Here is a 72,089-nt window from a genome sequence, read left to right on the forward strand (position 1 = left end):
AAGTTAGGAAAGCAACGATGAGGACTGTTTCTGTTTGGTTTGCTACTAAGGCTGTTCTGCAAGTTTACCAAGGGAAACATGGATCCAGTGTCAAGTTTGCAGGCAATGGGCACATATAAAATGTGGGCCAGATACTGGTCTTACTTTCATTTGCTCAAATTGCAACAGTGACAACGACTATTAAGTTCCCAAGATCTTATTAATACTTTCTTTTTTAATATAACCTATATTGATAATTATATAAATATTCAAGTCTGATTTTAAATAAAAAGACTGAGTCTAATCCAAAAGTTAGTCTCAAGATACGTTGATGTTTTGTTGATTCTGTGTTTTGTTTATTGTTAAAAGAAAATTAATTTTAGTTTTATTGTTACGTCATTAAAAGACTATAAATAAAAAGTTGACTGTCGAACAGAAATTTAATTTCATGTCTAACTAACATTGAACCTATGGTTTGGCTAGATTTCTATATGCTCATTTTGCCCTGTACCCTTGCTCATCTTACCTCACCTATGGGGTACATTTAGCGTACTTGACTATTTGCATTTAAACAGCTCTAACTCCCAAATGCGACTTGTTAGAAATAAATTACTACCGACACTTTTCAAAGGGCTAACTTACTTACCCATCAGTATGCACAACAACCTATTAATACTTATCGTTAAGGAGCTATAACCAATCAAAGGAAAAATTGCTGAACTAGCCCCGCCCTACCCTTATGCTACTCGATCTTCTGAAATATTCGATTTCCACAATTGGCAATTTGCCATTGATTTCTCCACTACCCTCCCATTAGTCGCATCCGTAAGTTGTTATAAGCTCTACAATACTTATTCTTTACTTTGCAACTTACCTCAGAAGACCATAAAAGAGGGTTTGGCTTCAGGTTACTATTTCCCCATAAACTAATCGCTATTGCATTTACACATTACTTGTTCCGTCTTCTGAAAGTATGCTAACAAAATATCTCAGTTTTTTATATGTCCTAATGTGCTGGCCACTTACTATTCCAAACACTTCCTGCACTGACAAGATATTCACTCTCGGCGTACCATATTCTTCTACTGATGTTCTTAGCATAAAACAGGTATCATCCTCTTTACTAGCTACTACAACTGCATCATCATCGAAGAACGAGGTGTACATACTGTCATACTTCATTATCTGAATACTCGTTTTTGCACATTTCCTACTCCTCAAATCTATTTTAAACAGTGTAGGAGACTAGCAGTATCCCTGTTTTAATCCTCTTGAAATTTTGAATGCTCTGATGATATTTCTTTGCTCACATTGATTGCATACTCTGCAAACTAGTTTATATTGCATATACTTCTAACTTATGTCTTTTCAAGCCCGAACCTCCTGAGTCATACGTCTCCCCGAGATTTATGAACACCAAATGGCTAAAGTAAAAACACTGTCAGTGCAAGATCTTCGCTCCCAGAATCCCGTTTTATCTTTAATATCCAAAAACATTCCCTTTATATCGTCTTTCAGGAATTATAGATCTTCAACACTTATATCTGAGCAGTCTCCTGCATTATAAGAGGTTGTGTCACAGGTCATCGTTCAGGAGATTCACGTTAGCTTTAGAGGAGCGTGTAGAGGATTGTTCATCTGTGCCGGAGGCAGCAGCCAAGTCACGTTTGCGGATTGGTGGCGCCTTCCGTCCAGCACTTGTGTCCCAGTATTCCGCAGCCGCAGGGCGATTGCCGGGAGGGGTGGCTGGAATTTCAATTCCAGCTACGGTGGAAGCGACAATTATTCCTCACTCAGGTGGAAGACGATTTGCGGCGTTGCATGCACCCACGCAGGGGGCTGGTGCAGCAAGTATGGCATTCTGAGGGTACGTGCCTCCTCGTTTCAAACCTAATATGCCAGAACAGTAATACCCATAATTATATAAATAAAGGTTAGGAACTACATCACACAAGATTCCTGTGTCTTTATCTTTACATAAAACTTTTTTGCAGTTGCGAATATGAACAACAATCAACAGTATAAGGAAACGACGACAATAAAAATCTGGGCCGGTCACCTTAATCGCATTGGCTAACCATGCATGACCCACGGGCAGACACAGACTTCCATATTTCGTCGTTCCTGCACCAAGATCTGCACCCGTACACACGTTATGTAGTTGCTGTGCAGGGGAGGACATTTTAATTCAGTATAGTATTTATCGGCCGATACCAGGAACACATTTTCAATTACAGTATCCTCCACTTACGCTAAATACATAATGCGTGTGCGAGTACAGGTTGTAACGCAATAACGACGACATATGGAAGTCTGGGTCTGCCATCAGGTGCGAATAGATAGACAAAGCGGTTAAGGCGACGGCTCGCCTAAAACGGGAAATCCTCGTTCGAGTCCAGACCCGGCACGGATTTTCACTGTCGTCTCTTCTATACAACATATGGCTGCTCGTATTTAATGCACCTCACAACAGATGTAATCGCCATGGTACCGGTTCCATCGGGTATGCATACATGTCGAAAGGAACATTGCACTATTCTTCTTAACGACACAGGCATTGAAGTATTGTACTCATCTTCATTTTTAAAAATCTACTTTATTTGCGATCTGATTGTCCACGGACTGTCTATAATAAAGAAGAATAACAATATGACAAATGCTTACAATAATTTTAAATTATGCATCACAAAATACTTTTGTCATTCACTGAGTGCCAGTTACACACAGAAAGAATGTACTTTCAAAAGAATTACTTAACTGTGCATTTCATAATTTAAATAGTTAATGAAAATTTTGAAACGTACGTGTGATATAACTAATTACGAACTTCGGTCTTCCAATGTAAACTATGAACTCGCTTTGAAACAACCCTGCTACAGCTGCCCTAGGACCTAATGTTACAGCTCTATAAATTTCAGACATTTTAAGCGTCGGTATTCGGTGAACCAACTCCAGAGATGGTATTGGAACTAAGCTTCGTGGCAGATATTCGACATAAAGGAATGAAGTAGGCCATTTAGGAAATAATGAGCACTTATGCCTAGTTTAATATCAAACGGCTACATTTAACGGAAACACTGAAATGTATCTAAAGACTCTTCTATTGTTTGGGAGGCACCGCAAACTAGGAGTATCACAAACGCTCTGAGTGAGCTTGTGATCATGACAGTCGTCTGGTTACCAAAATAACAATTACAAACACTCAGAAACCCGATTCTGATGCACAAAACATCTTCCTGTTCCAAAATATTGCACTGAATACTTCTTAATATTGTATAATGAAAGAACATCTACGTTTTCTGTTATTTAGGTGTCATGCAAAATATTGTGTTAAATATACATAACTGAACAATCTAACTAAGGTGTGTGTTTGGGAGTGCTAAAACATCATTTAATCTTTGCAGAAAGGTGAAAATGAAAGTGCACTCTCTGTGTAGGACTATTTGTGAACAGCTTCGTGATTCTGAATCATGTACCACAGCGATATCACAGACTGCTACACATTGTGGTCCAGTTAGCATGTGTGGCTATCAGACAAATGGTTTTACGTACAGGTGTGCAAGATATTGTGTACCTACTCTGATATGCTTCGCTGGCAAGATATAACCCACTAAAATATCATGCAATACGAAATCATTTGTAATGTTGTGGATAACGTCACTTCTTCAAATTATTTTGCGATATTATTACCTATTAAATTAGAAAATGAGACACTGGATGTAGTAAATGAGTTTCACTAACTGAGAATCAAAGTAACTGACGATGGTAGAAGTTTAGACGATATAAAATGCAGGCTGGTAATTACAAAAAAGCGTTTCTGGGAGAAGAGATTTAGTAACATCGACCATAAAATTGTCAGAAAGTGTTTTCGAAAGCCTTTCATCTGAGTTTTAGCCTTGTATGGAAGGCAAAAATTGAAGTTAACAGCTTAGGCAAGAACAGAAGAGTAGAGACGCTTTTGGAACTTGGCGTTGCAGAAAATATTGAAGATAATGTTGTTGGATCGGATAACTGCTGGTGAGTGCTGCATCGAACTGAGTAAAAGATGTATTTCAGGCACAACTTGACTAAACTTAAAAGAATGAATTTATTGATAGAAAACATCATGAGACTACAAGGAACTATTAATTAAGTAATTAAGTAATGGAGGGAAGCAATGGTGCACTGCAGGCGACGTATAAAGTCTAGAAGGAGTTCGAAACTAGCCTACAGCAAATGATTTCAGATAGCTGCAAGCTATTGTAGTTTTATACAGAGGAATAGGCTGTGACATTACGAGCGCTATGCAGTTGTGTTCACAAAACAGGGTGTTTGGTTAAGTGACGTGTGGCTGGCAAGAAACCGTGTAGTGAATGGGCCAAGTATATTATCTGGTGCTGAGCAGCATTGGAAGTTATTGGCGAGCTGTGAAAGGATGTAGGATAGCTTTCTGGCTGGCTGCAGTACACTCGATACTTGGAAATCACGTGATGGTTATGGCAGTCTCTACCGTCCCATGCTTATGGACACAAACCAAAATGGCCTGATTCTGACTGGGATAAGCTGAAGCTTCGAATATTCACCTAAATACCAAATCAGTTTCCAGATATACTTCAGAAATATAAAGACAACTTTGAAATTACAATAAAGAAAGTAACTCACTCTGTAAATTAATTATTAACTAAATCATTAGTAAGTAAACCTGAAATACGTAGGCATACGAGTAAATGGTGCTAAACTGGGCACCAGTGATGTCACTGGCGGTGGTGCGACTATATAAGCCCAGCAGCGACATTCACTCGAAAGTCAAACAATTGACAGTGGTCGAGGAGATCTGTACCGAAAGCTGGTGGGCGTTAACCACTTGATGCGGCTTCAAACCTGGGAATATTTTAATAGAGAAAATTGTTTATCAAGTTGATGACACGTTGTATAGAAACACAACCAATCTATATGGCTCACAGCTGGATAGGGCTTGATGTCAATAATGAATTATCATAGCTTTAATAATGTTGAACAAATAGACAAATTGTTGTAAAATGTTATTGATCAATTAAAATGGTTCAAATGGCTCTTAGGACTATGGGACTTAACATCTGAGGTCATCAGTCCCCTATAAATTAGAACTACTTAAACCTACCTAATTTAAGGACATCACACACATCCATGCCCGAGGCAGGATTCGAACCTGCGACTGTAGCGGTCGCGTGGTTCCAGACTGAAGCGTCTAGAACCGCTCGGCCACACCAGCCGGCCTCTTGATCAATTCGTGGTATAATACGCTAGGCAATATTTCTCCACATGTGCACTCAAGATGAATCTCAGCATGAGTGTATTGATGCATTATTATAATTGGTTTATGTTTGTGTAATGAGAATTCAGTAAATTAATATTTGTAAGATTACCATTTGAGTAATGTACAACGAGAGCGGCAAGCTGATAAATATATAAACTTGACTAGTTTTCACTGTTCTATTTATTTCATACATAGTATAAATGAAGTTTGATTGTTCAGCGATGTTTAGCAATTAACTTAAAGAATGTGTAATGTACGTCTGAAATATTTAAAAATTCTAAAACATATAACTGCAACTTCCTCCATTCAATCTAGTGGAGCATTACATGACCAACTTCTTAAACAGAATGGCAGAGCAGGAGTTGGAGTCTTTTGAATTTCGTGTCTTGGTTAGAAAGGTTCTTTGGTTACATCAGCGTGATCAGCAAGCAGCAAGGTCTCAAGTGTTGGTTGGGACATAGAAGTATTTCGATGTACACCTATTCAGGACTTACTTGTTATTAATATTTCAGCGTGAAACGGTGCAGGACGTGGAAATACTTTGAATTCCGAGTCCTAGTGCAGCTATCAATTGCTGAACTTCTCCAGGGTGAGTTAGTTAGGGTTTTATTATTTAATCGTTTTCATTGGACAGTGAATTTCTTGCTGTTTTGGCAGATTGGTTTCTCATTCTTTCCAAAGAATGAGTTTCTTCTGATTGTCCTCGTTACTCCTATTACCTTGCATGCGTTCATTTGAAGTTTTGCAAATGCTTATACAAGTTATTATTAATCAGTAATGGAATTCAGCTCAATAGTAATTCGATAAGACAAATCAATAAAATGATGGTTATACAAGTATTATTATAATGTATTGTTTCATAATGAGTGTTTTGCTCTTGTACCTGCCCAATCTTTCTTCTTCCTTTCACTTATTTTCTTTGTTTCTTCGTCTGAGAAAGATACAATGGAGAAAGCCTATGTATAGCTGCAAAATTAAAACATTATAGAACAGTTACATAATCTTTGTTCGTAGTCTGGTTTTTGTGCTCTACATTATTTTCGTTTCTCTGTTTTGGAGTTCTCTTATATCTTCCACTATTTCAGTGATCCATTTAATGCTATTCTTACTTCTCCATCATTTTTCGATAATTCTCTAAACAATTCTGTTATCTGGCCTTCTCATCAGCTTTTCAAAGAATGAGTTTCTTCTGATTCTCCTCGTTACTCCTATTATCTTGCATGCTTTCATTTGAAGTTATTCTCCAATGCCCTTATACTTCATATTATTTATTTATGCATGTCTGAGTTCTTCTTCTTCTAGATTTAGTATTTCGTAAAATTTTTTGCATTAATTGCTTTGAAGATAGTTCCAGCTGCACATGTTATTTCTGGTTATGTACCTGTTTTATAATGTTTTAATTTTGCATCTGTAGAACAGGCTTTCTTCGTTGTATATGTTTCTTGTAATTTGTTCATTTTCTGTTTTGGCAGATTGGTTTCTCATTTGCATTGAATGTTATAAATGCATATAAATATTTAAATTACTCAACAACTTTCATGTTCTAGCAGTCCACTGTAATTTTTTTGCAAGTGGTGGAGAAGTTAGCATCAGCTCCACTTTTTCAGATGATGTCCTAAGGCCAATTTTCCATGCTGTGTCATGTAGGGATTTGATTTGTTGTATGGTTTCTTGAACGTTGGTTGTTAGAAGAGCAAGATCATCAGTGAATCTCAAGTAGTTTAAGCTTATAAATTTTTCGCACTTCCAGTTCTTGTATCCTTTCTGTTATATTTGTATCATTATCTCATATAAGCATTGCTGTTCAACCGTGCAATGCAGTTGAGCAGTAATGCTGATAGGCAGTCACCTTGTCTTTAATAGTGAAGGTATATGGCGACAATATACGCCTTTTCAAAGTCTACAAATATTATTGTCAGCGATTCGTTTCTTTTCCTGCAGTATGCTATAACCAATTTTAATCAGTGATATTCTCTCTACACCTTTGCCGTAGTCTGAATCATCGCTAGTACTTCCTAGAGTCTTCTGTATACGATCTTGGATAATATCTTGCACGTGGACTCTAGTAGAGGTACTACTGTGTCGTTTCCTGGATTGCTTATATCGTCCTTCTTGCCTTCTTGCCTTCTTGTGTAGTGGTGGATGACAGCTGTCGTCTAATATTGAGAGAATTGTTCTGTTATGTAAATATTTGTTACATACATGTGTAAGGAGGTCTTGACTTTGTCACTTGAGTGTTTCCACATCTCCACAAAAACTTGATCTTCTCCAGATGCCTTACCAGTTTTTTGTCCTTTAAGTGCCTTTTCTACTTCTTAGAAATTTGGGAGGTCTAATACGTTAGTTTTCGTTTTCATTGGGGTATTTACATTGAACTGTCAGCGTACTTGAGCTATTTGCAGTTGAAAAGTTTACCAAATTTTTTTGGCATGATTTCAGAATTTTCTCTGTTTTTGCTTATCATTCTTCCATCTACATCTTTCAGTATCAGCGGTTTTTTTTTTTGGGGGGGGGGTTGGGGGGAGGGTGGCTCATACTTTTATAGCTACTTCCCAGAGATTACGTAGTAGCTCCTGGAATTGGTATTGTAGTATTATATTTTGTAGGGAGTATTATGGTGTTTTGGAATCCTATCTTAATTCCCCAATGTTTTGTGTGAAATTTTTGACGTTGATAGCATTTTTTCTGTTTTCTTTGTTTGGAACTTTAACCACACTTCGCGTCATTCTGCAAGGAATTTGTTACAACCTGATGTTATTACCTAACGTCTTGAGTGAGGAATTTTATTGATTTTATGTGGTTTGGTGCATAGCTTGGCGCCTTTGTTTTATATTTCGTTACACGCTGCGAACACTGCTTGCTCTAGTAAGTCAATCATTTGATTTCTTGTGTCTTTATTCTATTTAAATAACAACTTGTTGGAGGCGACCTTGCAGAGTAACATTGTGTCAACATGTATAATTGATACATAACATTAATTTTGCTGTTCAAGGCGTTGAGAGCATACTTTTACTATCTCCTATAGTTTATTTCCCCATTCATTAATTTGTAGTGCTAAAAATATTGCTAATTTTCCTTACTAAATTAATGTGCCTTGTGATATATTCATGCTTCTTTAAGAGCTTAAAGCAACAGTGTGTGACCGAACCCCTTTTTACAGATGAGTCATACACAAATGTAAAGTCAAGTACTTGCCTTCTGGTGGTTAGGTAGCATCAAATTGATCCCAGCTGGAGATTAATTTTCAATCTTGATTAATTTTGAATATTTAATGTTGTCTGGGTCCCAGAAGAGTTTCAAGCCTTGCAGAGGGTGGACTGACTTGGAGATTTGTATCAAAACAGTCTTCGGAAGGAAGATCACAAACTCACAATGATTAATACTGTGTAATTCAACAAAAAATTCCATTAATCGGCTGAAAATTGTAAATGTATGCTTTGTAGAAAGGATGTAAAAAATAAAACATTATAACGTATAAAGAGAGAGAAGAAAATGTAACAGACTACAGGAAAGACAAGAGACTTGTAAATCACTTGCACAAACTTCGAAAGATGCAGAGCATTTCGCCCTTCCATACAGGTTTCCAAGCCCAACTCACCTGCATATCTTTTATATTTCGATATTAGCAGTTATGCGATTCATTCTTGATATGGACAAGCGGGGAAGGTCAACACGCTAACTCATCAAACGCGTGAAATCTGTAATTGGGTGCAACGTACCGATGGAAGTAATATTGTGTAGGAGTGAATCGAGTAAGTGATCGAGTAAGTTTTAAGCTTTCCTGTCTTTGCGCAAGAAGCTTCCTGGCGGCTGCGTCGCGGACGTAGATTTCGCCTGTCACATGGAATAGAAGTCGGCCAAACGCCTGAGGGAATGGAGTGACCGCACTGATAAGTGTGGCTGGTGCTGTCTCCCATACTCCAGTGTGGATTAAAGTTTCTTTCTGTTATCTGTTTTAAAAGTAGGAAGGTTTATATGTAAGTAACGAAACGTCCTGAGTGTGGCGCTTGCATAACGTTATAAGCTGATGGTTTGTGCTTTGTGCTGTGGTTTTTACGGTGACAGCAAAACGCGCTGGTAAACTGTCTGCAACGGATTGGGTAATATAATTTTGATTCCTGGTTGCAGGAAAGGTGCATGTCGGCTCAAGGTACTGTACGTGATCACGAATTCTTCTTTCATCATTTTCAAAATTTTGGGCTATTGTTTTGTATGACAAGTACGTAAAGCTCAAACTAAAGTGGTTAAATTTTAAAAGAAACAAGTAGTTGTCCTGTTGCTTAATAATGCCGTTGAGATCAAATTGAAAGGTCATTCTCTTTAACGACAAAAACTCAAAGCACCAATTTAAGTATTAAGTTATAAGGGAACCGATAGTTATCTTGTTGCTGAATGTGGTTGTTGATTTCAGACTGAAATTATTCTTTCCCATGTTACTTACGTAAGAGCGTTTAAGGAAAATTGGCATGTAGATCAAAGTGGCCGGGAAAATTTCAAGGAGTGTTAGTTCCAGAGATTTAAAAATGTGTGTCGTAATTTGTCTTGGTTCAATATTGTTCACGCGACTTGTAATTTTAAAAGTGTTAGATTCCAGGTCATTTTGGGAAAGTGGCTAAATTTGAGATTTAATTTTAGGACGTAAATATCCAAAGACTAGTGCCTGTGATCATGCAGTTTTGGTGAGAAAATTTTATTTTTCATAAGAAAATTGTCTTTAAACTTCCTGTGCTTTGCTGAAGAGTCTAGTGCCTTTGTTTTGTAGTCCACAGATTTTGCTCAGTTAGATAATAAGTAGTTAATGTTTGGCATTGTGCAACCACTGTAGTGCATACTTATTATTTAGTCAAATGCACTAATGGCTGTTTGTATTGTCTTAGTTTAAAGATAATTCACTGGGTGGTCACTCCACAAATCTTAAACAGTGACCATTGGCATTAGTTCAAGATTTCATTGCATGCTATAGTTACCTTGCTTTTTAGAATATGTGTGGCTAGTGCCTCGAAGTAATTAAAGAAATGTTGCTAGTTTTGTTAAGAACCTCCTAATTGGCTTAGTGACGCCGATAAGCAATGTTAACTGCCATTTTTTATTTGAGTGAAACAAGTCATTTGTTATCACGATGTAAGTAATCCTGCTGAATGCTCTAAATACCAATGTATGTTCTTTAAATAATATAACTAAATCATCAGTAAATCTATCGTCAAGTGGCTTTTCACTCAAGGATCACGGTATCCAAACTATACCGCTCTAAAGGTATCAAAAGGGTCATTAGTCCCAAAGTAATTCGCTCTAACTTCACCAATCCAGAGCCCTCCCTTCCCGCCTTCCTATAACAGACATTTCTTTGATTTCAGTTGAAAATGTCTTGAAATATGTTGGCTTAATACATCTAGAAAGAGAATCTACTCTTATTCTTCCAACAATAGTTTCGAAACAGACCTGAGCTGCCAATAGCAATTTACGTTAACGTCTCTGCCTTGATGTAGAAAAGCTGTTCTGAATTCAGAATAATCAACAATAATCAGCAGCACAAGGATGCACCAGACAACATATACCGATACATGAAATACGATAAAGTCCTTCCAGTGTTCTATAGGACGAGTATGGCAAAAGATGCGAATTGTTGAAATAATGTATAAGAGATTACGTTGTAGGAAGTAAGGGAAACAGAATTTTTCATGTTATAGGATTAGCTGGGCGCTAGGATATTCTGCCAGTCTACGTATTAAGGCAGCATATCCTCCGTATTTCATCGGTGTTATCTTATTTTTTCTACCAAATATGTTGAGTGCCATTGTATCAATCTCTATGGAGCCTTGTGCTCTAATGGCAAAGCGCGTGCCTGCAAACTGAAATACCGTTCGGGCCACAGAATATTAGTCTGCCTTTGCCTCTCAGTGTACGAGGAGTCACTGTGGCGAAACAAGCGCTGTACCGTTTGAGAGATACAGAGACGAGCGAATGTGCTGGGACTTTCCCCAGTTCACAGCTAGTAGCGCCAGTTCACCATAACGCGTCTGTGCGTAACACGCAAGTATTTCACCATAATTAAGAATGATATTAAAAGTCAAAATTGCTTTTTCAGACTTTGTCAACATAGGCCCTAACGTAATACTGTTTACACTGTCAAGTATCAGATTGATTAGGTCGATATTTTACCTAAATACATCGTCTCAAGAAAAAAATAAGTGGCGCTAAATAATAATGCTAGGAAGCTAGAAATTGTTTATAACGTGCAGATATATGTGAAACTTAACAGGTACAAGTTACAACGTGATGAAAGCAATATTTTGGTCAGAATCCAAAATTGAAGGTGCTAAATATTAGATTTAGAAATGTGAAACTTTATATGATGCTTCAGTTCAACATAAAAATAATAGCTATGTGACCCCATTAAGCTACCTCTAATAGTTTTCGAGTAATTACTGAAAACTAAATTTGGAACAAAAATGTCCTTCTTTGTAGTAGATTAAGTATGTGTTATGTTAATGCTAGAAAGTTTGGGTTGTACCACTTGATGAAACATATTAAATAATACACCTATAACAAATTTTGGGACCTTGATGTTAATAACAACTAATACAAAGTCTCTTAAAGTTATAGTTCTGAGATAATTTTTTACTGCCAGTACTGTTCTAAAAATTCTAAATGGCAAAGTTTTAATGCAGGCGAGCTTTTTCTGTGATTTTAATCTATATCCATGCAAAAATTAAAAAGATTCTAAATTGATACATAACATTGTTATTAAATATTGTATGTCCAACAAAGCGGCCGTTTAGAGGCTGCTACCGTGGGCATAGGGTGGTTGACAGCATGTGTTCCCTTGGCCGTCTGCTGCGCCACATATATAAATACAGCCCGAGAGGCAAGACGATGCCGTGCTGTTCTAGGCGCTTCAGTCTGGAACCGCGTGACCGCTACGGTCGCAGGTTCGAATCCTGCCTTGGGCATGGATGTGTGTGATGTGCTTAGGTTAGTTAGGTTTAAGTAGTTGTAAGTTCAAATGGCTCAAATGGCTCTGAGCACTATGGGACTCAACTTCTTAGGTCATTAGTCCCCTAGAACTTAGAACTAGTTAAACCTAACTAGCCTAAGGACATCATACACATCCATGCCCGAGGCAGGATTCGAACCTGCGACCGTAGCGGTCTCGCGGTTCCAGACAGCAGCGCCTATAACCGCACGGCCACTTCGGCCGGCAGTTGTAAGTTCTAGGGGACTGATGACCACAGATGTTAAGTCCCATAGTGCTCAGAGCCATTTGAACCAAGACGATGCTTCACTTCGCACCCAGCCACCATAAGATCCGCATCAATCAAACACCTGAGTTCGCGCTGCCTCGAATGACGTCAGAGACAGGCTGTTGCAAAACGATTATTTTCAGTAATAATAGAAAGTGAACTCGCGAGGACTGTATACCATCCTGGATCGCTTAGATTTCGCAAAAGTAACTGTTAGTTTACCGCCCGTAACGTTAACAAATCCGCGTGCCAAGTGGTGGCAATTATTTTTCACTTTTGTGGCGAACATTTATTTTGATTATCAGTAGTCAGGGTGAAAGACAATTTAGTAGGAACTTACCGCAGAGGCCGCCTCTGAACTGCTCATAGTGCTGTTTAGGATAGAGAGATCTACTGTCAGTATGAATATAATGAATATTACAAGGTTGTGTGTGAAACCTTACCAAATATATGTATTAATTAGAGCTCAAAATCTTCATTTATAATCATAGTTCTGACCCCGCTGAGCAAAAAGAGAATAGGAACATTTCTTTAAGTGGGCTGGACAAGAATGTAAACTTGCAGACTGGGAACTATGGTCAATAAGGTCTCAGTCACTTTCTGGCTGGCCACAGAAATGGTTGGCAGCGTCTTGTACAAGGCGGCCAACAATATATACAACAATTCCAAATACCGTCCAATGAGAACTAACATGACAACCAACCCGTCGCTCCATACATGTTGCGTATCATCCGGGAAATTGAACACTGGCTGGTAGAAAACAACGAACTCGGTAGTCACTAACTGGATACCAAAGAGATATAGGCATAAGCCAGCGACAGAACAGTGCTAAGGTTTACTCGCGAGTGTGGTAAATGAACTGTGAATGTTAGCCACATTAACCATGATCGTGACGGAAGGAGGAAAGAAGACGATACCAGATCGCGGCGGCCACCGGCGCTGAGGTTAGAGGAAGACTGTGAGTCATTACGGAGTTTTGTGGACCTGCGAGACACGACACACCTGCAAGCTGCTGCGCGCGCCCTCAGGTGCTCAGCCCCGCCTCCTCCACCGCCCCCCCCCACCCCACCCCCCATGGAGCTACTGCAGTAGGCGACACCCACCGCCCTCCTCACCGCCTCAGCTGCTGGTGCTGGCTGCATTACGTCGCGACGCGTCGCTTCACGTGTCCTGGCCCCGGAACCATTCGTCGAGGTCAAGTAATTAAGTCAAGAATATTTAAAGTATTTGTTAGTTGCTACTAAAAATGGAGACCTATGTGAAAATTAAGATGCTACCAGTCTCTGACAATGAATCCTCAGAATCAGAAACTGAATTAAATGAGGATGGTTCCGTCGAACCAATAAATCGAAAATCGGAGTGTGATTTGCCAAAAGTAGAATCTAATTTGTATTTCAGTGATACTGCTAAGTTAGAAATATTTTATGATGGAATGGAAATGAAGTTCCATGTTTCTTGACAGAGCGTAGGGGAACGATGCGGGAGACCCGCACCGCCGTACTAGGCAAGGTCCTAATGGAGGTGGTTTGCCGTTTCCTTCTCCCGACAGTTAAAAAAAAAAAATGGTTCAAATGGCTCTGAGCACTATGGGACTTAACAGCTCAGGTCATCAGTCCCCTAGAACTTAGAACTACTTAAACCTAACCAACCTAAGGACATCACGCACATCCATGCCCGAGGCAGGATTCGAACCTGCGACCGTAGCGGTCGCGCGGTTCCAGACTGAAGCGCCTAGAACCGCTCGGCCACTCCGGCCGGCCTTCCGACAGTAGTGAGGATGAATGATGAAGACGACTCAGCAACACCCAGTCATCTCGGGGCAGGTGAAAATCCCTAACCCCGCCGGGTATCGAACCCGGGACCCCGTACGCGGGTAGCGAGAACGCTATCGCGAGACCGCGAGCGGCGAGCCATTTTAGATGATGAAGTAAATGAAGTTCAGGTCAAAAAAGTGAAGATAGAATTAATAACTTTATCAGATCATGAAATTGAGCTTAATATGTCTGAAATTCAGCCAAGTCAGGAAATGCTAGAAACTCCTTTAAAATCTGTGGAAGTTCCAAGTGACAATTTAGAGGCTCCAAATTGGATGCAATTACTATTTGCCAAACTTGAATCGCATCATAAAGAACTGAAGAGTAAGACTGAATCTAGCAGTAAAGAAAGGAGGAATAGTAGTAAAGAATTAAACAGTAAGATTGAAGCTAGTACTAAACAACTAAAGGATAGTAATAAAGAACTGAAGGATGGTAACAGAGCATTAAAGGATGAAATTACCTCAAAACTGAATAGTTTAAATTATAAAATTGATGCTAATCACCGTGATCTGAAAATCATAGTAGGGCAACAGTTAAGTTAACTGCATAGTACTTTCAAAAGCGAAATTGACAGTTCACAAAGATTTCAAAGTCGCAGATGAACTTCTAGAAGGAAGGTTGTCAGAAAGAATAGGCAACGAATCCAAACTTTGCTGTAAACGATTTGAAGAAGTAACTAGTAAAGTAAATGCTTGTCTTAAAGATATTAAGCAAGAAAAATCTAATCGTGAGAAATTATGTGAGGACTGGAAGCAGTAGAAATACAAGTAGAAGACTATGTACCAGTATTACTAACATAGAAAACAGAGTAATCTCTGGTAGTGCTAGTAATACTATTGTACAGCATGTGGCTTCAGTTGAAGTCGCTTTCATCGGATGCCGTCAATTTATACGTTTTTATCCAGATAAACAAATTTACTCATTAGGGTTCTGGAATGATTTTGAGGGTGTTTTGCCTAGTGTATGGTCAAGCGAAAGAAAATTTCTTTTATAAGATGTCATTTGTAAGGAGATGTTTTGAAGCGGTCAGCTGATGTAACGATAAGATGCCAAACTCCTTCTGAATTTAAATCTGCGTTTCTTAATAAGTACTGGTCAAACAATAAACAATAAACACAACAGAGTTTTGGAGTGATAAAATGCTCCAGGACGTGAGTCAGTGAAACAGTTCTCTAGAAAGTAGGTTTCACGGCAGTCACATCTAACAGAAAAGAAGAGACGGGAAATGATTATTGTGTGTCTAAAAGGTAGGGCTGGCTTGGTACTGGCAGAAAAAAATCATTTCCGCACGTAGACGTAATGTGGATAGGTTCATTAAATATTTAGAGCGAGTAGAAAGAGTAGCAGCTGCTGAGGAGCAGATGGAAAATGCGAGCTAACATCCCACAGATGTTTGGGTTCACATGCAGTTCTCCCTCGTCGAAATGTCTTGACTCAAACTCTTCTAGGGGCTGAACAGCACGTGTCGCATTACACGCCCTAAATTAGACACTTGTGACCTTTCTGTTAAATTGTCTGACTGATAGCAAGTTTGCGAAATACAAAGTTATAACATATAATAACAGTAATAATAATATCGGGAGACCGATGGCCCTTGTAGTTTGGTCCCTTCAGTCCCACAAACCACAGTAATATCGGGAAATAAATTGACGACCCACAAATGATGTAGGCAACATAGTTGCGATTTGGTTAGAACAATGTTTATTCAGAAAGAAAACTAATAGCGAAGGTGGTCGCATTTAGAGTTACTGTTACACTCGAGCGCATATCGATTTGACACAGTTCGATCATTCACAATCTCAATGGGAAATACAAATTAGCTACACTCAATTGACTAGGGCAGTTCCCTTATCTGAAGCCGTCCATCTGGTTCGCTACAGCTTATTCTACATTATTTTACATTTTACCATGTTTAAATAATCAAAGAATGACCATTTTAATTTTCTACATAAAACTGATACAATTTACTTTGTAACTTTGAATGCCACAGCCAGTATCCTTGCACCAGTGTGCTTTTTGATAAATAAATAAAGAACAAAAGTAACTGTTATGCACTAAACTTAACGACAAATATTCTATTACCTAATGATTCAATAAGGTGTCGTCCTGTCATCGTTCAATGTGTTTCGTGTGGAGGAAATCATGATATGATGCTTAACTGTAAATACTGATAATTTAAATGTACTATATCTTTTAAACAAATAAAGTTACAGAGTTGATATTTAAAACGTTTATCATTTTAATTATGCACTTCTATATGAAATGTCGATCATTAAGATCGACCAAAGCGTTCAGATTTTAGCTTTCAGGTCTTCGTTACAAATCTTGTTAATTTCACTTTAACAGTAAATCCTAAACTATTATGGATGTGATCAATATTCAAATTTTATTGGGATCACCACGAAAATTTACAGAGGATGGCAGATTAAAATTACTGTGGCTTGATTCCCTGCATAACTACAGAATTAAATAATTTTCATAAATGTTTCCCTTTTTAGCCGATCTTAGGACTGCCATATTTAACACTGCTACGTCAATTCGGCCACCAACGACTTCTACTGGGTTTCCCTATGACGTAGGTTCTGGTCTGTCTCACTCGTACACTACAGCGCTTAGGCCTCAATAGACAACAGACACCTGAGAGCTTCCTTATCTCGTGATGAATCTACGCCCTTTGTGGCAAGCGGTCCTGGAAGACGGGGTTAGTTTCACAATCCCTGTTGGCTGACTCTTTCGGCCATATACATAAATGAGAGCGCAATGCCCGTTAGCTCACAAAAATAATAACAGATCTTCTAACAATCATGTAAACAACGGAAATAATGACAATGGGAACGTGAATGTTAGAAGTGTGGAGGTTCGGAACAGAAGGTCTAACTATCATAAAGCCATGGTAGAGGAAGAGATGGTAGACAATCACCACGCTGTCGCAAAAGTTATTATGACGAAAGCAGAAATGTAAATACTGTACAGTTGAGACAAGACTGGGAGCAAAATGTTACCCTATCTGGCGCTGTATCAAATGAACATAACAGGTTGCGTTTGGAAAACTAAATCATATCTATGAGGAAACTGGCACCCACAAGGCGAAAACAGAAACACAGCCAGTAAAAAAGGCACACAAACCACAGTCAACCAACATAAGCAGACAGAAAACAGTCATGATGAAACAGGAATAGACAGTACCAGTGATGAGTTAAACTACTCTCATAATATAGTCGACAGCACTTTCGATACTTTAGAAAAATAAGTCAAGGAAGAGAAAGAAAACGCTATAGTCAATAGGGAGGAAGAAATTAATGGATTAGAATCTGATATGGACGAAGATTAGGTAAAGGCTTACATCTACGATAATAACGGCAATCTGAAGGCTAAAGTTGTGGTAGAGGAAGTAGAGTCAGTTTTGCAAAGTTTTAAAGTGGAGGAATTAATGAATGAAGGGGGTAGCTATAATAATGAGGTCAAGGAACCTGATAGCTGTATTGACTTGCCGCAAACTGTAAAGGCTGACAACAGTATTATAGGTAGCAATGTTGCGCAGGGACGCAGTTGCCCAGAGGTAGAGAATGGTTTAGCTGATGTGCAGCAAACGGAAGTAGAGGGAGTCGTCAAGTGCTTTGTTTCAAAACTGGTGGACAGGTTGGAAAATGCAGCTAAAAATGTAGAGATTGATGGACCCCAGAATCTAAATGTGAATATACCTGCAACTGAACAAAATTACTTTAGCTGGAAACAAATTGAGAAAGATTAATGAGAAGGTGTTTATGAAAAACCTTTTCAGAGTAAAATAACTCACCCTTTTATAAAAACTAATATCTCAGGAGTAACAGTACGTTGTCTTCTTGACTGTGGCAGTGAAGCATTTTTTATTCTATTCCTAATAAGAGCTAATTAACTGTCATGGAAGTAAGTGGTTTGAAATTAATATGTACTTCTGGAAAAGTTTCTAGACCAGTACAGCACGAAGCTTTGAAACCCATGTATAGGTGACGTGATAATAGATTATCCTTGTTTAATCGTGCTCGGTTTAAGTGTCGATATGTTAGTAGGTACAGAGTTTTTCACAAATTATCAGGGAAGGAATGATTTTGACCAGAAGAACTTAGTTTTAACTTTACCTGACTCTCAGGTAATAAAAGAGCCTTTTATAGGAAGGTATGTAGGCGGTAATAATGAAACCTGTGAACTGCCTATTAGGTTGACGAAGACTTAAGGATAATTGCAGGAAGATACTGAATTCAGTAATAATACGCATGATGCTAATACAGAAGAGAGCTGTAACCTAGAAGAAATAGAGGCAAAGGTACAGTCAACAAATCAAATTTCAGCAGAAACAAACACGTTTATGCATGTCTGTCAAGGTCCATTCAGGGTAATAAGTAAGCGTCATGTAAAATAATACCATTTGGAACACCAGAAGAGTAAGGAATAATTATTTTTGCTAAATACTGTAGTGCTGAAGAAATTTAAAAATAACAGTAACTAGTTACCGTTGGGAGTCTGCCACTCTTTGGTGGTTTGGCGCATTATGCGGTCCCTGCTGGATGAAACGGTGTTTTCCTTTCAAGTTTCATTCCCTTCTTCTGTCCTATCACAGTAAGTAAGGAACATATGTCTTCATGTTGTATGTAGGCTATTAATTTGTAATGTCTTCTTCCCAGCGAATATGAATGATTCCCGAAAATGACTATACCCAAATGATGAATTACGAAAGAATGTAACAGGTAGTTTGCACGAGTAAATTCTAAAGGTTAATATAACAATGTGTAACTTTTGTGTGCCAATAACAGAAAAAGCATGGTTAAAATAAATAAATAATAAATAAGCTCTATAGAAATGGCTAGTAACTACGAAAATAGAGAGACACTTTGCATTAAGAGAAGTTATTGAAGCTGGAAATTCCTAAAATCTGATCCAATAGGCTCTGTATAAAGTAGTAATTTTCAGCTCGGGATAAGGTTGTCTGAAGGTAAGAAAGGGTAAGACTGTGGTGCCCCCAGAGGCAAGCCGAAGTGTTTTAATATTAATTAGAGGAGATGTGAGGAAGTGGTGTCAGGCTCTTACCAAATGTATAAGTAAATAATGAGGACAGTAGGCTGACGAACAAAAATGGAGAAAGAAACGTCGAAATATGCAATTGGGAGAAACATGAGAAATGAAGTCAGTAGGCTGACATATACGGTTAAATGGTGGAAAACCGATGAGTAATTTCCCTCACGTCTCATAAAAGAGTTGAAAAATGTATAATCTTGCTTAAGACACATGGTCGATTAACTGATAAATACAAACAACAAAATCAAACAAATTGATTAAGAAATGCAGATCGTAAAGTATTGATATGTTATAATGACAACAGCTTTCTAATTATGTGTACAACGAAGTAAAGTAAGTGCTGTCGAAGAAATGACTACTTTATCATACTAATTCGTACGATAATTGAGCCAAATGAAGATAAAACTTACAAGAGGTTACTCTATTTTCTAAGTTAAAGCAACATCCAAAGAAATAAAATAAATCGCAAGCTAGCCCAAAAAGTCACTATTTAAGAAAATTAATTGAACTTTATTGCATAAAAGCTATCGTGTCCACCCCGATAGCTGAGTGGTCAGTGGGACGAACTGTCATGCCAAGGGGGTCGGCTTCAATCCCGGCTGCGTCATAGGTTTTCTCCGCTCAGGGACTGGGTGTTGTGTTGTCCTCATTATCATCTTCTCATTCCCATCGACACGTAAGTCGTAGAAGTGGCGTCACCTAAAAAGAATTTCACCAGGCGACCGGTCTACCTGACGGGAGGCCTTAGTCACAAGATGTTTCATTTCAAAAGCTGTGGTTTATTCTAACAGGAAAAGATAAATGCAAAGTTTGTGATTCAGGCTAAATAATGAAGTAGAATGTCTCGTTTTTTTTTGTTTTTTTTTTCTCGGATGTAGCTTGTTGCCGATATTCCTTCTAACTTCTCAGCTATTGGAACTATTGCAAGAAAATGGAATATGAAATGTGTTTTGTCGTCACTTAGGTTTAAGTTGAGAACAGAAGCTTAGGTTTTTCTCTGTTTCTCAGGAACAAATGGTTCAAATGGCTCTGAGCACTATGGGACTTAACATCTGTGGTCATCAGTCCCCTAGAACTTAGAACTACCTAAACCTAACTAACCTAAGGACATCACACACATCCATGCCCGAGGCAGGATTCGAACCTGCGACCGCAGCGGTCTCGCGGTTCCAGACTGAAGCGCCTAGAACCGCACGGCCACACCGGCCGGCTCTCAGGAACATGGAGGCTTCATGAAATTCAGCCTACAAGCTGTAGTGGAAAAGGAAGCAAGTACATTATGTCAGTTTTATGTGGTTTTTTGTACATGTAATGCTAAGGAATTTTCATAAAAATCAATTCCTTTTAAAAGAGGTCAGTTGTAATAAGATCCCATGTTTCTAATATTTAATTTTGTTCAAAAATAAGTTTTTTCACGAAACTAGATAGGGGATGATGAGAAGAAACAAGCGCTGTACCGTTTGAGAGATACAGAGGCGAGGGAGTGTGCCACATCACCACAACGGGTCTATGCGTAGCACACAAGCATTGCAACATAATTAAGGTTGAAATTAGAAGTTAAATTTGCTTTTTCAAATTTTGTCAACAAATTATTTAATGAAATAACGTTTAAACCGTCACGTAACAGATCAATTAGGTCAATATTTTACCTAAATACATCGTCTCAAGAAAAAATAAGTGGAACTAAATAATAAAGCTAGGAAGACAGAAAATGGTCATAGTGCGAAGAAGTATGTCAAAATTAACTGGTATATCTTTCAAAGTGATTAAAGCAATATTTTGGTTAGAAACCACGTTGTTAAGAAAAATTGGAGGAGCTAAGTATTCGACTTAGAAATGTGAAAACTTGTATGATGCTTTAGTTAAAAATAAAAATAATAACTATGTAACCCCATTAAGCTACCTCTAATAGGGTTCGAGTAATTTACTGGAAACTATATTTGTAACAAAAACGTCCTTATTTGTAGTAGATTAAGTATCTGTTATATTAATACTAGAAAGTTTTGGTTATAGCACTTGACGAAACCTATTAAATAATACAGCTATAACAAGTTTTAGGACCTTGATGTTAATAACAACCAATACAAGCTCTCTTAAAGTTGTAATTCAGAGGTCTTATATTACTGTCAGTTCTGTTCTAAATTTTTATAGAAGGCAAAGTTTTAATAAAGGTGAGCTAAAACTTTTTCTGTGATTTTAACCAACTTAGCTACATCCATGCAAAGATTCTAAATTGATTCGTAACATTGTTATGAATCCTCCCCACGAGGACTGTACACCATCCTGGTTCGCTTAGATTTCGCAAAAGTAAATGTTAGTGTGCCGCCCGTAATGTTAACAAAACAAAGTAGCAATTGACATCTTGGGTTGTCGGGTGTTTTGCCGGATATCAGCGTCGTACTTGCACGATATTTCGGTCGCGTAGCTCGTAACCTTCATCAGGTGCGACCTGAGACTGAGACTCAGGTCGCACCTGATGAAGGTTACGAGCTACGTGACCGAAATATCGTGCAAGTACGACGCTGATATCCGGCAGAACACCCGACAACCCAAGATGTCATTAGATCGCCGGGAAAGCCTGAAGAATTACAACGTAGCAATTGGTGGCAAATATTTTCCACTTTTTTGGGGAACATTTGTTTCGATTATCAGTAGGGAGCTCGAAAGAGAATTTAGTAGGAACTTACCGTAGAGGTCGCCTCTGAACTGCTCACAGTGCTGTTTAGGACAGAGAGATTTACTGCCAGTATGATCATAATGAATATTACAAGGTTGTACTTGTGAAACATAACTATATATATATATATATATATATATATATATATATATATATATATATATATATATATATATCAATTGGAACTGAAAACCTTAATTTACAATCATAGTACTGATCCCGCTCAGCAGATGGAGAATAGAAACATTTCTTTCAGTGGGCTGGACAAGAATGGGGACTTGCAGACTGGGGACTATGGTCCGTATGTTCTCCATCTCTTTCTGGCTGACCACAGGAATAGTTGCCAGGCTCTCGTAAAAGACGGCCAACAATACATACAACAATTCCATATACCGCCCAATGAGAATTAATATGACAACCAAAACGCGGCCCCACATCGCCAATGCTCGGATTCCTAGTTATAGCAATAGCTCTCATCTCCTCAGTGTTATGAGTGAGTAGGTTGGCGTTTAGTTCAAAGAGATGTGACAAACCTTTGAAATACACGGAATTATATTAATATTATTTTACCAAGGTCTGAAAGCTATATTATTAATGGCGGTTTATAGAAATAACAGATTGGACTTCCAATTTTCCTGAGTAATTCGTATTTGCTCATGCTGTCCTACTGTTACGCAATGGCTTTGTTTAGCCTAGGAGAAGAGATACCGGCCGGTTTAGCAGACAGATGTGAGATGCCTCAGTAATAGGTGTTGCCCTGCAGTGAGGTGTATTCGAAGTATGCTGGCATTGCTACGTCTCCTTAAAAATGAACTTACGACACTGGTGCAACACACTATGACTGTGGCGCCACTGGCAATGTGCGGGACAGGTCCACCAAGGCGTTGATGCCACGGTTGCCAGCAAATATGCCTCACGCTCCGGGTCTGCTGGAGGGAAAGCGCTGCTGTTTCAGAAATTAACTCTAACACAGACACACAATAGAAACCAAGCCTCAAGAAGGAATTACAGAATGGAACGAAAATCGGTAGATTTTGTGTACATGTACACACAAACGCGTTATTACATATTCAGAAAAATTTTGCGATTTATTAAAGCGAAAGAGCTATACAAACTGAGGGAATCAGTAACGCGTTGGTCCATCTGTTGCCCCTATGCAAGCATTTATTCGGCTTGGCATTGATTGACAGAGTTCTTCGATGTCTTCCTGGAGGATATCGTGCCAAATTTTGTCCAACTGGCGCATTAGATCGTCATAATCCCGATATACAGGGTGAGCACAAAGTCTTGCTCTGATTATAACAGTTTATTACAGAATAACCGTTTGACATAATAATTAACATTTGAAGTTATTACATACATTAGTGTTATTAGTTTTTAAGACCACTTACGTTAGTAAACCTCAACGTGAGCTCCCTTGGTCGCTCGGAGAATGTTGAGGCGGTATTCCAGTCTCCGCCAGGTGTTTCATAAGATGTGTTCTGTCACAGTAACCACAGCAGCTTGTATCCTAGCCTTTAGTTCGTCGATTTCAGTAACTGGTGTGACTAAGACTCTGATCCTGATATAGCCCCAGAAAAAAAGGCAAGGGGCGTAATGTGTGGAGAGCGGGGTAGCCAGGGTGTTGGACCGTTCCTTCCAATCCACCGATCCGGATGTGTTTCATCCGGAAATCCCGCACTATGAAAGCCCAGTAGGGTGGGGGTGCTCCATTTTGCTGTAAAAGTATCCATGGTTGATATTCTTCTAACTGTGGGGCAATGAACTGTTGCAAAACGTCAAAGTAAATATTAGCGGTAATGGATTTTTTGCGAAGAAAAACGGTCCAAAAACCTTGTTATGCATGCGGCAGGACCAAACATTCACTTTTTCACTGTCTCGCTTTAACTTTACGGTAGCATGTGGAGACTCTGAACCCCATATACGGATATTATGCCTATTTACCTTTCCACTGACATGAAAAGTGTATTCATCGGTAAAGCATATGCGATTTAAGTAAGCGTTAGCGCCATCAATCCTGTTGAGAATCTTAGATGCAAATTCAGAACGTGTCAGCAAATCATTCGGTTGCAAGGCCTGCACGATTTGCACTTTGTAAGCATGCAAGCTAAGCCTTTCATGAAGAAACTTTACCACACTTGCTTGCGGTATTTGAAGTTCACGTGATGCTTGACGACTTGATTCAGCCGGACTCGGTTGAAACGATTGCCGAAGACGATCAACAGTGGCACACTCACACGAGGCCTTCCACTTCGACGACGATCTTCAATGCTGCCTGTTTCGTTAAACTTTGCATACCATCGCTTTATTGATTTAACGTAAGGAGGGCTGCATCCATAAAAAGCCCGAAATTTACGCTGAACACTGACGGGCGATTTCGTTTCGTGAAACCAAAGCACACACAGCGCTTTCTCCTGCTTCGACGCCATTTCGCCTGCAACTAACGTGACCTAACAGACCGCATCGGTGTTGTGGAGCACTAGCGCCATCTATTGCTCACACAAACACTAACCTATGGTTCAAAATGGCTCTGAGCATATCGGACTTAACATCTCAGGTCATCAGTCCCCTAGAACTTAGAACTACTTAAACCTAACTAACCTAAGGACGTCACACACATCCATGCCCGAGGTAGGATTCGAACCTGCGACCGTAACGGTTGCGCGGTTCCAGACTGAAGCACCTAGAACCGCTCGGCTACCAGCACTAACCTATGTAACGGCATCAAATGTAACTTATTATGTCGAACGGTTATTCTGTTATAAATTTTTATACTCAGGGCAAGACTTTGTGCTCAACCTGTACTTGTATGTTGTATGGCCCTGCCCTTAATGCCTTCTAGTACTCAGCCACACACAATTGATATCATCAAAGTGTGCCGGCCTGAAGATGGCGTTGACGCAACGTCGAACTAGCAGCCAAATCATTATGAAATCTTAAGTACAGCTGGAGATGTTTCATTTTTAATAACTTCAGAATTGCCTCTCTGCCTCCTTTCCTAAAGCCAAACTGATCGTCATCCAAGACATCCTCAGTTTTCTTTTCCATTGTTTTATATGTTATTCTTGTCAGCACCTTGGATGAATGAGCTGTTAAGTTGATTTTGCGATAATTATCGCTCTTTTCGGCTATAGAAGTCTTTGTAATTACGTCGATGATATTTTTCCGGAAGTATGATGGTATGTAGCCAAATTCATACATCCTACACACTAATGTGAATAATCGTTTTGTTGCCACTTCCCCCAATGATTTTAGAAATTCTGACGGAACGTTATGTATCCTTGCTGTCTTAGTTGTTCTTAAGTGCTCTAGAGCTCTCTTAAATTCTGATTCTAATACTGGATCCCCTATCTCATCTAAATCAACTGTTTCTTCTCCTATCGCATCAGACAGGTACGTGCCGAGTAAAACTGTGAGGGACGGGAAAAACCCACCGTGGTTCAACAACAAAGTTAGGAAACTACTGCGAAAGCAAAGAGAGCTTCACTGCAAGTTTAAACGCAGCCAAAAGCTCTCAGACAAACAGAAGCTAAACGACGACAAAGTTAGCGTAAGGAGGGCTTTGCGTGAAGCGTTCAGTGAATTCGAAAGTAAAATTCTGTGTTCCGACTTGACAGAAAATCCTAGGAAGTTCTGGTTTTACGTTAAATCAGTAAGTGGCTCGAAACAGCATATCCAGACACTCTGGGATGATGATGGCATTGAAACAGAGGATGACACGCGTAAAGCTGAAATACTAAACACCTTTTTCCAAAGCTGTTTCACAGAGGAAGACCGCACTGCAGTTCCTTCTCTAAATCCTCGCACAAACGAAAAAATGGCTGACATCGAAATAAGTGTCCAAGGAATAGAAAAGCAACTGGAATCACTCAACAGAGGAAAGTCCACCGGACCTGACGGGATACCAATTCGATTCTACACAGAGTACGCGAAAGAACTTGCCCCCCTTCTAACAGCCGTGTACCGCAAGTCTCTAGAGGAGCGGAAGGTTCCAAATGATTGGAAAAGAGCACAGGTAGTCCCAGTCTTCAAGAAGGGTCGTCGAGCAGATGCGCAAAACTATAGACCTATATCTCTGACGTCGATCTGTTGTAGAATTTTAGAACATGTTTTTTGCTCGAGTATCATGTCGTTTTTGGAAACCCAGAATCTACTCTGTAGGAATCAACATGGATTCCGGAAACAGCGATCGTGTAAGACCCAACTAGCTTTACTTGTTCATGAAACCCAGAAAATATTACATACAGGCTCTCAGGTAGATGCAATTTTCCTTGACTTCCGGAAGGCGTTCGATACAGTTCCACACTGTCGCCTGATAAACAAAGTAAGAGCCTACGGAATATCAGACCAGCTGTATGGCTGGATTGAAGAGTTTTTAGCAAACAGAACACAGCATGTTGTTATCAATGGAGAGACGTCTACAGACGTTAAAGTAACCTCTGACGTGCCACGGGGGAGTGTTATGGGACCATTGCTTTTGACAATATATATAAATGACCTAGTAGATAGTGTCGGAAGTTCCATGCGGCTTTTCGCGGATGATGCTGTAGTATACAAAGAAGTTGCAGCATTAGAAAATTGTAGCGAAATGCAGGAAGATCTGCAGCGGATAGGGACTTGGTGCAGGGAGTGGCAACTGACCCTTAACATAGACAAATGTAATGTATTGAGAATACATAGAAAGAAGGATCCTTTATTGTATGGTTATATGATAGCGGAACAAACACTGGTAGCAGTTACTTCTGTAAAATATCTGGGAGTATGCGTGCGGAAAGGTTTGAAGTGGAATGATCATATAAAATTAATTGTTGGTAAGGCGGGTACCAGGTTGAGATTCATTGGGAGAGTCCTTAGAAATTGTAGTCCATCAACAAAGGAGGTGGCTTACAAAACACTCGTTCGATCTATACTTGAGTAATGCTCATCAGTGTGGGATCCGTACCAGATCGGGCTGACGGAGGAGATGGAGCAGATCCAAAGAAGAGCGCCGCGTTTCGTCATAGGGTTATTTGGTAACCGTGATAGCGTTACGGAGATGTTTAGCAAACTGAAGTGGCAGACTCTGCAAGAGAGGCGCTCTGCATCACGGTGTAGCTTGCTCGCCAGGTGTCAAGAGGCTGCGTTTCTGGATGAGGTATCGAATATATTGCTTCCCCCTACTTATTCCTCCCGAGGAGATCACGAATGTAAAATTAGAGAGATTCGTGCGCGCACGGAGGCTTTCAGACAGTCGTTCTTCCCGCGAACCATATGCGACTGGAACAGAAAAGAGAGATAATGACAGTGGCACGTAAAGTGCCCTCCGCCACACACCGTTCGGTGGCTTGTGGAGTATAAATGTAGATGTAGACGTATCTTCCCCCCTCATACAGGCCTACAATGTATTCTTTACACCTATCCGCTCTCTCCTCTGCATTTAACAGTGGAATTCCCGTTGCACACTTAATGTTATCACACTCACAGAAGGTTTTTCTGACTTTCCTGTATGCTGAGTCTATCCTTCCGACAATCATTTCTTTTCCGATGTCTTCACATTTTTCCTGCAGACATTTCTTCTTAGCTTCCCTGGACTTCCTAATTATTTCATTCCTCAGCGACTTGTATTTCTCTATTCCTGGATTTCCTGGAACGTTTTTGTACTTCCTCCTTTCATCGATCCACTCAAGTATTTCTTCTGTTACCCATGGTGTCTTCGCAGCTATCATTTTTGTATGTATGTTTTCCTTCAGAACTTCTGTGATGGCCCTTTTTAGAGATTGCTATTTGACTGCTCGTTGGCTGTATGCTGGTTCTTTATATATTTTTAATATATATTGAACGTGCGTGACCATCTCCTCGCGTACTCGACTTTGCGTCCTGGCTGCTATTATACCAGGCCCATAAGAAATGGTGTCTATATTGTGACCCTCATTTGATTAACTTGATAAACAAATTAATTATTTTTGAAATATGCGCAACGGAAACTGGTGCGAGTTTCTCTAAGATAACACGTTCGGGGGTGGTTGAACTCATAGCCGTCTTATAGCAGCTGGTAGCCTATCTAAATTCACATTGCAGATTATTTCTGTCTTTCATTAACGTTAGAAAATCGAACTGAATAAGATACATCCTATCCATTTCATGTGTCAGGTGACTGGGGAATATTTCTTACCTGAAATGCTGACTCTGATTTAATAGATTTATTTTCTACTTTGATGAAAATTTTAGAAGCCGTCACATTACAATTTTTCTTTAGTTACAAAACTTATGTCTGAATCAGCGTTACCTCTCATGGGTAGGACAATGACAAAACGAAAACACTACACGAATAATTTCATATATGACACATAATTTCATAATAACACAAAAAATATATGACACATAATTTCATAGTAACACAAAAAATACATAAGTGGGCCACACCGTCTTTAGCGGGAAAATCGTCATTCATTCTTTAAGACTCGCTTATCGTCATGCATGAATTACACCACCAGAAATTTAAGGTAGGCCACTGCTGAAGGTATATAACCTCCATCAGAGAAAATATTCTGGGCAAAAATGATGTACTATTGGCGCCAAAATGAAGTGCGAACTGAACTCACAAAGAAAGTACCAAAAATAATTAAATTTCGCCACAGAAATTTCTCGATCTACCATCCGATACACAGTCTGCACTCATTGAGCTAAAAGTGAAGCTTATAACTCGGGAAAAAGCTACATCAACTGATGGTTCCTGTTGCATGCTCACTACCACAAACACATTTCAGAGAAAACTATTGCAAATAAATTAAAACCGCAACCTGTACCGATGAAGATATGTTGAATGCGTGCTATGAGCATACCCTGTCGTGAATTTTTAGCCATGTTACCTCATTTCTATCTCACCAAATCTGCGAGCTGCTGTGCTCCCGCGTCCGGTCCGTCTCATGGCTGGCCCTACAGTGCTCTCCACGCGCCAAAATCCGACCAACGTTCCTATTCAAATACGGTGGTGGGGAGACTCACCTCACCCCCGCACCAACTTTGTAACCTACCCTCGTGCCTGTTTTCATCTTTGCTTGCTGCTCTGCCTACCTGCGGTTATTCTTGTAATGTTGGCAATGACTGCTATTCCCTTAAACTGTTCCCTTTGGTCCGTGCTCCCGCTACACTTGACTTCCATTCATACCCATGCACACTCATACAGGGTGGAACGACGAGCATACATATAAACGGCGTGTGACCTCTTTGTGAAATGATGAAAAGAAATAAACAAATGCGTCAATTATTCCTTTCACCCAGCGAAGTATTGAGGCTGCTGGCAATCAAAGGAAAACTTATATCTCGACTTCCTACTGTAACCTGAGGCAAAACGAAAGTAACGGCTCCCACCCTCCGCTGGATAAAAAAAGAATATGGACAGGGATTGTCCTTCCAATGGAATGACAATACTGGACACCTTTTTTATTGAAATAGCGTGGAGGAGAGCCTAATCTCCACGCTGCCTCAATCCTATTTTTTATTAAAGTATGTGATACTAAATTCAAAAACTAACACATGATTTCCTTCTTACGGGTACAATTAAAGTGAGATGACATTGTACATCGCTAGTGTCAACAACATAATAAAAAACAAATTTATACATTATTCAAATGCTATTAAATTGATGAACTTAAATCTTCATAGCCTAAAACCTACACAAACAGCAAATTTAAGAGTCTGAATGATTAACATTATCTAGAACTTTCAAAGAAAGAGGCTATTCACATCAGTAAACATGACTACTTATCGACTGATTCGAACGGACTATAACATTCCTTGGCATAGTAATAAAAAAAAAAAAAGAACAAACACATGCAAATTCTACCTCTACTCACCAATTATCTCGTAATCGTTTCATTTTAAAGCATTTATAAAAAAACTCATTACCATTTTCTATGTTACAAAACAAAAGGTACAGCAACAGCTTAATTTGTCACAACACTAGCATGACTCAAAACAGTACATACCCTATGAACATAAGGTAATTTGACACTCTCTGGTGCCTGCATCTGATATTTATACACAAAACAAATAGTGTTCTTTACACATTAAACACAAAGTATAACAAAGCAAAACATCACTGAAAACACGCATCTCGTGATCATTACATTGGCACTCTCTGGTGCTTGCATCATCTAAATATTGGACATTTGTATACAAAGCATTTGACATTACTACACATGAAACACAAAGACACACACAAAAAAAGAAAAAAACAAATATTACTGAAAACACCAATATTTTGCCTTTGCTTATAAAACACAATTCCCTCAAATGGCTGTTGTTGCCAGTTTCTTTGCGCATAGACATAAAAAAATGAAAATAAAAAACATGACATTCAATGACACAACACATATGATTCACTTCACTTTCAAGCTTGAGCTTGTTGACTCTTTGTAGCTCTCTCTGAGCTTCTGCACTTTCCTCACATTCTTTTTTGTTTCATACGATGCACAATTAATATCACAGCCTAGGGACATCGACAGGGATGACATTCTTCCAAAGACACTTGGAGGAGTTATCCACACGATTTGTTTGGCATCATCTTCATGGTGAAGTCTATTTGTGCTGCAACAATCGGTAATGCTACCCGTTAACCTTCTCCGCGATCTCCCCTCTACTATTTATCGTCTAATGAGTTAGTGAACATACTACTACCACTTTTGTTAACCACACGTAGTAACAGCAACATTGGGTTGTTGTGCCACCCAGTCTTTGTCTTCTACTGACAAAACAACACAAAATTTACGCCACTCTGTTGTGTAAAAGCTTCTGCAATTGTCTGGTTGCTAAATTTACTTGCACAGGTCATGGTTCATCAGTGAGTTCATGTTATGTTACACTATTAGCTAAGTTCATAAGTGGCTACCTGTCCCCAATTGCTGCAATGAAAACATTGTCTATGAGACGGTACTTTGCTTTCTCATTCACTTACACAGTCTTCAACTGTCCGACATGAGTCCTCAAATGAGAATTTAATAAAGAGTTGCATACTCCAACAGAACAAGTTTCTGCATACCAGTGCAGTTGCCAAGCTGATTGTCCTTTAGCAGATTGTTCATTAACTGCCTGTTCGATGTTGTTGCGGAGTGTACATGCTCGTAATACATGGTGTTGCGGGCATATTTTACACGCCAGAGACTTGCTGCTTTTCTTGGCTGTCTGCCAGCCATGTTTCCTTTTGCTGTCCAACCGCCTCGCAGTCCCATATTACCGCTGTGCGTGTGGTGGTAGCGACAGCGCATGCCGCCCCTGATGTCACCTGACACCACGTGTGGTTCTTCCAGGCCACCGTCTGTTTCAGTGGACTGACCCGCACGCACCCGGCTGGAGTCGGTTTAGCATAGCTGACACGCCCTTCGGCAAGCCGAATGGGGAATGGGCGGAACTCTCGCTCTGTCCCGCCGCAGGTAGCAGATCGCCTATCTCCTTTCAGCTCTCGACTTGCGCCGGCGTGCTGGTCCGGTGTTTACATTCCTCGTAACAAACAAGTTACAATCCCTGTTTAGTACGATATCAAGTTAACTCCTACATGACACTTGTCAAAAGAAACATTCACACAAATCGTACAACTATATACAGTGTTTAGATTTCCTCCTAATGTCTTTATATGGCGGAGGTCGCTTATACTAGGTACAAAAGTAAATTCTTCCTCCTAATCTGATTTTTACATTTGGAGGACACATGTTGACTTGCTTAATCCACTGAAATTTACCTTACATGAAATGACAAAAAATGAAAAGAACACTCCTTATGAACTTTACAAAATAGGAGGTACCTATTGTAATTCTACATCTAACTAAAAACTATATGACAAAGTGAACGTCAGTTTCCTTTCTTACATTTGTCTCTCAGTTTATGAGCGTGTTTACCACTCGATACTCTGATTTCAAAAAATATAATCGCTTAGGTCATTTACTTCTCAAAGAAAGGCTGGGTTATCTGCAAACCATTTAGGACAATTCGGACGTAGGAGACTTAAGTAATTTCCAAGCTACCATCACCGTCCCCGTTTTAGCTCCTTTTATTTAGTCATTGTCTTACATGCACTACTTCACACTACTTTCCAGTTAGTCTATTCCTTAGCCTATCTAATGACAGACGATATGAAGGAGACTGTTAGTTTACATACTGCAATTACTACTTTCTTTGCATGCTGTTAAACAAATAAAAAAAAACAGCAAAGGAATTCCCACTCATTGTATAGACAAAACACCTTAAATTATCTACCTTACTTGACCGTCATACTGACACTTATACCCACTTTTTTGTTTTGTTATTAAGCAGCTGATACTCTGTTTGTGCTCCTCTGTCAATTTCGCTTGTAACGTTCCCTGGCATTTTCACGTTATTAAACAACAAGAGTGTATTTGTACCATATACGCCGCTCTGGGCAAGTTGTATATATCGTAATTATTGAACAAAAATATTACTGAATGTGGTATAAAATACATTAGTTATTCTCATTATATTTTTTGTTGTAATATTTCTCTGTATTTAGGATAGGAATTTTTCTGTATTTATTATGTGATTGTAAAATGTGTCAGTATTTGCGGTATCAGAGATATAAAAATTTGCCAGAAGAGAATAATATCGTCAATTTACAAAGAAATCTTAATAGTCGGCAAACGCTATATAAGCACTAAGCATTATGTATTCTTTGGTCTTCTCTGTTCAGAAGTTATCGAGGTAGGACACTGTGAAGAAGCTTTTAACGAATGTGTAGACTTCTTTTGTCTCTGTCTGGACTTAGCCGCCATTAGACGATGCGTTACGAATTAATGTGAGTTGAATTGTTGTTTGAGCTAAATATATCAGTATTTATCAGAAGTGTGAATTATTTATGTAAATTAGCTTGCCCACGTCATCTATAAAATTTCTTTAAGAATTTTTCAGCATTTTTTAGCGGTGTTGCTGGGCTGTGCCACGACCAACAATCGCAGATCTGAAGAGGCGGCACATTTCAAAATTATCAAACCCGTAAATCGGGAACAGATGCGTAAAAATCAATAGTGAATTAAGAAATTGTTTTCCTTTTCAGTGATCCCGTGGCTGATAAAATTTGAATTAATTATACGTTTGTGCATTCGTAGGCGGATAGTTAACGTTAGTTAACATTGAAATTTAAACAGTTCGGTTCTTTAAAATAACTCAAATGCATAGTAAAGTAGGTTTGATCAGTGATAAAGATCGGCTTGGCAATAATTAAAACATTTTCTGCTGATAGAGATAATCTTGTGTTCTATGGCTAGTGCCGGGATAAAATTCAGTAAAAATATTTAACAAAAAAACCCACTGCATCTGGAAAGTGTATGCCAAGGCCGAATGATTTAAAGGACTCAATTCTCAACTAAATATTCTTAACCAGTTCATATGAGTTCACGTAAATATTTTTTCTTTAAATGTACGTAATTCTTAAGAAAGTAAAATTTTTTATTACCACACGAAAATAAGAGAGTGGTTCTACAACAAAGTTCGCACGAAAGAAAATTAACTTAAAAGCAAAAGATAAAATTTATTATTCTTTAACGAAAAATCAATCAATTCCATTCATATTCCGACGATTTCGTTAAATTGGCGCCCAACGTGGGGCTCGAATATGCAGTGGCCACTAAATACCCGTGAGATAACTAGGGAATTAATATAGTCGAACTTTGTTGCAGAACATTTAATAATTTTTCTATGTATTGTATGTATTTCATAACCAATATTGTGTGGTAATACCTGTGTATGATTTTTTGCATGAGAACACTATGTACCCAGAGGCAAGCTGAAGAAGAGAGAGAGCTCATTATTTCGAAAAAAAATTAATTACCTACCACAATATCAGGGGGCAGCTGCACCCAAGATAGATCACCAAAAGGTAAAGCTACAGTGTAGTTGTCCTGTGGGTAGTAAAGTAGCCTCAGTGCAGTGTTCTCGGATCATTAGTGGTGTGCTTGTTGTTAGTACTTTGTTTTCAAATAACAGGACATTTAGGTAGTTAGTCATTGTAGTATATAGTAAGTGTGTATTAGTTAATGTCCATTTCTTGTGTGATTATGTCAGTGAAACCTGAGTGTTAGGATATTTAGTTCAGATTTTATTTCTTTTGTTTACTATGGTTAGATTGCGTAGTCAGAAAGATATGAACATGGATAATGAGCAACAGTCAGTAAGTAGTGATACCGAGTTGGAAAGTGGGACACAAAGTAATGTTAGTGACGTAGTTCAGGAAGTACAATGTGAGAATCTGGGGGCAGAAGGGCAAGAAATGTTGCCACTGCCACCCAGTGATTCAGTTGATAGCGAAAATTCTGTGCCACCCGCAAGCACTGGACACGGACCAGAGAGTGGTGAGGTGTCAGAAGTGCAATCATTAAGAGTTATGGTCGAGCGCATGCTCAATTTCCAGGTTGAATTCGTACGTATGCAAGCAGAGCGTGATAAAGAACGTAATGCCAAACAAGCAGAGCGCGATAGAGAACGTGATGCTAAACAAGCAGAGCGTGACCGACGCCTGCATGAGAGGGACTTACAGTTGATGCAAACTTTAGAAGTTATGCAAAGTGAGATTGTCAGTTTCAAACAAAAATATGAAACCATACCCAAAACGGTGCAAGAATTAAGCGAAAGGGTAGATAGTATTCAAGTGGCTAACGCCAATATCGTAGACGAAATCAGTGTCCTGACTAATAGGGTCGAACAACTAGAACTGGACACAACTCAAGTAATTGAGGACAAAGTGATCGAACAAGTGCACAAAGTAGAACGTAAATTCACAAAGGAAATAGATCAGAAAGTGCACGCCGCAATTGAGGCCAGAGATGTGGACTCAAAAGCGGAAGTACAGAATCTTAAAAAGATTGTGCAAAAAGACATTCCGCTGTGGCAGCGGAGTGTGGACCGTCGTCTTGCCGAGATGGAGCTTAGCCTGCGGCAGGACGAGACACAGGCGTACGTCACGCCAGCCAGGTCCAACAATGATAGGCATATAAATACAGTAGTAAAAAATTGCGACTGCGAGACAGAACAGGCAACCACTGTAAGCGAAACAAATAAATGTCATTCCAAAGTAGTGATTGAAGAAAGCCTGATTAGGAACCGACAGTTTCAGATCTTTACAACGGAAAAGAAATCTGTTCACCCTGTAGTGTTTATCAAGGGATTTAGAAACATTTTGCCTAGCGTTTGGAGTCATACCCAGAAAATACAGTTCGTTATGTCTTACATACAAGGAGATGCTGCATTATGGGCAACCGAAGCAGCTGACAGTTGTGATACATATGAGCAATTCGAAAAGGCATTCTTGGCCAAATATTGGTCAACATGTATTCAAGAGAGATTACGGAAGGAGGTATATAATCCAGAGCCGTATTCTCCACGACTAGGCAATTTGCGAAAATATTTTGAGAAGTACATTAATAAGACCCGTTACTGGGACGAACAGATTTCATCTCGGGATTTAATCAGACTTTTGAAATCACACTTGCCGATACATGTAAAGGAAAAGCTTATACACGTGCCTGAAAATGATATGGAACATTTCTTGTCTGTTCTGGACTCAATTGACCTGATTCAGGAGGACGTTAAGGCAGCCTCTGAACAGGCTAGAAGTAACGGAAATGGTTATAGAAATGGTAGAAATAACACGCCTCCACCAAGTAATGGAAACGGCGGAGGTAATAATAGGAGACAAGAGTATGCACAAAACGGAAATAGAGGTAGAGACCGGAACGGCAATAGTCCGCCGGTGAATAATGACCGGAAGAGGAGGTTTGATGACCGGTATGAAACAGGCCCACCAAGCAATCATAGATGGAAAAATGCCAGGGGGCCGTACAACACTAATACTTATAATGATGCAAACCGAACTTGGCCACAGAATCAGAGGCCCAGTCCGGACCGGCAAAACAGTGAAAGATACGACAATAACCGACCGCCACCACAAAATGCGCCAATTGCGCAACCGTGGCGGCCGACGCAACACAACGTGCACATAGTGGAGGTCAGTGACACAGAGCAGCCACACCCATCCACTAGCACTAATTCAACAAACTAGATGCAGCCGAGATACGCTCTCCATCGTCGGCTGAGGTTTGGAGTGAGAGCAGCCCGACACAGAACAAGACACCAAACAAAATCTGTATCCTTAGGTATAATGACGGGGTACAGATGGGAGATGAATTAATAACTGAACCATCCACGTGCATAAAGGAGCACAAAGACAAGGTACAAGCGATAATAGAGATCAAAATTAACAATATTGATGTGCAAGCGGTCATAGATACAGGTGCTACTGTCAGTGTTATGAGTATGGACTTATTCAAAGTACTGGGGAAGGAAAGGCGTATGCTGACTTTTCCCGTGAATAATTGTAGAGTCACTGGAGCCATAAGTGCACAGCGACAAATAATTAAACTCCAAGTGCGGGTAGAGATGTATATAGGGGAAGAAGCCATAGCGTGCTCATTCCTGGTAGTAAAGGGTTTAAAGGTAGCCTGCATTTTGGGGGTAGATTTTTTGAGAGAAAGGGACGCAATAATCGACCTTTCTCGGGGAAAATTAAGTTTGATGAATGCTGGTAGGAGAATAGAATTGTCCATGCTCAGATCTGAAGAGGTACCTGTACCTAATTGTAACGCTTTTAACATAAAATGTAGGAATCAGTCGATACTACATTTAGACAATCATTGTCTAGGACAGAATCTCTATTATCCTGACGTACAATGTGATCAATCAAAAGCAAATATGGACGCATTAGTAAACAAAGTATCACAGTCCGAAAATTTGAATTCTATGCAACAGCAGGATTTGGTACAGTTATTATTTAATTATGCAGAGGTATTTTCAGAACGACCAGGAATTGTTAAGGGATATCAGTACAAGATCGAGGTAAAGCCACACAAAACTTACTGTCGAGCCTCATACTCCATTCCTTGGTCCAAGAAGGAAATAGTAGCAAAAGAAATAAGAAAACTGATCGAGTGGGGAATAATAGAACCGTCTTTGTCCCCCTATAGTAGTCCTTTGGTGGCGGTAGCAAAAGCAGACGGACAGGTACGGTTAGTATTAGATGCAAGAGACATAAATGAAATTATTGTACCTGTCAGGACTCATCCGGAAAACCTTGATGAGCAAATTCAAAAATTCCATGGAGTGCAATATTTGACATCTATTGATATGAGAAGTTCATTCTGGCAAATCCTGCTTACACCCGAGTCGAGGAAATATACTGCATTTATATTTGGGGGAAGGAGCTACCAATTTAGGGTACTACCTTTCGGCCTAAATGTAAGTGCAGGAGTTTTCATAACAGCCCTCGACGCGGTTTTGGGTCCGGATTTGCTGCAAAGGGTAACAGTGTATGTAGACGATCTGGTGATTGCCACTGCCACCTGGGAGGAGCACGTAGAACTACTGAGTAAAGTCTTAGAAAGATTTAAGCAAGCGGGAGTAACAGCGAATCTTGATAAATCCAAATTTGGACGTAATCAGATTAAATTTCTAGGTCACATAATAACACCACAAGGCATCAAACCTGACAGCAAAAAACTTGATGCAATTCGTGGGTTTCCTAATCCGAGAACTAAGAAACAACTCAAAGCATTTATAGGTCTAGCATCTTTTTTTAGACGGTTTGTTCCAAACCAATTAATGAATAACGAATCTTTATTGAGCCTGTTGCGTAAAAATACGCACTGGGTGTGGACAGAAGAATGTCAGCGCGCATTTGACGCTATCAAAAATGCCTTGGTGAACGCAAACATACTGCGACGCCCAGACATGACAAAAGATTTTTGTATAGCGACAGATTCGTGTTCATACGGTCTGGGCGCGTGTTTATTTCAGTGGGACAGGAGCAACGACCCCACAACAATCAATGTAATCGGGTTTGCCAGCCGCACACTAAACAGCTGCGAGAGAGCATATTCTGCTACCGAATTAGAGGCTCTTGCAGTGGTTTGGGCGGTAAAGAAATTTAACTATTACATCTATGGTAAAGAAGTCAAAGTATTCAGTGACCACCAGGCTTTGAGCTATCTAATGACTTGCAAATTATACCATACCCGCTTGCTAAGATGGAGGTTAGCATTACAGGAATATAAAATTAAAATCATGTACCTAAAAGGACAAGATAATGTTGTAGCAGACGCTTTGTCGAGGCTTCCACTAGGGCAATCCTCAATGTCAAATATTTTGGAACAATCGGAGGAATATCGAATACTCTTAGTACAAGATAAGGTACATAGGAGGGACTTTTTACATATGTGTAAGAATATGTCTATATTGCAGGAAACTGATCCGACTTGGCGGGATATCATTAACAAAATTAAAGAAGGAACCAATCTTAAAAGTGTTCAGAATTTCAAAATAGTAGATAATATCCTATATTATAAAACAGGTGTGTCAAATGACCATGGAGTCGTGTGTATACCACAACAGGCTATCCCAGCTGTAGTGTGGCACACGCATTTGGCATGGGGTCACCCTGGGATAGGCAAAACAATAAGGACTTTATCCAGATTCTGTTATTTTAAGAGGATAAGCCAGCAGACTCGCACCATTATCAGGACTTGTCCTCTGTGCCAAAAAGCTAAGTCTCAAAATAAGTCCACAAGGTTTGAACTGCATCCTATAGTGCCTCATCGACCACTTCAGTTAGTATCTATAGACATAGCAGGACCCTACCCACGAGCCAGGGGTGGATTGAAGTACATTTTAGCGGTGTATGACCTTTTCTCAAAATATTTAAAAATATACTGCCTTAAATCAGCCACTGCTCGTGGAATAGTTAAATGGTTAGGGAAAGAATATTTTACACAAGTAGGTAAGCCTGAAGCGATAATATCGGATAATGCTTCCTATTTTACAGGCCATACCTGGAAAAACTATTTACATGAACAAGATATGAAGCACATACTAATTTCCCGCTTTCACCCACAAGCAAGTTTAGTAGAGAGAACATTTGGAGAGTTAAATAAATTTTTCAGGTTATACATTGCATATAAACACACAAGATGGCCAGATCTGTTACCTAAGTTTGTAGAAATTCACAACGCAACTCCGCATGCTTCTACGGGGTATCCACAAAACGAGATATTAATGAATAATAATAGAGTTTTGAATGAGTGGCTGGCACCTTTGCCTAAGGTCCCAGTCATTCCTGAGCCTAAGGAAGAGAAGATAAGAAAAGCAGGGTGCAACCTTACCAGGTGCGCTCAGAAAAGGAAAGAAAAATATAATCGACATGTGACGAATAACCAAAAATTTAGTGTTGGGGACTTGGTACTCTTACGCAAGCATCCTAAGTCCTCGGCATCCTTGAAACAGAATAGCAAGTGGCAATTGGTGTACAATGGACCTTTTAGAGTAGTAAGTGTGCCACATGAGTGTAGCTATCTCTTAGCAGATCCCCACTCAGGCAGAGTACGGGGACTGTATCCGCGTAAGGATGTAAAAGCATTCCTACAGTAAAAGACTAATAGTCCTATGTGGACACCACTCTTTTGTAAATAATGAACATTAATAGTGTGTGTACTAGTGTAGAAGTGTTTAGTTATAAGTATATGATTCATTTTCTCATGTGTATGGATATTTATGTTATGTACTCTTTTAATTTGTGTTATCTAAACCATGCTCTAAATGTTTGCACAGATAATCTGATTAGTGCAATTATTTGTAGTGTTAAGCTGTGACAAAGTTCAGTCAAGAAGAACATTTTAGTAAGGATTAGTTAGTGTACTACATAATTTCCAATATGTGTGTCAAATTTGAAATATTTCTTGGCACAATCTTTTCTATTATGTGTATGTATGTATATATGTGTAGCTGTCAGATTGACAGACTCGAACCCAGAATAATATCAGTAATATGAGGCCCTGAGAACTTTATTATCTCACCAATATTATCAGAGAAAATAATGCACCCAATAGTGACCCGAGGGCACCACGGGAGGCAAACTTGTTGCAAATTTATGTAACGCAAAGTTACGCACAAAGAAGCTTCAATTGAAGCATGTGCATATTCAATCAGTTAAAAGGAGCTAGCCAGATACAGTCCAAGTCAATTTTTGCCTACAGAGACTACACTGTAGTTACGTAGGACGTTGATAGTAAAGTGTGACATGAGTACAAAGGAGTTATTGAACAATATGCCTGAATCCGGCTGGAATGCACAAATAAAATCTAATCGAACACGAATATAGATGACTTTGGGCAAACTAATACCGAATTTTGAATATTTGTTACCATGTACGCAAATCTCACACCTTGGTAAAGAGTTACAAATGTGCTGTTACAAACAAAATTGAGCAGCGGACATTGTAAATAAAAATAAAGGAACTTTAACAAAAGTGCAGTATTGTGCGGCAGAGACAGACAGTGACTGTTAAACCTGCAGCAATACGTCACGGAGTAGTTGTGTATAAGTAATAAAAAACTGTATCATCGCCGTGTGTGCAAGTGGACAAGGAACTAGCACGACACGAACAGTGAGCCGAAAACGGACGGTAGATCAACTTAGTGTCAAACTTTAACTCTTTGTGTGTCAAGGGACGCTAGGGAAGCGCATTGACTACAGAAATACATTTTGATTTTGTCCTAAGGTGAAAACTTGCGTGTGACTAATGACAAGTCATGACATGGTGAAGAATATTGTGTGCCCATAAAACGTGTTACTGTGACAACGATACATTGTGCAAACCAGACTAATGAAGGCCTACTGAGTAATAACTGCCACTAACTGTGTACGTTCTTTCCCACAGCAGGAAAAATGCCTATAAGGATAGTACACTGTTTGTGAACTTGTTGCATGTTTCCTGGAGCACTGCAAGAAGACGTCGCACGGGTGAGCTGATATCCAACGCGCATCCGGCTACATCAGCTATGCAGCGACCGCAGCAGCCCGTAGCAGACCAGCAGCCACGCCCCTCCGCGCCGTAGCTGTCAACGCCGGGGGCGGTGACCTACACGGAGTCAGCGCGCCGCGCCGAGCGCCGCCCAACAATCACTCCGCACCGCTCACCAAATACAACATTATTGACTTTTTTGAAATGTTCACATAAACTGAATAACATGTCAATGACTTCATTTCGATAAACATTGAACATTTACTATGTATGTCCGTGAGTGATATATCCTAGGACAAGTGACCTTGTAGTGTATCACAAGAATAATAGTATCACACACAAAAAACCTTCCGTTGAACTGTATGTGATTGTGATATTGTGTAATTGTATAACCCCGTTTGTGACAAACTGCTAATTTAATTCAAATGAATAACTGTTAAAAAGACAATAGTGACTATAACCAACTGGGATGGCTGGGCTCCGGCACAGTTTTGCCCAGGTTTCCTGTTTGCCTACGCCCAAATGGGGGAGCCATGAACTTATATAACCCTGGGACTAAATAGAAGAGCCATTCCGTAAAACATACAGAAGTGTAAAGAACGTTACTGGCACCATTGTGTCAAAGTGTAAAAACTCTTTGCCAAATGCTGCCAGGGGGCAATGTAACGTTCCCTGGCATTTTCACGTTATTAAACAACAAGAGTGTATTTGTACCATATACGCCGCTCTGGGCAAGTTGTATATATCGTAATTATTGAACAAAAATATTACTGAATGTGGTATAAAATACATTAGTTATTCTCATTATATTTTTTGTTGTAATATTTCTCTGTATTTAGGATAGGAATTTTTCTGTATTTATTATGTGATTGTAAAATGTGTCAGTATTTGCGGTATCAGAGATATAAAAATTTGCCAGAAGAGAATAATATCGTCAATTTACAAAGAAATCTTAATAGTCGGCAAACGCTATATAAGCACTAAGCATTATGTATTCTTTGGTCTTCTCTGTTCAGAAGTTATCGAGGTAGGACACTGTGAAGAAGCTTTTAACGAATGTGTAGACTTCTTTTGTCTCTGTCTGGACTTAGCCGCCATTAGACGATGCGTTACGAATTAATGTGAGTTGAATTGTTGTTTGAGCTAAATATATCAGTATTTATCAGAAGTGTGAATTATTTATGTAAATTAGCTTGCCCACGTCATCTATAAAATTTCTTTAAGAATTTTTCAGCATTTTTTAGCGGTGTTGCTGGGCTGTGCCACGACCAACAATCGCAGATCTGAAGAGGCGGCACATTTCAAAATTATCAAACCCGTAAATCGGGAACAGATGCATAAAAATCAATAGTGAATTAAGAAATTGTTTTCCTTTTCAGTGATCCCGTGGCTGATAAAATTTGAATTAATTATACGTTTGTGCATTCGTAGGCGGATAGTTAACGTTAGTTAACATTGAAATTTAAACAGTTCGGTTCTTTAAAATAACTCAAATGCATAGTAAAGTAGGTTTGATCAGTGATAAAGATCGGCTTGGCAATAATTAAAACATTTTCTGCTGATAGAGATAATCTTGTGTTCTATGGCTAGTGCCGGGATAAAATTCAGTAAAAATATTTAACAAAAAAACCCACTGCATCTGGAAAGTGTATGCCAAGGCCGAATGATTTAAAGGACTCAATTCTCAACTAAATATTCTTAACCAGTTCATATGAGTTCACGTAAATATTTTTTCTTTAAATGTACGTAATTCTTAAGAAAGTAAAATTTTTTATTACCACACGAAAATAAGAGAGTGGTTCTACAACAAAGTTCGCACGAAAGAAAATTAACTTAAAAGCAAAAGATAAAATTTATTATTATTCTTTAACGAAAAATCAATCAATTCCATTCATATTCCGACGATTTCGTTAAACGCTTCCCACATGTCTTAATTCTCTCGTAAGTTTTGGATATGTTTTCTGGTGCCTCTTTCCTTCGCACTCTGTCCATTTATCGCCTCATGCTCTGTTGACATTCACACAACACACATAGATTCTCTATTTTTTTCAGATTTCCTTAATGATTACCATGATTAGGGCTTAAATATTCCACATCTTACATCTATTATATTCAATACTTATAGTTAACATTTGCTTGCGTCTACAGTACTCCCTGGATTTTATTTCGTTTGAAAATGTTCCGGTCTCAGGCACGTTTCGTCCGGGTTGCTTTCCATTTATGGTTCCCGCAGATTCACCCTTCCCCAGGCAGCATCACTCGGCATTGTCACAGCAGCTCTACACTTCTGCAACAACATCAAAAATGCGTCCCCGGCGAAACTTCGTCGCCGCAAGACGGGACTGGCGCAATTTTGGCGCGAATCAAGACTTATTAGCTGGCCGCACTCTTTGGCGTAACCAAAGTCTAACGCACGAGTTCGTCTGCTGGTGTCGGCTGCACATTGTTTGCCTGTCAATAGACTATGGCCCTTCAGTCATATGTCACTACCATAGAACAAATTCCAAGACACTGATTTGGTCTCCTGTGTATTTCATCATACACAAACAACGTATAAACGTGAAGGTGATGACTAGACTCACAACTTATACCTTGCAAAATGATAACTAAACGATGCCTGCGACATATTATTCTTGCCACAACTTGATGTTTGAGACGTGGTGTAGGCCTCTAGGTTTACGTGACCTCAACGTTTCCACTTAGACAGCGTGTGTGTGCGCGACTCGTCGGACTCTAAATGGACCTATATATACATTAAAAAACTTACTGCATATATGTTTATGCTTCTTTGATAACCTGTGGGCTCGTATCAACATCTTATCGCCAGTGCTCAGATTTAATGAGCGCACCTTCCCCTTTTGATTTTTCTTCCTTCTCGCTGCTTCCTTCTGTATTCGGTCTATCGCAATTTTGATTACCTCGTTATGCCGTCGCCTGATTTCAGCTGGCCAATCTACTAACTCCCGGATCTTTTCCGGCGGTCTTTCGTTTCTTAGGACCTCAATTGGGGACATTTCTGTCGCACCATGTGGCATTTCATTTATAATATTCTGGAAGTCCACCAAATTTCGCGCCCAGTTTCGGTGCTGTCTATTACAACGGATTCTACATAACTTAACTAGCTCTTTAATTACTCTCTCTCTGGGATTTCCTGCTGGTCTGTATCGTGAGATGAATATTGGTTTAATCTTCTTCATTCTCAAAGCGTTTCTCCAGTGTTTCGACCTAAATTGTGGACTGTTGTCAGAAATTAATCTGTCTAAACGTCCAACGTCACGTAGAAAATGCCTCGTTTAAGCGGCCGCTACGGATTTTCCTGTGGCGCGTTTTAAAGGCTTAAAAGTCGCATACTTCGAGACGAGTTCCGTGACCACTAGGACATACCTATACCCTTTAATCGAGTGGGCCTAGAAGGTCCGCTGCTCCTGTCTCTTTCAATTTCTTCGGAACTATAGGGCACAGTGGTGCCTGTGTCGGTCCGTAAACATGTTTTGCTTTCTGACATAACTTACACACCCTTAGTGCTTTCCTTATTCTCTTCTCCATATTGTTAAAATACACGGACTCTCTTAGTCTGAGGCAACATTTCCTCGCCCCGAAATGGCCATGACTTCAATGTACATACCAAACAAGTTTATTTATTAGTTCTTCAGGAATACATAACCACTTCTGGCTGTCAGCTGGACGTCTGAAGAAGAGTACATTGTCCTTAATAGTGTAAAACTGCCGCAGTTTGGCTTCCTGCCTGTTAAACATTTTGATTTTGATGTCCCGCAGTATTTCGTACTTGTCCTGCTCACTCCCTATGCTTCTGAGCGCCGTTCCTACGTAATTCTCAAACTTGACGGGACTCATATACATTACATCTAATCTATTCTCTCTTAGTTCTTCATCACATTCACGAGTCAGATCAATGGGACCTAGCGAAAGCGCGTCAGCCTCAACATTGTGTGTCCCTGGGATGTGTATGACCTCGAAATCGTATTCCTGCAGAAACAGTGCCCAACGGATTAAACGATCAAATGGTTCAAATGGCTCTGAGCACTATGGGACTCAACTGCTGAGGTCATTAGTCCCCTAGAACTTAGAACTAGTTAAACCTAACTAACCTAAGGACATCACAAACATCCATGCCCGAGGCAGGATTCGAACCTGCGACCGTAGCGGCCTTGCGGTTCCAGACTGCAGCGCCTTTAACCCCAGGCCACTTCGGCCGGCATTAAACGATCGTGCGTAAGCTTAGCGGTCATTAAGAATTGCAGTGCTTTATGGTCTGTGTACACCTTAGTCTCTCTCCCGTGCAGGTAATATCTCAACTTTATGAATTCAAATATTATCGCCAGTGCTTCCAACTCCGTCACCGTATAATTTTTTTTCAGTTTTTGTAAGCACTCTGCTGCCAAAGGCTACAGTTTTCGGTACGATCATTCCGTTTTGAATGTCTTCCTGAAAGATCGCTACGCCGATCCCGTTCTTGGAACTATCTGTGACCATACAGAAATCTTTACGCATATCTGGGTGTATCAGCAATGGTGCATTTAGCAGAGCTTTCTTTATGGCTTCGAATTCCTGTTGCGCTACCTCATCCCAACGCCATGGTGTTCTTTTGCCCGTGAGCCGACACAACGTCGGTGTCGTAATGAACTCTAGGCATACGAAACGCTAATAAAAGTTTTGTAGTCCAAGAAAGGAGCGCAAACTCTTCTTTGTTCTGGGCACCGGATACTCTCTAATTGCTTGTAACCTATCTGCGTCAGGAAGGATTCCTTCCGGAGTCAGTATGTGGCCCAGAAAATTGATTTGTTTCTTTCCGAATTCGGACTTGCTTAAGTTCACCGTTACGTTGCGGCTTTCAAAAACCTCGAGCAATTTTCCAATTATTTCGTGGTGTTCTTTCCATGACCTTTCGGCCAATAACAGGTCATCTACGTAACATGTCAATCTGTTTCTTAACTCATGTGGTAATACTGAATCCAACGCTCTTATGAACGCTGCAGATGATACCTTCAAGCCGAAGGGGAGTCTCCTAAACTGTTAGCTCCTCCCGAAGCACAAAAATGCGGTATATTTTCGGCATGATGGCCCTAATTCCACCTGCCAAAAGATGCTGCGCAAATCAACTGATGACAGCACCTTCACCCCATTGAATTTCTGAAGTAATTCTTCCAGCATCTCTGGCCGATCTGTTTCATTTTCGATAATACAATTGATTTTTCGAGAATCAAGCACAAGCCTTATCTTGCCGTCTTTTTTCGTGACTACATGAAGTGGGCTATTATATGCACTAACTGCTGTTTCTATGATTCCCTGTCGCAACATTTCGTCAATTTCCCTTTTGACTTCTGTCTTGTAGGCTGCTGGGATGGGGACCACATCAACCTGATGTGGTCTCACCTTGAACTTATACTGGAAATTCGTGATAGGCCCAGGAGAGTCTGAAAACACTCCTTTGTGTTGCTCTAAAATGGTCCTCAGGCTCTCCCTAACCTCCACAGGCTCTATATGATGAATCTTTTTTGCAATCTCCTCCTCTAGAGAAGGGCCACAGATTTCATCACCCAAGGGCCACAGATTTCATCACCTCGAGTTATTCCTAAAATTTCCCAACAATTATTTTCGTCCTCATCACCTACTATAACCATCCTTAGTGACTCGATATTCTCGTCACATGTTATCGAATCTTCAAAGTAAAGCACGACTTTTTCGTCGTCAGTTTTCATGTGCACAGAGGCATTTTCAAAGCCCAGTACTGCTTTGTAGTGCCTGAGAAAATCTAATCCTAACATTGCCTCCACTGTCAGTGACTGTACCAACAGGAACACCGCGGTTAGCGGTTGGTCCTGGCAAGTGAACTCAATATATGCCTGCCGCTTGACCTCTACACTTTTCTCGTTCACTGCCCCGCGCACACGCGTTTTTCTAAGTGGTAGTGTTGGCCACAAACTCTCGGCATTACATCTTTCAAACACATCCTCTCTCAGTACTGACGCCTGGCTTCCTGAATCTAGCAAACATGTCACCCTAACATTGTTTACCACTATGCTAACAATAGGACATTTTACTGAGCTAACTACAACGTTCTCTTGCAGTAGCGTCTCTCTCAAATCTTCTAAATCTAAGTATCTACACTCAATACTATTATTTACGGATTCTTGGCTACTTATATAGCCTCCTTCTACCTCTCCTAGTCACAGCTCAGCGCTCGGCCCCTGACTTTGTTGTGAGCTGTTGTGCCCATTTGCAGGTGAGCCCGCGTCGACCGAATCTGTACCTTTATTACCACCTAGCTGATTGTTATTTCGCCTATTAAACCCGTTGTTACCTCGGCGGCCATCATTCCTATTACCTCGATAGTTATTACCTCCTTGGTGTCGCCTCCTATCATTATCACTTCCACCTCCGCTTTCATCATTACTTCCTTGGAATCCTATATTATTATTCGGCTCATGCAAATTCCGCACGGTGCCTAATTCCTGCAACAAGTGCTGGAAGGATCGTACATCGTTCATATATCTTCCTGCGATTGTAATGTCCCTTCGCAACTTGTTGGGCAATTTTGTGAGGCAAATTCTCACAAGTTCCGGCTGCTCATATGGAGCATCAAGGTACTGGTTCGCCATGACCATTTCTTTGAAGTATTCCACAGGATGCCTGTGTATACTGTCAACATAGGTTTCCTTCATTAGTACGCCGAATTTTACTCTTTCTTGAACATCTCTTGACCAATATTCGATCAAGAACGCGGCCCTAAACTCGTCATACGTCTTGCAGTCGCGCATAATCATCTGCATACGCGCTGCCGGCTCGCCTCGCAAGTGGCTGCACGCAAATTTCATTCTCAAGACGTGTCGTCAAGAGGTTGGAAGAGACATGTCGAATTGCGACGCCCATATATAGGGGTGTAAGCCTTCATTATCGTCCGGAAATTTAGCATATTGCTGTACCGAGACGAAATGCCTTCGACACTCCTCTTCATCCACATCCTGACTAGTATTCCTGCCTGTAATATTCGGAGTTTCACCTACCCGACGTAAGTTACTTAATCTTTCATTCAGGTCTCTTAACTCTTCTTCATGACGTTTGCGCTTAACCCCCGTGTCTTCCGGTACAGTAGCATCTCTATCCCGTCTATGCCTTCCTGCCTTGTGCTCAGTGTGCTCATTACGTAATTCAGAAATAGCTTCCCGATTTCTTCTGTTGATTTCGATTTGATTGTCTCTAAACTGCAGCAGTGCCTGCACCTCTTCGCTATCCGCAATTGCGATTGGCTGCGTTCGGTCCGAACTACACTCCTGGAAATGGAAAAAAGAACACATTGACACCGGTGTGTCAGATCCACCATACTTGCTCTGGACACTGCGAGAGGGCTGTACAAGCAATGATCACACGCACGGCACAGCGGACACACCAGGAACCGCGGTGTTGGCCGTCGAATGGCGCTAGCTGCGCAGCATTTGTGCACCGCCGCCGTCAGTGTCAGCCAGTTTGCCGTGGCATACGGAGCTCCATCGCAGTCTTTAACACTGGTAGCATGCCGCGACAGCGTGGACGTGAACCGTATGTGCAGTTGACGGACTTTGAGCGAGGGCGTATAGTGGGCATGCGGGAGACCGGGTGGACGTACCGCCGAATTGCTCAACACGTGGGGCGTGAGGTCTCCACAGTACATCGATGTTGTCGCCAGTGGTCGGCGGAAGGTGCACGTGCCCGTCGATCTGGGACCGGACCGCAGCGACGCACGGATGCACTCCAAGACCGTAGGATCCTACGCAGTGCCGTAGGGGACCGCACCGCCACTTCCCAGCAAATTAGGGACACTGTTGCTCCTGGGGTATCGGCGAGGACCATTCGCAACCGTCTCCATGAAGCTGGGCTACGGTCCCGCACACCGTTAGGCCGTCTTCCGCTCACGCCCCAACATCGTGCAGCCCGCCTCCAGTGGTGTCGCGACAGGCGTGAATGGAGGGACGAATGGAGACGTGTCGTCTTCAGCGATGAGAGTCGCTTCTGCCTTGGTGCCAATGATGGTCGTATGCGTGTTTGGCGCCGTGCAGGTGAGCGCCACAATCAGGACTGCATACGACCGAGGCACACAGGGCCAACACCCGGCATCATGGTGTGGGGAGCGATCTCCTACACTGGCCGTACACCACTAGTGATCGTCGAGGGGACACTGAATAGTACACGGTACATCCAAACCGTCATCGAACCCATCGTTCTACCATTCCTAGACCGGCAAGGGAACTTGCTGTTCCAACAGGACAATGTACGTCCGCATGTATCCCGTGCTACCCAACGTGCTCTAGAAAGTGTAAGTCAACTACCCTGGCCAGCAAGATCTCCGGATCTGTCCCCCATTGAGCATGTTTGGGACTGGATGAAGCGTCGTCTCACGCGGTCTGCACGTCCAGCACGAACGCTGGTCCAACTGAGGCGCCAGGTGGAAATGGCATGGCAAGCCGTTCCACAGGACTACATCCAGCATCTCTACGATCGTCTCCATGGGAGAATAGCAGCCTGCATTGCTGCGAAAGGTGGATATACACTGTACTAGTGCCGACCTTGTGCATGCTCTGTTGCCTGTGTCTATGTGCCTGTGGTTCTGTCAGTGTGATCATGTGATGTATCTGACCCCAGGAATGTGTCAATAAAGTTTCCCCTTCCTGGGACAATGAATTCACGGTGTTCTTATTTCAATTTCCAGGAGTGTATTTTCGTTGCGAACAGACATCTGCTCTACGGCAGCTGCTAGAGCTTCGACCCTGTCTGCCTGCTCGGTCACCTGTTCGCTAACACGGTCTATTTGTTTCTGTTGCTCGGCACAGGCTTCCGTAACTAGCACCTTTATTTGAGCATCATTACCTGCTGCCGTGTTCTGCGCTGAAAGATCGTGCTCGAGTGCTGCTACCCTGCTTTGTAAATGTTCTGTTGCCGCAGCTTGCTCCTTTAGAGCAGTAGCTGTATCCAGGTCACTTTCAGCTACCGTTTTTAATGTTGTCTCTACGCTATTTATTCTCTCATTCTGTTCCGCCAACATGGCACTGTGTTCTTCAAATTTCCTCTTGATGCTATTAATCTGTTCGGATATTATTCTATTTTGCTCAGACAGACTTTCGATCTGGTCCTCTGTCTTCTTGCCCTGTTCGGATACAACTTCAAATAAACTGTTTTTTAATTCTTCCTCTGTCCTTTTGCTTTGATCGGCTAACCCTTCGATAGCCTTAAATACAGCTGCTATCCAGTGATTATCTGGAACGCTACTATCTGCTCCCCGCGTTTCCTCGCTGTCGGCAAGAGCTGAAGGCCCAGCCGTGTTTCCTGTCTCCCTGTTCTGGTCACTACAGCCGCTCGCCTGAGCCTCTGCATCCGGCATCTCCGGTACCGTTATGGCTCTATTGTCTTATCTCACGATGGCTCGCCACCCCTTTCGCCCGTACGAGTTCGTAAATGGGTTCAAGGTCATCCCCGCCTACCGCTTCGGGTGCGGCTGGACTCGCGTTAATTTCAGCCTCACTTTCCCCATTCACGTTAGCCATACTTTTGGCCCTCGCTCTCGTAACTATACTAGTCATTACCCGATGCACCACGTGCACCACAATTACACAAACAAATAAGAAAAACTCTCCCTAATATCGGAATTACTAATATGCCCAGTATAAAAAGCAAAATTACGAACAACACAGTAACAAACACAAAATCATCAAACAAATACAACAAAAATACACAAACCGCAAAAAAGTGTAAAATTCCTGAAAGAAAAATATTAGTACAACTGATACTTCACAGGAGAACCGGCGATTCGTAAATCCTGCACAGCGGTCGCCACGTTGCTATTTGACTGCTCGTTGGCTGTATGCTTGTACTTTATATATTTTTAATTTATATTGAACGTGTGTGACCATCTCCTCGCGTTAACTTAGAGAATTGTACTCGACTTTGCGTCCTGGCTGCTAATATACAAGGCCTATAAGAAATGGTGTCTATATTGTGACCCTTATTTGATTAACTTGATAAACAAATTAATTATTTTTGAAATATGCGCAACGGAAACTGGTGCAGATTCTCTAAGATAACACGTTTGGGGGTGGTTGAACTCATAGCTGTCCTATAGCATCTGGTAGCCTATCTAAATTCACATTGCAGATTATTTCTGTCTTTCATAAACTTTAGAAAATCGAACTGAATAAGATACATCCTACCCATTTCATGCGTCAGGTGACTGGGGGAATATTTCTAAACTGAAATGCTGACTCTGATTTAATAGATTTATTTTCTACTTTGATGAAAACTTTAGAAGCCGACACATTACAATTTTTCTTTAGTAACAAAACATGGGTAGGACAATGACAAAACGAAAACACTACACGAATAATTTCATATATGACACATAATTTCACAATAACACAAAAAATACATAAGTGGGCCACACCGTCTTTAGCGGGAAAATCGTCATTCATTCTTTAAAACTCACTTATCGTCATGCATGAATTACACCACTAGAAATTTAAGGTAGGCCACTGCTGAAGGTAGATAACCTCCATCAGAGAAAATATTCTGGGCAAAAATGATGTACTATTGGCGCCAAAATGAAGTGCGAACTGAACTCACAAAGAAAGTACCAAAAATAATTAAATTTCGCCACAGAAATTTCTCGATCTACCATCCGATACACAGTCTGCACTCATTGAGCTAAAAGTGAAGCTTATAACTCGGGAAAAAGCTACATCAACTGATGGTTCCTGTTGCATGCTCACTACCACAAACACATTTCAGAGAAAACTATTGCAAATAAATTAAAACCGCAACCTATACCGATGAAGATATGTTGAATGCGTGCTATGAGCATACCCTGTCGTGAATGTTTAGCCATATTACCTCATTTCTATCTCACCAAATCTGCGAGCTGCTGTGCTCCCGCGTCCGGTCCGTCTCATGGCTGGCCCTACAGTGCTCTCCACGCGCCAAAATCCGACCAACGTTCCTATTCAAATACGGTGGTGGGGAGACTCACCTCACCCCCGCACCAACTTTGTAACCTACCCTCGTGCCTGTTTTCATCTTTGCTTGCTGCTCTGCCTACCTGCGGTTATTCTTGTAATGTTGGCAATGACTGCTATTCCCTTAATCTGTTCCCTTTGGTCCGTGCTCCCGCTACACTTGACTTCCATTCATACCCATGCACACTCATACAGGGTGGAACGACGAGTATACATATAAACGGCGTGTGAGACCTCTTTGTGAAATGATGAAAAGAAATAAACACATGCGTCAATTATTCCTTTCACCCAGCGAAGTATTGAGGCTGCTGGCAATCAAAGAAAAACTTATATCTCGATATAGAAAACATAATTACTTCCTACTGTAACCTGAGGCAACACGGAAGTAACGCCTCAAGATGTCTATTCCTCTTCAACTGTACTGCCTACTGAGCTATTCTATATTGCTGTATCTATAGCCTTAGAGAACTTGAACCATATTTCGTCATTCCTTAGTACTTCCGTATCCCACTTCTTTGCGTATTGATTCTTCCTGCATAATGTCTTAAACTGCAGCCTACTCTTCATCACTACCAAATTGTGATCTGGGTCTATGTCTGCTCCTGGGCATGCCTTACAGTCAAGTATCTCATTTCGGAAACTGTCCATGATGTAATCTAACTGAAATATTCTCGTATCACCTGTTTTTTTTCCAAGTATACCTCCTCCTCTCGTGATTCTTGAACAGAGTATTCGCTGTTACTACCTGAAACTTCTTACAGAATTCAATTAGTCTTTCTCCTCTCTCATTCATTTTCCCAAGCCCGTATTTTTCTGTAACCTTTTCTTCTACTCCTTCCCCCACAACAGCATTCCAATCCCCCACGACTATTAGATTTTCATCTCCCTTTACGTACCATATTACCCTTTCAATATCCTCATATACTATCTCTTCATTTTCAGCATGCGACGTAGTCATGTATATCTGAACTATCGTTTCCGATGTTGGTTTGCTGCCTATTCTGATAAGAACAACCCTATCAGTGAAATGTTCAGAGTAAAACACTCTCTGACCTTCCTGCCTATTCATAACAGGTCCTACTCCAGTTGTATCATTTTCTGCTGCTGTTGATATTACCCAATATGCGTATGATCAGAAATCCTTGTCTTCTTTCCACTTCACTTCACTAACCGTTACTATATCTAGATTCAGTCTTTGCATTTCGCTTTTCAGATTTCTTAGTTTCCCTAACACAGTCATGCTTCTGACATTCCACGCCCCGACTCGTAGAACGTTATCCTTTCGTTGATTATTCAATTTGTTTAACGTGGTCAGCTCCCCTTATCAGACCCTCCCGGAGATCGGAATGGGGGGACTGTTTCGGCATCGTTTGCCAGTGGCAAGATCATCATGACACTTCTCTCAAGGCCTGTGGAGACACGTTGTGTGTCTTTAATGCAGTGGTTTCCATTGCTCTCTGCACACTCATACCGTTGATCACTGCTGAATCTTGCACTTTACGAGGCAGTTTCCCACACTCAAGGACAGGAGAGTGTCCTGAACCTCTGTCTGCTCCTCCGCCCACTCTCACAAGGCCGTTGGCGGACTGAGGGTGACTTCTTATGCCGAAAGTCTTCGGCCGCCAATGCTGATATTAATCAAAATTTAAGTGGTGGCGGGCTTCGAACCCAGAATCTACGTCGTGTTAATTACTAATCAAAGACGGTACCCCTAAACCTCCCTTGAGGTTATTCAAGCTGTTGAGCACTTTCAAATCTTCACGTAGTCCACAGAAGTTACTCGCCCAGACAGTCGAAAGTCATGCATTCGTGATGTGTCTGGCGTCTTTTGTGTGGCGTTTGTATTTCAAACCATTCTACATTGTGGTATTTGTAATGGAACATACGACATTTGTAACATGCTAATGAAAATTCCGATCTTGCAGGTCCTTATAAAACGTACATCAAGGCTGTACATTGAGACGACAAAAGTCGTGTGTTACCTCCTAATATCGTTTGTGACCTCCTTTTGCCTCGCATAGTGCAGTAACTCAACATGGCATGGACTCAACAAGTCGCTGGAAGTTACCTGCAGAATTCTTGAGCCTTGCCGCCTCTATAGCCGTCCATAATATCGGAAGTGTTTCCTGTGCAGGATTTTGTGCACGAACTGACTCTCAGTTATGTCCCATAATTGTTCTGTGGGATTCCAATAGTGCAGTCTGGGTGGCCAATTTATTTGGTCGAATAGTCCAGAATGCTCTTCAAGCCATCGCAAACAATTGTGGAATGGTTACATGCCGCGATGTCATCCATTAAAATGAATCCCAAGAACAGCTGCAAAATTGTCGCCATACATAAACATATCCAGACAATGATTGGTTCAGTTGGACCAGAGAACCCAGTCCATTCCATGTAATCCCAGCCCACACCATTGTGTATCCACCACCTACTTGCACAGTGCCTTGCTGACAACTATGGTCCGTGGTTTCGTGGGTTCTGCACCACACTCGAACCCTTACCAACTGAAATTGGGGCTCATCTGACATGGTCTCTGTTTTCCACTCGTCTGGGGTCCAACAGATATAGTCACGAGCCTAGAACAGGCGATGCTGGCGAAGTCGTGCTGTTAGTAAAGGCAGTGGCGTCTGTGCTCTACTGACACTGGTCATTAACACGAAATTTCACCGCATTGTCCTAACGGATACGTTCGTCATATGTGTCAAATTAATTTGTGAGGTTATTTCACGCAGTCTTGCTTGTCTGTTAGCACTGACAACTCTACCCAAACGCTGCTGCTCTCGGTCGTTAAGTCAAGGCTGTTGGCCACTTTGTTATCCGCAGTGACAGGTAATGCCAGATGTGTGGTGTTCTTGACACACTGTTGACACTGTGGATCTCGGAATACTGAATTCCCTAACGATTTCCGGACTGGAATGCCCCACCTGTCTAGCTCCAAGTGCCTTTCCGATTTTAACGTCTGTTAATTCCAATTGTGCGGCTGTAATCATGTTGGAAACCTTTTCGCATCAATCATCTGTTAGGGAACCTCCCCTTCGCACCCCCCTCAGATTTAGTTATAAGTTGGCCCAGTGGATAGGCCTTGAAAAACTGGACACAGATCAATCGAGAAAACAGGAAGAAGTTGTATGGAACTATGTAAAAAATTAGTAAAATATACAAACTGAGTAGTTCATGCGCAACATATGCAACATCAAGGAAATAGCAGCAAAAGGAGCGCCGTGGTCCCGTGGTTAGCGTGAGTGGCTGCGGAACGAAAGGTCCTTGGTTCAAGTCTTGCCTCAACTGAAAATTTTACTTTCTTTATTTTCGCAAAGTTATGATCTGTCCGTTCGTTCATTGACGTCTCTGTTCACTGTAAGAAGTTTAGTGTCTGTGTTTTGCGACCGCACCGCAAAACCGTGCGATTAGTATACGAAAGGACGTGCCCCTCCAATGGGAACCGAAAACATTTGATCGCAAGGTCATAGTTCAACCGATTCCTCCACAGGACAACATCTGATATATTCTATACGACACTGGTGACAGCATGTGCGTCACATGACAGGAATATGTTGTCGACCCACCTAACTTGTACACTTAACGAATGGGTAAAAAGATTCTTCTACCTTCCCCTATTTAGGTTTTCTTGTGGATGTGATTATCACTCCGAAAAAAGTGATGAAAACATAATAGTTTGTCACATAAACTGAAAATAAAAATTTAAACTTTTCGCTCGAGGGAAGACTTGAACCTAGGACCTTTTGTTTGGTAGCTGCTCTCGCTAACCACGGGACCACGGCGCTCCGTGGCACCCATTGTCCTTGATGCTGCTTATCTTCGCATGGACTACTCAGTTTGTATATTTTACTAATTTTTTTCATAGTTCCACACAACTTCTTCCGGTTATCTCGATTGATCTGTGTTCAGTTTTTCAAGGCCTATCCACTGTGCCAACTTATAACTAAATCTGAGGGGGATGCGACGGGGAGGTTCCGTTGTGAGTAAGAATCACTGCGTCGACAATGCATTGTCCTCTTAAGCATCGTGTACGCGGTACTACCGCCATCTGCATATGTGCACATCTCTATTTCATGGATTTTGCCACCTCAGTATATATAAATGCATGTAAGGTTCGAGGAATGTTTTGAAAGTAAAGTTTTTGTAGTAAGATTTAAACTTATGTAGAAGATATTGTGAAATAGGATGGATATTTTTCGAAACGCACCGTATAAAAGAGTGCTGTTGTGAATCCAACAGTCACTAACAGAAAAATAAAAGGCATGGGGTTCGCAAATAAATGAGATTACGAAAAAGCAATGTTCTAGTCTTCCACGCAGACGCTGCCGTGTTTTTGCTCTTCCTCAAGTCGCAAATCACCTGCCAGGTACAACTCCAGCTGTGGCGCCCTTCTCCCTGGACAATCTATGCCGGAACAATGGCACCTAACTCCTCCCGGTTCCCCATCTATTACCTGCCCCTTGCAAGAAAGAAAGTGGGCCCGAGTGGCGCTCTCTAGGGAGAACATCGCTCAGGGTAGGCGCTTTGTTACTCACACCCCTCAAGCAGAGAGCTACTGACTTCTTCCACTCTATTCACATACTAAATAAAACTCTGACTTCAGATAACTTTCTCATAATAAGGCGCTTAGTAACTGCTTTTTTTTTTTCAAATGGTTATTGCATTGAACTATGAAAAGCTACAGACTCCAAATCCCCTCTATTAATGAATCGTATACATTCTTACTTTCTGGATTTTGTAACATGATTAATTGAATACTGCATGTATTGACTGGTAGTGTGGGAATAAATGGCAGCACTGTGCCTCATTTATCTACATTTACATCTACATGGATACTCTGCCAAACACATTTAAGTGCCTGGCAGAGGATTCATCGAACCACCTTCACAATTGTCTATTATTCCAGTCTCGTATAGCCCACGGAAAGAACGAGACCTATATCTTTCCGTACGAGAGCTGATTTTATCGTGGTGATCGTTTCTCCTTATGTAGGTCGGTGTCAACAAAATGTTTTCGCATTGGGAGGAGAAAGTTGGTGATTGGAATTTCGTGAGAAGATTCCGTCGCAACGAAAAACGCCTTTCTTTTAATGATGTCCACTCCATCATATCCTACATCATGTCACTGACACTCTCTCCCCTATTTCGCTATAGTACAAAACGCGCTGCCCTTTGAACTTTTTCGATGTACTACGTCAGTCGTATCGGGTAAGGATGCCACACCGCCCATAAGTATTCTGAAAGAGGACGGACTAGCATAGTGAAGGCAGTCTCCTTAGTTCATCTGTTACATTTTCTAAGTGTCCTGCCAATAAAACGCAGTCTTTGGTTAGCCTTCCCCACAACGTTTTCTATATGTTCCTTCCTTTTAAGTTGTTCGTAATTTTAATTCCTAAATATATAGTTGAATTTACGGCCTTATATTTGAATGATTTATCGTGTAACCGAAGTTTAACGGATTCCTTTTAGCACTCATGTGGATGACCTCACATTCTCAGTTATTTAGGGTCAACTGCCAATTTTCGAACCATTCAGATATCTTTTCTAAATCATTTTTGAAGTTTGTTCCTTCTAATGATTTTATTAGTCGATAAACGAAAGCATCATCTGCAAAAAACCTAAGACGGCTGCTCAAATTGTCTCCCAAATCGTTTATATAGATAAGAAACAGCAAATGGCATGTAACACTACCTTGGGGAAAGCTAGATATCACTTCTGTTTTACTCGATGACTTTTCGTCAATTACTACCAACTGTGACCTCTTCGACGGGAAGTCACAAATCCAGTCACATAACTGAGACGATATTCCATAAGCACGCAATTGCACTATAAGCCGCTTGTGTGGTACAGTCTCAAAAGCCTTCTAGAAATACAGAAGTACGGAATCGATCTGAAATCCCTTGTCAATAGCACTCAACACTTCATGCGAATTAAGAGCTAGTTGTGTTTCACAAGAACGATGTTCTCTAAACCCATGTTGACTGTTTCTCAATAGGCCGTTTTCTTCGAGGTAATTCATAATGTTCAAACGTAATATGTGTTCCAGAATCCTGATGCATATCGACGTTAATGATATGGGCCTGTAATTAAGTGGATTACTCCTACAACCTTCTTGAATACTGGTGTGACTTGTGCAACTTTTTAGTCTTTGGGTACGGATCTTTCATCGAGAGAACGGATGTTTATTATTAATCAAGTATGGAGGTAATGCATCAGCATACTCTGAAAGGAACCTAATTGGTATACAGCCTGGACCAGAAGACTTGCTTTTATTAAGTGATTTAAGTTGGTTCACTACTCCGAGGAAATTTACTTTTACGTTGCTCATGTTGGCGGTTGTTCTTTATTTGAATTCTGGAATATTTATTTTGTCTTCTTTTGTGAAGGCGTTTCGGAAGGCTGTGGTTAGTAGCTCTGCTTGGGCAGCACTGTCTTCGATAGTATCTCCATTGCTATCGCGCAGAGAAGGAATTGATTCCCGCCGGGGTGGCCGAGCGGTTCTAGGCGCTACAGTCTGGAACCGCGCGACCGCTACGGTCGCACGCTCGAATCCTGCCTCGGGCATGGATGTGTGTGATGTCCTTAGGTTACTTAGGTTTAAGTAGTTCTAATTTCTAGGGGACTGATGACCTCAGAAGTTAAGTCCCATAGTGCTCAGAGCCAAGGAATTAATTGTTTCTTGCCGCTAACATACTTCACATACGATCAGAATCTCTTTGGATTTTCTGCCGGGTTTCGACACAAAGTTTCGTTATGGAAACTATTATAAGCATCTCGCATTGAAGTCCGCGTTAACTTTCAAGCTTCTGTAAAAGATCGCCAATCTTCTGGATTTTGCGTCTGTTTAAATTTGTCATGTTTGTTTCGTTGTTTCTGCAACAGTGTTCTGACCCGTTTTGTGTACCAAGGAGGATCAGCTCCGTCGTTTGTTAATTTATTTGGTATAAATCTCTCAATTGCTGCCGATACTATATCTATGATTTCAAGCCACATCTGGTCTACACTTATATCATTAATTTGGAAGGAGTGGCGATTGTCTCTCAGAAGGCATCAAATGAATTTTTATCTGATTTTTTGAATAAGTATATTTTTCTTTTATTTTTGGAGGAATATTATGAGTAATAGAAATAACAGGTGTATCTGCATACGTTAATGAGATAATCCACGTTTCAGTAAAACGGATGTGCGGTCGGAGAATGGAACACTTTTAAATCATACAATTCGCCGTTCATAACTTTATACATACAACAATATTAAATCATACAATGAAGGCTTTCACGACCGGATGTTTCAGCTACCGAGAACTCTTCCGGGTGATATGACCGTGGTCCATGGAACTCTTCTATCCGTGACGTTTCGTCCAAAGCTACGTTGGACATCTTCGGAGGTGCCCCCGGTTGTGCTGAGTCTTGAAGATTACAAATGTCGGCAAGACTCAGCACAACCAGGAGCACCTCCGAAGATGTCCAACATAGCTTTGGACGAAACGTCAGAGATAGAAGAGTTCCATGGACCACGGTCATACCACGCGGAATAATTCTCGGCAACAATATTAAACGTGAGACGCAACAATTTCGTCAGTTTGTAGCGTTTGTATCAAATCTAATTCTTACTAATACCGGCACAATGATAGTTCGCTTTACAGCCGCCATAAGTACTTTTCTTATGATCAGGATGTTGATGTCGTGTGACAGAGAACTAAGTACAATAAACGTGGATGTTCGTCATGATACGGTGGACATGCTAAAACTCGGAGAAAAAGTGGGAAAGGACTTGTCTTGTTGTCAAAGCAATCTGAAACTTACCAGAAGAGTATAGTAATAAAATGAAAAATAAGTGATTTTCATACCGCTGGACAGATTTTACTCGCGGAGTCGTTCTTATGTGGAATATGGAAAAATTGAACTTCACACATTTTACGTTTCAGAAATAGGTTCATTTCCAATAGACTATATCACAGCTTCCAAAGCAGCACTGAACTGTTATTGAAGAAAAGCCTTTGTCTGTTATCTTATATTCTATTCCTCCTGGAAGTATTCTACTGTCGTCTTGAAGATTACAAAAATATGTCAAAGTCGTTTGTGTCACTGGTCAGGATGATGACAGGAGCAAATATCACTAGTTTACCTTCTTAACGAGACATATAACTTGTAAAAAGAAAAGAAAAATATATTGTCCCACGAATATACTGTACATAAATTCTTAAATTCAATAACTGCACAAAATTAAACAGAAAATGTTTGTAAGAATACTTATCAGTTTTTAGTTGAATAAAAAGTTGACTGTTGGGTCAGTGGATTTTTGAGTAGAAAAGCGATGCACACAGCGTGTATAATTCTAATAGCAATGTGGCTCACCACCTGTGACGAATCTTTCCAATAGTGGCCGAATGCGAGATCGACTTCAAAATATAATCTCAGTTTATGAGAAGAATTTAAGACCATCGTGCAAACTAATTTTACCTATACTACAAGGGGAACCAATAGTGGCCGAATGCGACGTTCTTCATGGAGATCGACTTCAAAATATAATCTCAGTTTATGAGAAGAATTTAAGACCATCGTGCAAACTAATTTTACCTATACTACAAGGGAAACAAGTAAATTTTTTACGTACTCATTTTACAGTTTCTTCTGCATCTGTGCATTGCAACGCTAAACATATAAGGTGCTAAATATCTGAATAGGTCTAACACATCTTTTCCATTTCTCAAAGTAATGATCAGGGACTTGGTATGTCCGTTCCAAGAGCGATTTTATGTGCGTTAAATTTGTTGTGAGAGATACATGTACCGGGTGATCAAAAAGTCAGTATAAATTTGAAAACTTAATAAACCACAGAATAATGTAGATAGAGAGGTAAAAATTGACACACTTGCTTGGAATGACATGGGGTTTTATTAGAATAAAAAAAGCAACAAAGTATTGCTAGACGCGTGAAAGATCTCTTGCGCGCATCGTTTGGTGATGCTCGTGTGCTCAGCCGCCACTTTCGTCATGCTTGGCCTCCCAGGTCCCCAGACCTCAGTGCGTGCGATTATTGGCTTTGGGGTTACCTGAAGTCACAAGTGTATCGTGATCGATCGACATATCTAGGGATGCTGAAAGACAACATCCGACGCCAATGCCTCACCATAACTCCGGACATGCTTTACAGTGCTGTTCACAACATTATTCCTCGACTACAGCTATTGTTGAGGAATGATGGTGGACATATTGAGCATTTCCTGTAAGGACCATTATCTTTGCTTTGTCTTACTATGTTATGCTAATTATTGCTATTCTGACCAGATGAAGCGCCATCTGTCGGACATTTTTTGAACGTTTGTATTTTTTTGGTTCTAATAAAACCCCATATCATTCCAAGCATGTGTGTCAATTTGTACCTCTCTATCTACATTATTCAGTGATTTATTCAGTTTTCAAATTAATACTGACTTTTTGATCACCCGGTGCTTACTGAAATAATCTCAAATAACTTCTGAATTTTCAGAAAACATTCCGAACAGCCCCCAGGTGTGATACTCTATTGTCCAACCTTGAATAGATAGAGTGAATTACACCCAAATCGGGCACTTATATGGCTCTTGGAGTGACGTCTAAGCACAGAGAAAATGTTGCTGATTTTTCAGGGATTCCTTATGGCCTGATGCAGATTTAGAATGGTTCCTGTGCCATAGAAATAGTTGGCAAAATTAAGTTCTACTAAAAGGCAGTGACAAACACAGTGTTGGTTTCAGACGCAGAGGGGGCAACTTTGCCATCAAGATAGCTTTTCAACAGGGAGATATTAAATGTCGACTGTACTATGATTAAGTCGATGCGAATTTTGTTACAGGTGTCAGCTCTAGTGCTAGATGTCAGAATATTGTTATGAAATATATGTAAATCTTTCTATACTAGAAAATGCGGATTCATATCACGAAATGCGTTTCTATTAGTGACAAAACATCGTCAGTGGTAGGATTTTATGTCCGACTTTCTCTTGCACCAGAAAGTGTCAGTCTTGCACATTGTAGGAGATATTTGTCCGTCTGGCAATGATTTATTTTGCCTAATCTCACGTCGGTTTCCATCACTGCACATTTCCTGACGTGAAATACGATGCAGCAGAAAAATGGAGGCGGGGCTAAGATTGAACCTTGTCGTATACCATACATGATTTCTCCAGTCAGAGGAAAATCTCTTGCTTCTATTGACCGCATTATTAAACACAACTTCCTGTATTCTTTTGGTAAGTTATAATTTTCTAGATTGGATGCATACGCCGTCAATGCCATAACGCCTCCATATACTGAGGAGGATCCTGTAATTCACAGGGTCAATTTCTCTAGACAAGTCGCAGAAACTACCAATCGGTATGTTAATGTTTGTAAAAGTTAACGTTTGTAAAATCTGAGGAGTACATGACTAAACGTTATTCTCCATTGAGCAACTTTTCTGAAATCGAAAGCGTGGTTACTCAGGATATTACAGCTGCTGAGACACGGTACTATTCCACAGCATATTACTTTTTCAAATCTTGATAAATGATGGGAGAACGAAAGAGATCAGTGGTTATGAACGTATCTGTAATCACCTTTATTTATGAAGCGGTTTAATGACTGAAAAATAATATGGGATTGATGGATTCCGTATTTCAGCAAATGGAAACCCATCGTGGAGGTTCACTTTTATTGTACTCTGTTGCAAAAACATCAAGTCCAGAATAGATTCTCTTTATGAGAGAATATTTATTTTTTTAATTTAAGAACGAGAAGTGGTGAGACATCCTTTTGATTCAATTTTACGAGAGTTATTTTTTCTACATACTGCTTCGATTTTAGCCTTGACCAGCTTGTCCTTACTTTTTCCAGTACAGTTGAGAAATCACTATTAAACACACCTGATACTTGTGACTGATCAGTTATACCCGTTCCATTTTAATCAATAATGATGTTATACTGTTTTGTGTCACGATGACCTTTCCAACACTACTCTCCATGTACACTTAAATCCGTTGGCGGAATTACTCTGTCTGATATAATACGCAAGTACCTTGAGTTTTAATAATTTTTAAGTAATTCTGAGTAATTTTTGTAGTGTACAGTTACTGTGGGAGTCTTAATTTTTCTTGACGACAGATACATTACCCTTTTCCTTCCACAAGGTACTTAATTTTTCTAGTGATCCACTGTGTATACATAGCTGTTCATTTTGTTTTCCAATTGAAAACAGTTTTTCAAGCAATGACACAATCATGTAATAAGTCAGAATTTCTGTCATCATATGGTTCTACACAAATTACATCCGAAGCCATCTCTTTTAAACTATTTTCAATGACATTTTACATGTAGTTCTAAGGTCAGTAACTCCTCAAACTGATTTCCACTTAACGGAATCTATACTGTAAGGCACTCTCAGGTTTATCCTCACAAACTGTACATAATGGTCATACAGAGAATTTGTCACTTGGCATACAATTATTTTGTTGCTTTCAGTTTCATCAAAAAAAGGTTTTATGTGAGGCTTACCGTCTATATCCACCCATGTCGGAAAGTTACTTATACCACAAAGATAGCAGCACATTTTAATATTACATTTGTTCAGTTAAAATTTGTTAGCGCGACTCTTTTTTGCTAACCGAACACGTTTTGCTGTGATGACGACAGTTTTACCTTACTACTTGGGACCACCATTTTGCCAATGACATTTACTGCACACTCTACCTGTGAACTAAGAACCAAGAAGAATATCATTCAGATGTGCGACTTGATGTTTTGGCACAATCGCCAACATTATCTGTCGGATCAGATTTCGAATTACGGTCCTATCGAATGAGACATTATTTTTCCAGTGCAGATTTGGACCACGTAATATTGTTGAATGTACTAATAGCTCCGCAATGCTGGAACTTCAGTGCAGAAACACACCACACGTGTTGAGTGCGGGTGCAGTGGTCATTTTCCAACGTCGGAGCTGCTTCAGTGTTGCCGGAAAGCTCGTAAAATAGAATTTCCTCTTAAAACTGCCGTAAGATGAAAGAGAACACATTCTGGGAAACGCAGACTGCTGAGTGGTGGAAGCGAAATTATTCCTTGAAGTGGAAAGTAAGCAGAGAGAAATGCAGAGCAAAAATTGCAAACAGAGTTTCAGTGTCATAATTTTGCATTGCCTGCTCGGACATCTGTTAGCGTTTGCGAAAAAGATGGTTCCTAGAAGGAGTCTATTCATGCTCACCAGTAGTTCTCCGGGTGTAAATCTTAATTCTTTCTATTTCTGGTGAAGAAACACGTCCTCACAGCGAGTCTTGCCGAATATACTTGGTGTGGCTAACGAAATGAACATCATACAAAGAGTGACGAAAGAAGAATGTAGCTATCATTCAAGAAACCACTCTGTCAGTCATGTCACGGACTACACATTACATTGTTTTTCCTCTGTTTCCATGCGGCATATCCCGCCGGTGCATTTTTAAATTTACGTTGGTTTTTGGTCCTGTATGTTGAGCAACAGACGTAGCAGAAAATACTGATTTGGTTTCTTTCAGCAGTCTTCTTGTCTGATTTGAAGGTATTGTGCGGATCACTTGTATATTCATTCTGTGTCTTGTACACAGCGAGTTTTTTACGCCGGGTTTCAAACCGCCACCCACAACAAAAGCAAGGAGCCATAAAAAACTTTATTGGATAGAGCAAGGAACATCAGCGAACCAGTGCTGCCTGACGCGGAGTTAAAACAGCATGGAACCAGAATGAAATTTTCACTCTGTAGCGGAGTGAGCACTAATATGAAACTTGCTTGCAGACTCAAACTGCCTGGCTGACCTACGTTCGAACTCGGGACCTCTGTCTCTCGCGGGCAAGCAACCTACCGACTAAGCTACCCAAGCATGACCTACGACCCGTCCCTCACAACTTCATTTCTAAATTTGAGTATCGGTAGGACGTATAGCTTTAATCTGTCAGGAAGTTTCATCCAACCAATGCATAGCTCAAGAATGGTTATTCGTCTGCTGTGGTAAAAAGAGCGTTAATGCCGCCGCGTAAAACTCAAAGAGATGAACAAGAGCCTGGGAAATCGAAAGTTTCCCTGGCTTCCATTAAGTACGTTATTGAACGCGTAAGAAAAATCTTGAAAAAACGGAACATCGCGTAATATAAGTATTCGCGGATTTGTGTCGAAGTCCGGTGAAGCGGCCAGGCTGTGGATGGTTTTTAGGTGGTTTTCCATCTGTATCGGCGAATGCGGGTTGGTTCCGCTTATTCCACTTCGGTTACACTATGTCGGCGATTGCTGCGCCAACAAGTTCTCCACGTACGCATTACTCTACCACACAAACATAGGGGTTACACTCGTTTGGTGTGAGACGTTCCCTGGGGGTCCACCGGGGGGCGAACGGGACAATAACCCTGGCATCGGTGTGGGGCGGCGGAGGGGTGAAGTGGACTGCGGTAGTCGTCGTGGTGTTGTGGACCACTGCGGCTACGGCGGGGACGGAGCCACTCCCTCGTTTCTAGGTATCCGGTTAACATACAATACAAGTCAATATACTAACTCTGCCGGCCGCGGTGGTCTCGCGGTTCTAGGCGCGCAGTCCGGAACCGTGCGACTGCTACGGTCGCAGGTTCGAATCCTGCCTCGGGCATGGATGTGTGTGATGTCCTTAGGTTAGTTAGGTTTAAGTAGTTCTAAGTTCTAGGGGACTAATGACCACAGCAGTTGAGTCCCATAGTGCTCAGAGCCATATACTAACTCTGAAGATACAGGATCACCTAAAATTGGCCAATCATGCTCGCAGACCGCTGGAAGAAGTTGAAATTTATAGGAATTCTGTACAGCTGCGGTGAGGTGCACGTTGATACTTCAAGAAGAAGGGTCAAAGGAAAACTAGAAAAGCACACAGTCAGTTGTAGAGAGGGGGAGATAGACATGTCAGCTGTTGCGGAACATGCTTTGCAACCAGGAGACCACCACATTCATTTTAATAGGGCTCAAGCACTGGCAGCCACAAGCGGATACTACTAAAGGCTATACAGAGAGGCCGCAGAGATCGTAAAACATTCTAGGAATTTTAATAAGAAGGAGGAGGGGATGAAATTGAATGACATGGAGTGACAGCAACAGTGGGCGACGGCAATCGACAACGGCCAACTGCGCTCCGGTATTCAAGCATGTGACGTCACGCCACTGGGCGAGAGCGTACGCAAACGGAATTTTGCTGCAGGCAGTTGCGAGCGAGGGTGTGAATCGAACACTTGAAGAAACTACGATCCTCCCTGATAATGTCCTCCACTCATGGGGACAAATCGTTGGGTTTAAATATGAAATCCATTCGACCACTGCGTAGTAGCTCGAAACATTTTATTTGTTCTTAGGACCTTGCATCCGTGGTCTAGGCATGCAGTCCGGCTTGCGCAGCCGTGCAGTGCGGACGTGGTGTTGTTTCCGCCTGCGGAGCGCGCGCACTCGCTGCTGTTTACATTTCAGCGGCCGTCACTTACGTGTACTAAGGCCATGGAAAACCGTTTGAGAAAATCAACACTACGTTTCAGCTTCTGCAACGACTTCACAAGATCAAATGCCTTGGAAGTGGAACGCTTCCTAAGCGACGTTGCTAAGATCCCAGCTTCCGACATCTTGGGCAGCCATTTGTCCATATTAAGCAATACAGTGAACGTCGAAGTCGTCAATGACGCGGTGTACGAAAGAATACTTCGTGATACCAAATAAGTATACGAGTTTTCGGACTCGCGTTCGAGCTCCCAGCGGAAAACGTTATCGCGGCCATCCACCCCTATGGCACCGTACATAGCCACACTGCCGAGCGCTGGGCGCAATTCCAAACGTACCCCGCTCTTAACGATGTACGACAGATGACCATCGATCTCCATCGCCACGTTACCTGCAAATTAGCGGGTGCCGCGTGGTCGTCATATGCGACGGCCAACCCAAGACCTGTTCCGGGTGCGGCAAAGAAAGCCACCTCAGGTCTGAATGTCTTCAGCGACGAATCACCCAATTGACTCCGACGACGGTTTTACCGATCACCTACGCATCGGCGCTCTCTTCTCCTCCCACCTGAACTTCTAGCAGTCCTTACAAACCGCCCACAGTGAAGTCGAGCACCGACCGCGCTACCGCCCCTTCTTCGCCAATTACCTACACGCGATCTTTACGTCAGTCCCGCAGCTGGATGGTGCCACACGCCGACAACCCCCCCCCCCCCTCCCTCTGCTGACATCTGAGACCCTCCACGCTACTTTCTATATCGTAATCCACAGTGGAGTAGGTGCATGGACACGCGCCTCCTTTCTTTTATGCACTATATCAGAACACGCTGGTTATTCCCTCAACTCTACTGTCTATTGCTTCACACCTCTGAGTTTACATCAGTATTATTGTCATTATTTTTTCCGACACCTTGTTAATAAAAACATTGCTCACCTTGTTCGTGTGTAATGTCTCGTGTTATTATCGCCGGAAGAATGGCATTTCTGTTGTATTTAAGCTTGTACCAGTAAAGATATTTTGTTAAGTTTACCTTGTTCCCAGTAAAAAAGAAATCTACTTCAGGGCTTCAGGGAGTGAGTCAGGGATGGGAGGGGGAAGGCATCACCCAGGCCTCGAGTTTCAACCCCTGCCCGCCTTGTCTCCACCTGCTCAGAACTGATTCAAAATCAAAACGTCTTCGGTCCCAAATTCGAATCCCGTCGCTGCTTAAATTTTGATTAATAATCAGCATTGGTGGCCGAAGACTTCCGGCATAAGAAGTTACCCTCATTCTGCCAACGGCCTTGTCAAAGAGGGTGGAGGAGCGAACAGGGGTTCAGGGCACTCTCTTGTCCTAGGGGTGGGAAATTGCCGCTAAAGGCGTACAAATTACCAATGATCAACGGCATGAGGATGCAGTAGGCTATGGAAAACACTGCATTGAAGACACACAACATGTATCCACAGGACATGTGGCTTGTAATTGAAGAAGTGTCATGATCTCTCCATTGCCAAAGATTCCGGAATAGTCCCCCATTCGGATCTCCGGGAGGGGACTGCTAAAGGGATGTTACCTTGAAAAATGGTCAGATGAGTGTAGGGTAATATCAACAGCAGCAGAAGGAGTAGGATTCGTTATGAATAGGAAGGTAGGGCAGAGAATGTGTTTCTGTGAACAGTGTCAGGGTCGTTCTTATCAGAATCGACAGCAAAGAATGTTCAGGTATACATGCCGACGTCACAAGCTGAAGATGAAGAGACAAAGTGTATGAGGACATTGAAAGGGTAATATAGTATTAAAGAGGGATGAAATTCTAATAGTCATGGGGGACTGGAATGCAGTTGTAGGGGAAGGAATAGAATAAAAGGTTACAGGATAATATGGGCTTGGGACAAGGAACGAGAGAGGAGAAAGGCTAACTGAGTTCTATAACAAGTTTCAGCTACTGATAGCGAATACCCTGTTCAAGAAACACAAGAGGAGGACGTATACTTGAAAAAGGTCGGCTGATACGGGAACATTTCAGTTAGATTACATCATGGTCAGACAGAGATTCCAGAATTACTAACTGAATTTTGAGGCGTACCCAGAAACAGATACAGACGCATATCACAATATAGTAGTGATAAAGAGTATGCTGAAGTTTAAAACATTAGGAACAATCAATATGCAAAGGAGTGGGATACGAAAGGACTAAGGAATTCCAAGATACGCTTCAAGATCTCTAAGGCTATAGATACAGCAGTAAGGAATAGCTCAGTAGGCAGTACAGTTGAAGAGGAATGGATATGTCTAAAAAGGGCAATCACAGATGTTCTGAAGGATAACATAGTTAGAAAGAAGGTAACTGCAAAGAAACCATGGGTAACAGAAGAAATACTTCAGTTGATTGATGGAAGGAGGAAGTACAAACATGTTCCAGGGAACTCAGGAATACAGAAATACAAGTCGCTGAGAATGAAACGAAAAGCATTGAGAGTGCAACAGTAATTCCATTTTTAAATGCAGAAGAGAGAGCGGATAGGTGGAAAGAATACATTGAAAGCCTCTATGAGGGGAAGATTTGTCTGTTGTGATACAAGAAGAAACAGGAGTCGATTTAGTATAAGAATCAAAATATAAAAGAACTTTGGAGGTCCTAAGATGAAATAAGGGAAAATGTCTAAAATCGTTAGTGTAAGTGGCAACGAAGCGACTATTCACGTTGTTGAGTGGAATGTATGAGTCTGGCGACATGCCATCTGAGTTTCGTGAAAATATCATCCACACAATTCCGGAGACGGGAAGAGCTGACAAGTGCGAGAATTATCGCACAATCAACTTAACAGCACATGCATCCAAGTGGCTGACAAGAATAATAGACAGAAGAATGTAAAAGAAAATTGAGGATGCGCTAGATGACGATCAGATTGGCTTTAGGAAAGGTAAAGGCACGAGAGAGGCAATTCTGACGTTGCGGTTAATAATGGATGCAAGATTAACGAAAAATCAAGAAACGTTCATAGGATTTGTTGACCCAGAAAAAGCGTTCCACAATGTAAAATGGTGTAAGATGTTCGAAATTCTGTAAAAAGTAGGGGTAAGCTATAGGGAGAGACGGGTCATGTACAATAAGTACAATAGCTAAGAGGGAATAATAAGAGTGGACGACCAAGAACGAAGTGCTCGTATTGAAAAGGGTGTAAGGCAAGGATCTATTCTTTCGCCCCTACTGTCAATCTGTACATCGAGGAAGCAGTGTTGGAAATAAAAGAAAGGTTCAGGAGTCGAATTAAAATTCAAGGTAAAATGATATCAATGATACGGTTCTCTGATGACATTGCTACCCTGAGGGGAAGTGAAGAATTTCATGATCTGCTGAACGGAATGAGCAGTCTAAGGGGTACACAGTATGGACGGAGAGTAAAGCCGAAGGTAATGAGAAGTAGTAAAAACGAGAACAGCGAGAAACTTAACATCAGGTTTGATGGTCACGAAGTAGATGACATTCAGGAATTCTGCTACCAAGGCAGTGAAATAACCAATGACGGACGTAGCAAGGAGGACATCAAAGGCAGACTAGCTATGACAAAAAGGCATTCCTGGTCAAGAGACATCTACTAATGTCAAATATCGGCCTTAATTTGAGAAAGAAATTTTTGAGAATGTACGTCTAGAGTACAGCATTGTATGGTAATGATACATGGACTGTGGGTAAACCAGAGCAGGAGAGAATTGAAGCATTTGAGATGTGGTGATACAGACGAATGTTGAAAATTAGGTGGACTGAAAAGGGATAGAATAATTAGGTTCCACGCGGAATCGGAGAGGAAATTAATATGTGGAAAAAAAGGAGAAGGGACAGGATGGTAGGACATCTGTTCAGACATGAGGGAATGACTTCCATGGTACTAGAGGGAGCTGTAGGGGGCAAAAACTGTAGAGGAAGACAGAGATTGGAATACATCCAGCCAATTATTGAGGACGTAGGTTGGAAGAGCTACTCTGAGATGAAGAGGTTAGCACAGGAGAGGAATTCGTGGCGGGCCGCATCAGACCAGTCAGAAGACTGATGACAAAAAAAAAAAAAGGACATTTCTGGCCGTGGAACTTTACATATATATTGCAGATAAACTATGCTTCAACTTTAGCGAGAGATTCTGTAAGTGTACCATAATGTTCTACTGGAGGCAGAAAATTCATTGTAGTGCTTACAATTCAAGTTTTACCATCTGAGTACATGTGTTTTTACAATAGTGAATAGCGTGAATTTGTCTGTTGTATCGCGAGTGTATGCAGGGAGGACACTGAAGTATTTGGATGCGTTGAATATCAGTGAATATTTGAAGTGAAATAAATGTCGAAGTTAGGCATCTGCCCCGATTCGTCAAGATGAAGAAACAGGTAATATCATCAGTCTCAAATTCAACCACCCCCGCCCCCCTTACAAGGACAGAAGAGTGTGCCACATCTGACTGCTGTAAAGTGAATTCTGTGAGCATCTGCGAGAAATTGTTCGCTTTGCGTGTGTCTGAAGCGGAACATGGGAACTAGCCCGTTACTGACCAAGGAAGATTTGAGGAACCGCCTGAAAGCCGCATCTAGACTGGCCAGACTCCTGTCGGTAATATGCCGGGAGGATTCCAACCGCGGCAGGCATACCCTCCCGTCCAGAAAAAGGTCGCGTTAACATGCGTGGCTACCCGGGTGGATATTTCTCTAGAGAGTTCAGAGGAAAAGAGGGTAATAAGTACAGGGTGCCTTAATTAAATTTCTGGTTTCAAATTGCTGCATAAAGGTAACTACTGACTGAAATCAAATTTGAACAGCGTGTTATTTGGGAGGAGGGGAAAGGGTCAAGGAAAAAAATTAATAGAAATTTTACTTATAGATGGCGCTGTGTCAGTATTTGACCAACTGTGGTGTCACCGCAAGACACCACACTTGCTAGGTGGTAGCTTAAATCGGCCGCGGTCCATTAGTACATGTCGGACCCGCGTGTCGCCACTGGCAGTGATCGCAGACCGAGCGCCACCACACGGCAGGTCTCGAGAGACGGACTAGCACTCGCCCCAGTTCTACGACGACTTTGCTAGCGACTACACTGACGAAGCCTTTCTCTCATTTGCCGAGAGACAGAATAGCCTTCAGCTAAGTCCATGTCTACGACCTAGCAAGGCGCCATTAGCTTTAGATAGCTTGTATCTAATGAGTCTCACTTGTATCGCCACAATCTCCAGATGTCTCATCAAGAACGATGTATACAAGGATGGATTAAAAGTTAAGTATTCAGGAAGCTACGTACTTTTCTTTAGTTAGCGCGTGCATCTTGGCCGCCTCTTTCAATTAGTGTGCGTAGTGTTGGCAAGTCTGCCGACACTACACCACCAACAGACGGGCGGCACATGGCTCATCCTCAGTTTGCATCCCAGACGCCCGACATCGCTGTCTCCATAAAGGATCGCGCGCTGTTGGTGACTGTGCACTAGTAGCCCTGCAGAAGTTGCTGACATCCACGATTTTGGAAAAAGCATTGGCCCGATGTCTGCTAATGGCCTGGAGAAAATGATTACGAAATCCGAAAAGACAGGTTCTTAAGAAGTGCAGGGTGGCAGTGAGAGGAAAACAGTTAATCTGACTTCTGTCGAAGGTGTGGTCATAGCATTGCAATAGGGGCCCAGCGGAGGTGTGCAAATATGCAGTGAACGGAGAACTGCCCGAACGTTGGACATTCATGAGTGCACGGTGCCGTAAATGCTACGAAACATTCTG

Source organism: Schistocerca nitens, chromosome 6 (assembly GCF_023898315.1).
Source record: "Schistocerca nitens isolate TAMUIC-IGC-003100 chromosome 6, iqSchNite1.1, whole genome shotgun sequence".
In the NCBI taxonomy this organism is placed as follows: Eukaryota; Metazoa; Arthropoda; class Insecta; order Orthoptera; family Acrididae; genus Schistocerca; species Schistocerca nitens.